Consider the following 72089-nt stretch of genomic DNA (forward strand, 5'->3'; position numbering starts at 1 on the left):
ACCTCCATTTCACATACCTTGCATATGTACACACACTTTTTGATAATGAAATCTAGGCTTCTTATTTTAAATTACACAAAAGTCATCTCTATCTCACTGATATCAGGAAGCCTGATTCCAATTTTAAGTGTGAAAACATAGTTTGTGTATTGGGTGTAAATAATATATTTATAAATATAGCTAAATATTGTAAAATTCAAATGTTTAGGGCTATTTCATATTTAGAGTCATTGAACGTTTTCTGTACCTTAATTTCTGTTCTCTATATTTCATACTGCAGAATCAGATCTATTCTACATGATCAATAGAAAGTGTGATCAATATATAGAGTTCATACTCCATTTTTAGATATCCTAACCACATTTTCCAATTTCCATGCAATAGATTTAGTTTATATTTTTGGGTCCCTTTGGGGGAATTTTGTTTGAATTATGATTCTTTATTTTAAATTGTGTTGTGATGAAATACAACGTTACTGAAAGGCAGTGGTCTGCAATTTTGTCCATAAGTCAGAGAAAGACAAATACTGTATGATCTCACTTATATCTGTAATCTGAAATAGTGAGACTCATAGAAAGAGAGAGTAGAATGGTGGTTGCAGGGACTGAGGGGTGGGGGAAATGGAGATATGTTGTTCCAAGGCTACAAAATTTCAGTTAAAAGATGAACAAGTTCCAAAGTTCTAATATACAGCATAGTGACTGTAGTTAACAATACTGTATTTTGTACTTGAAAATTTCTTACATGTATCAAATCATCACATTGTATTCATTCAATTTACACAATATTATATGTCGATTATATCTCAATTAAGCTGGAAATAAATGAATAATAGCAGCATCCTACATTATCTGCAATATTCTATTCCAATAATATTCTGATTATCCCCCAAGAAGGATTCAATATTCTGATTATTAAAGCCAGCATTTCCTCGATTTTCTTGGTAGTTTCTCTACTCTGCTTAACTCAAAAAAATGTAGCTTACTTTTGCTTGGTTTTGACCTTTAAAAATGGAATTAAAAGGTATATGTTCTCTTTGGTCTTACTTCTTTTGCTTAGTAAACACTTGCAAATAATAATAATAAAAAAAAAAGCAGAAGGAAACTTTACTACCAAAGAGGAGAAGATGATATGATGATAGAAGCAGAGATTGTTGTGATGTGCTTCAAAGATGGAGGAAGGGCCACATGCCAGAAATACAAGTGGGCCAGTAGAAGCTGGAAAAGCAAGGAATGAGATTCTCTCCTCAGAGACTCCAGAAGGACCCACAACTGCCAACTCCTTGATTTTATCCCAGTGAAATATTCTGATTTAAGACTTCTGACCTCCAAAACTGTAAGAGAATGTGTGTGTTGTTAAAAAAAAAAGATAATCAAAACTACAATGATCGATCACCTTACACCTGTCAGAATAGCTATAATTAACAAGACAAAAAATAATAAATGTTGGAGATAATGTGGAGAAAATGGAACTCTCATACACTGCTGGTGGGAATGCAAAGTGGTGCAGCCACTATGGAAAATAGTATGGAGATTTCTAAAAAAAATAAAAATAGAAATCCCATGTGGTCCACCTTGTGGTAAATTGTGATAAAATACAAAAAATAATTTCCCACTACTGGATATTTATCCAAAGAACATGAAATCAATCATGCAAATAGTTTTATGCACCCCTATGTTCATTGCAGCATTCTTCACAATAGCCAACACATGGAAGCAACCCAAGTGCCCATCAGCTGATAAATTAATAAAGAAGACATTGCGTGTGTGTGTGTATATACATAGTGTATATATATACACAATGGAATACTACTCAGCCATAAACAAGACAAAATTGTACCATTTGCAATAACATGGATGGAGCTGGAGGGCATGATGTTAAAAGATATGGACCTTGAGAGTATGATGGAACTTGAGGGTATGACGTGAAATAAGCTAGACAGAGAAAGACAAATACTATATGATTTCACTCATATGTAGAAGATAAACAGGGATAAAGAGAACAAATTAGTAGTTACCAGAGGGGAAGGTGGCGGGGGGTGGGCGAAAGGGGTAAAGGGGTACATATGCATGGTGACAGATAAAAACTAGACTATTGGTGGTGAGCACGATGCAGTCTATACAGACAACTATATACAGTAATGTACACCTGAAATCTACACAATGTTGTAAACCAATATGACTTCAAAAAAATAATTAAAAAACAACCAAGTCATAGTAGATTAGGATGGGCCCTAAATCCAAATGACTTGTGTCATTAATATAAATTGTTATCACAGTTCTTTTATGTCTCCACTGAGTAATAAAATCAAGTTGTTATGGATGGACAGTCTAGGCCATATTTAAAAGCACTTCATTGAAAGATTTTTTTGTCCCACTGTACTTCTTCTTATATTGTGAGAAAAATTCTGAATTTTTATTCTTGAGTCACTTGCTTTGGTGCCTTATTGATTGATTGATTGATTACTTATTTTTTTTACCATTTTAATCATTTTTAAGTGTACAGTTCAGTGGCATTAAGTACATTCCCATTGTTGTGCTTAACCTCCACCATCCATACATAAAGCTCGTCATCTCACAATACTGAAATCTGCACCTGATAAACAGGAACAACCTATCCCTCCTTGTCCCCAGACTCTGGCAACCTCATTTTAATTTCTGTGACTGTGAATTTCACTACTCCAGGAATCTCATGTAAGTAAAATCGTTCATTACTTGTCCTTTTGTGACTGGCTTATTTTACTTACCTGAATGACTTCAAGGTTCATCCAAGTTGCATCATGTATCAGAATTTCCTTTCTTTTTAAAGCTGAATAATGTCCCGTTGTATGGACATATCCTATTTATTTATCCATTCATCAGTCAATGGACACTTGGTTTGCTAACACCTTTTGACTATCATGAATAATGCTGCTACGAACATGGGTGCACAAATATCTGTTCAAGTCCCTGCTTTCATTTATTCTGGGAATATATTCAGGAGTAGAATTATCAGGTCATATGATAATTCTACTTTAATTTTTTGAAGAAATGTCATACTGTGTTTATTGCAGCTGCACTATTTTAAATTCCCACCAACATTGCACAAGTGTTCTAATTTCTCCACATCATTGCCAACACTTCTTATTTTTCTATTCTTTCTTACAGTAGCCATCTTAATGACTATCAGGTGGTATCTCATTGTGGTTTTGATTTGCATTTCCATAATGATTAGAGGTGGTGAGCATCTTTTCATGTGCTTGTTGGCTGTTTGTATGTCTTCTCTAGAGAAACTCTATGCAAGTCCTTTGCCCATTTTAATTTTTTTGTTTTTGTCTTTGTTGTTGAGTTGCAGGAGTTCATTTTATTTTCAGGATATTAGTACACTATCATCTTATTTTCGAGTGGTGGAATTTATCATTCTTTTCATTTTTATTGTGATTATTTAATCTTATTTAAGGAATGATTACTCTACAAGGTCATTGGAATATTTTCCTATATTGTTTCCAAAATATTTAATCACTTAGTCTTTCAAATTTGATAATTCAGAATGATTTTTGAGTATGTTGTAATGTAAAATCACATTTCATTTTTTCTGGTATGGATACAATAATTTCAGCACTATTTTCTGAATGGTACCATCCTTTCCCTGCAATGCCACATTGTTATAAAGAAAATGTCCAATGCCTCCTCTGTCCTAAAAATTCCTCATATACATGAGAGTTTCATTGATACTATTTTTCTATCCGTTACAGAGCCGTGCACTTTTAGTTACTATTTACTTTAGTTACTATGCTACTATTTTAGTTACTATATCCTGTAAGGCAGTTACTCCACTTTGTTCTTATTTGTCATCAAGTCAAATATTCTTTCTCCATTGCTCTTTCATATAAACTTCAAAATCAGCTTATCAAATACAATAAAAGCCCACAATTGGCTTTAAGTCTTTGAAGCTAGATCAAGAAAATTGATGTCACTATGATATTGTGTGTATCTTTCCCAAGTTAGAATATTCTTTCCTTTTTCTTAGGAATTATTTTTATGTCATTAGGTAAAACATTATAGATACCCCCATAATGTGCTTCAAATTTTTTTTTAGAACCCTTCTCAAGTATTTATCTGATGGTCTTGTTAAAGGTATCTTTTACAAATCACACTTTCTAAATAATTTTTTTCTTTGTAAATATATGCAATTGATATTTCTATAAGATTTTTATTTCAGCAACTATGCTACATTCCATTTTTCTTTCTAACTATATATAGATTCCTTGGCATTCTCTACATAGATGCTAATTATATCTATTAATTGTGACACAGTTATTTCTTCTCAACAGCTCAAAGCTACACTATGTTGTTTGAATGAAAGTAGTGTCTGTTGGCATCTGTTATACTGTTCTTGATTTTAAAGGGAATGTTTTGAGTATTTGACCATTGACTATTTCATTAACTGTAGATTATTTCTGAAATACTCTTCTTAGAGTTAGGGTGGTTGCTTCTGTTCTTTTTTTTTTTTTTTAATTACTTTATTAGGGTCATATTGACTTACAACATCGTGTAGATTTCAGAGGTACATTACCGTATATCAGTGTCTGTATAGACCACATCATGTTTACCACCAAGAATCCAGTTTTTATCTGTTACCATAGATATGTGCCCTTTTACCATTTTCAGCCTCCTCTCGCCCCTTCCTCCTCGGATAACCACCAATCTATTCTCATTATCTATCTGTTTGTTTATCTTCCGCATATGAGTGAAATAATAGAGTATTTGTTTTTCTCTGTCTGACTTATTTTGCTCAGCATAATACCCTCACGATCCGTCCATGCTGTTGTAAATGGCATGATTTTGTCTTATTTACGGCTGAGTAGTGTTCTATTGTGTACATATATTGTGACTCTTTATCCAGTCACCCATTGACGGGAACTTGGGTTGCTTCCACGTCTTGGCTATTGTGAAAAATGCTGCGATGAATATAGGGGTGATATATCTCTTTGAATTAGTGATTTCATGTCCTTTGGGTAAATATCCAGTAGCAGAATAGCTGGATCATGTGAAACTTTTATTTTTACTTTTTAAAAAATCTCCATACAGTTTTCCATAGTGACTGCACCAGTTTGCATTCCCACCAGAAGTGTATGAGAGTTCCCTTTAATCAAAATCCTCTCAAACATTTACTATTTCTTGTCATGTTGATTGTAGCCATTCTAATGGGTGTGAGATGATACCTCCTTGTAGTTTTGATTTGCATTTCCCTTATAATTAGTGATGTTGAACATCTTTTCATGTGGCTCTTGGCCATCTGTACATCTCCTTTGGAAAAATGTCTGTTCATAACCTCTGCCCATTTTTTTATCATATTGTTCATTTTTTTCTTTGAGCTGTATGAGTTCTTATATATTTTGAAAATTAACCCTTTGTTGGATATATGATTAGCAAATATTTTCTCCCAGTTGGTGTGTGGTCTTTTCATTTTGTTCGTGGTTTCCTTTGCCTTGCAGAAGATTTTTTAGCCTGATGTAGTCCCATGTGTTTATTTTTTCTTTTTTTTCTCTTGCCTAAGTGGACATGGTATTCGAAAAGATGCTACCAAGACCAATGTCAAAGAGTGCACTGCCTATATTTTCTTCCAGGAGTTTTACGGTTTCAGGCCTTACATTCAAGTCTTTAATCCATTTTGAGTTTTCTTTTTTTTTTTTTTTTGTATGGTGTAAGATAATGGTCTACTTTCATTCTTTTGCATGTGGTTGCCCAGTTTTCCCAAGATCATTTATTACAGTGACTTCCCTTCTCCATTGTAAACTTTTAGCTCCTTTGTCAAAGATTAGCTCTCCATAGATATGTAGTTTTATTTCTGGGTCTTTAAGTATGTTCCATTGATATGTGTGTCTGTTTTTCTGCCAGTACCATGCTGTTTTGATTTCTATCATTTTGTAGTATATTTTGAAGTCAGGGAATGTGATACCTCCAGCTTTGTTCTTTTTTCTCAGGATTGCTTTTTCTGTTTGGGATCTTTTGTTGTTCCATATAAATTTTAGGATTCTATGTTCTATTTCTGTGAAGAATGTCATTAGGGTTCTGATTGGGATTTAACTAAATCTATAGATTGCTTTAGATAATATGGACATTTTAACTATATTTATTCTTCCAATTCCATGATCATGGAATATCTTTCCATTTGTTTATGTCTTCTTTGATTTCTTTTAATAGTCGTATAGTTTTCAGCGTATATGTCTTTCACCTCCTTGTTTAAATTTATTCCTAGGTATTTTATTCTTTTTGTTGTAATTGTAAATGTGATTGTATCCTGATTTATTTTTCTGCTAGTTCATTATTAGTCTACAGAAATGCAACTGAGTTTTTGTATGTTGATATTTTGTCCTCCATCTTTACCGTAGTTTTTTGGTGGCTTCTTTAGGGTTTTCTATGTATAGAATCGTATCTTCCGTGAATAGTGAGAGTTTCACTTCTTCCTTTCCAATTTGAATGCCTTTTATTTCTGTTTCTTGCCTAATTGTTCTGGCTAAAACTTCCAGTACTATGCTGAATAAGAATAGTGAGAGTGTGCATGCTTGTTTTGTTCCTGTTCTCAGTTTTTCACTGCCAAGTATGATGTTGGCTATGGTTTTGTTATTTGTGGTCTTTATTAGTTTGATGTACTTTCCGTCTACACCCATTTTGTTGAGAGTTTTTATATAAGTGGATGTTGGATCTTGTCTAATTTTTTTCTGCATCTATTGAGATGATCATGTGATTTTTATTCCTCATTTTGTTAATATGGTGTATCACATTGATTAATTTGTGGATGTTGAACCATCCCTGCATCTCTAGAATAAATCCCACTTGATCGTAATGTACAATCCTGTTAATGTATTTTTGTATTGGATTTGGTGATATTTTGTAGAGGATTTTTGCCTCTAAGTTCATCAGTGATATTGGCCCATATTTTTCCTTTTTTGTGTTGTCCTTGCCTGGGTTTGGTATCAGGATAGTGGTGGCCTCGTTTAATGAATTAGGAAGCATCCACTCCTCTTCAATTTTTCAGAATAGTTGAGAAGGACAGTTATTAAATCTTCTTTGAATGTTTGATAGAATTCACAGAAGAAGTCATTTGGTCCTAGGCTTTTGTTTTTTTTTTTTGGATGTTTTTGATTACTGTTTCAATCTCTTTATTTGTGATTGGTCTATTCATATTTTCTATTTGTTCTTAATTTAGTTTTGGGAGGTTGTGTGATTCTAAGAATTTATCCAATTCTTCTCCGTTACCCAATTTGTTGGCATATAGCTTTTCAGTGTATTATCCCATAATCCTTTCTATTTCTATGGTATCTGTTGTAATTTCTCCTCTTTCATTTCTGATTTTATTTATTTAAGACTTCTGTCTTTCTTCTTAGTGAGTCTGGCTAAGGGTTTGTCAATTTTATTTATCTTCTGGAAGAATCAGCTCTTAGTTTCATAGATCTTTTCCACTGTTTTTTTTAGTCTCTATTTCATTTATTTCTGCTCTGATTTTTATTTCCCTCCTTCTGTTGACTTTGGGCTTTATTTTTTCTTATTTTTCTAGTTCTGTTAGGTGTAGTTTAAGATTACTTATTTGAAGTTGTTCTTTTTTTTGTTGAGGTAGACCTATATTGCTATAAATTTCCCTCACAGTACCACTTCTGCTGTATCCCATAAAAGTTAGTATGCTGTGTTTTCATTTTCATTTATCACCAGGTATTTTTTTATTTCTCCTTTGATTTCTTCATTTTTGCAATGCTTATTAGTAGCGTGTTGTTTAGTCTCCACATATTTGTGACTCTCCCAGCTTTTTTCTTGTAGTCGATTTCTAGTTTCATAGCATTGTTAGTTGAAACATTAACATAAACATAAAATTTACCATCTTAACCATTTTTAAGTTTATAGTTCATTAATGTTAAGTACTTCTCATTGTTGTGCAACTAATCTCCAGAAATTTTTTCATCTGGCAAAAATAAAACTTTGTTACTTAAGCATGGCCCCAATACCCTGCCTCTAGTAACCACCATTCCATGTTTGACTTTATAAATTTGACTCCTCTAGGTAATTCATGTAAATGTAATCATTCAATATTTGTCTTTTGGTAACTGGCTTTTTCACTTAGCATGATGTCCTCAAGGTTCATCCATGTTGTATAATGTGTAAGAACGTCCCTTATTTTTGAGGCTAAATACTATTCCATTATATGTATATACCATATTTTGTTTATACACTGTTCACTGTTGCCAATCGTATCACCCTGCTCCACAGAGAAGCCTAGAAGATTTCATGACTGAGGAAATCAAGAGCCAGCTCAGCTGCTATAGATTCCTCACAGCTTTCATTAGTGCATGTCTTGCCGATTTTTTTGCTTCAAAGACTCCATCAGCTTGAGTCCCACCCAATCCCGATCACCATAGTGACTTGGTCCTGGAACCTAGCATTGCCACTGAGCACAAGCCCACAGCTGGCCCAAGTCTCCACAGCTGCACATGTACACAGAGCCAGCCCCTTTTCCTATCACCAGCCCCAACTCCTATGCATACCCAAGGCTATCCCTGCAGTGGCACAAATGCATACCAGTGGCCCCAGAAACTATAGCTGTGCACATGTAGGCAGACAGCTTCAACCCATATCATTGGCCTCTGCTTCCATGCACACACCCACAGCTAACCTCTGCCAATGGACCCAACATTCATCACTATGCAAGTGTCCACAGCCAGCTCATGCCACCTAACAGGAAACTGCAGCCAGCACCCACAACAGGGCACATGCACAGCGCCAGCCCTGGCCATCAAAACTGCCTTCCCCTGTCCTTTATCTCTGGAGATGCTGCAACAGAAAAGAGGTTCATCAAACACAAGGGAAATCCCATAAGGTAATCATCAGATTTCTCAGCAAAAATCTTGCAGGCCAGAAGAGAGTGGGATGATACATACAAAATATTAAAAGCAAAACACCTGTCAACCAAGAACATATTACCCAGAAAAGCTGTCCTTCAGAATTGAAGGACATATAAATATAAAGGTAAGAACAGAAATAAATGAAATAGAGACCAGAACATAATAGAAAATATCAACAAAACTAAGAGCTGGTTTTTTGAAAAGAGAAACAACATTGACTGACTTTTAGCTAGACTAAGAAAAAAAGAGAGAAGAAAAGTAAATAAAATCAGAAATAAAACAGGAGACATTGTAACTGTTACCACAGAAACAAACGGTCAGAGGAGGCTACTCTGAAAAATTATATGTCAGCAAATTGCATGACCTAGAAGAAATGGATAAATTACTAGAAATATGCAGCATACTAAGACTGAATTATGGAGAAATAGAAAATCTGAAAAAATAATGAGCAAGGAGATTGAATCAATAATCAAAAACATCCCAACACAGAAAACCCCATGATGACATGGTTTCGTTGGTGAATTCTACTAAACATTTAAAGAAGAATTAACACCAATATTTCTCAAATTCTTACACAAAATTTTAAGAAGTGGCAACACTTCCTAAATCATCTCATGAAGCCAGAATTACCCTGACAAAAAAGCCATGTAAAGACATCACAAGAAAAGACAATTACAAAGCAAGATTTATGATAAATACACATGCAAAAATCCTTGACAAAATATCCACAAATTGAATCCAACTCCACATTAAAAGGATTATTTACCATAACCAAATGGTATTTATCCAAGAACTCAAGGGTGGCTCAACATAAGAAAATCAGTTAATGTAATACATCACATTAACCAAACAAAGGACAAAAAACCCACATGATCATCTCAATTGGTAAAGAAAAGAAATTTCAGAAAATCCAAAACCCACTCATGACAAAATAAACTCTCAGAAAACTGGGGCTAGTGGTATAATTCCTCAACATGATAAAGGATATTTATGAAAAACCCACCGCTAACATCATACTCAATGGTGAAAGACTGAAAGCTTTCTCCCTAACATCAGGCACAGGCAAGAAAGCCTGTTTCACCACTGCTGGTCAACACTGTACTGGAAGGTCTAGCCAGAACTATTAATCAAGAAAACTTAATAAAAGGCATCCAAATTAGAAAGGAAGAAGTAAAACTGTCTCTATTCACAGGGACATGATCCTGTACATAGAAAACCCCAAAGAATCCACGAGAAAACTACTGAACACAGAATTACATAAAGTTGCAGGACACATGATCAACACAAGAAAATCAACAATGTTTTTATACATCTGAAAGGAAGAGAAGAAAGTTATTCCATTTAAGATAGCATCTTAAAGAATGAAACACCTAGAAATAAATTTAACCATCGAGGTGAAAGACTTGTATGCTCAAAACTAAAAACATGGCAGAAATAAATTGAAGAAAATCTAAATAAATGAAACAATATCCCATGTTAATGGGTAGAAAGACTTCATTGTTAATATATCAATGCTATTCAAAGAAATCTAGAGATTCAATGCAATCCCTCTAATATTTTTATGTGGAAATGGAAAATGCCTTTTATGCAGATATGAAAAAAAATTAAACCTCAAAATCATATGGAATTGCAGGGAGTCCCAAATAGCCAAAACAATCTCATAAAGAACAAAGTCAGAGGACATAGATTTTCTGAATTGTGATTTGAACACAATTTGCCAGTTCTTCAAAATCTAAATATAGAATTATCTTAAGACCTAGCAATTTCACTTCTAGGTATATAGCCAAAGAATTCACAACAGGGATACAGACAGATACTTGTGCATCAATGTTCAAAGCAGTATTATTCAAAATAGTCAAAATGTGGAAACAGCGCAAATGTCCATCAACAAATAAATGAATAAACAAAGTGTGGTATATATATTTGCAATGGAATATTGTTCAGCTATAAAAAGAGTGAAGTTCTGAAACATACGAAAACACGGATGAACTTTGAAAAAATATTACTAAGTCAAATAATCCAGACAGAAAAGAACATGTATTTTATGGTTCCACTTTTATGAAACATCTAGAGTAGGAAAAATCAGAGATGGAAAGTAGATTAGAAGTTGTCAAGGGCTGGTTGTGTGGCATTAGAATGAGGAGTTAAATAGCTACAGATTTTCTGCACAATCCATAAAAATGTTGTGAAAGTAGATAGTGGCAGTGGTTACCCAACACTGCGAATATGATTTTCCCCCAAATCACAAATTTAAAAATCATAAAATTGCAAATTTTATGTTACATATATTTTATCACAATAAAAAATTAGACTAAAATGTAGCAAGCATTTTAATCCCTTTATAGAATATCACTATCAACTTTTCCTAGTCTCAAGGAACTGGATTTGATATATTTTTCCCACATTATGGACAATTTGTTGAAATTATGGTCATTGGTTATCAATATTGTTACAGTAAACTATGAGTTAAGAGAAAAGCAGTCAAATCTTATTACAATGTACATTGTGATCGTACTTAACAGACATTAGGACTTCTTTGCTGCCACAATAAACTTATTTTTATCTGACTGGTGTGCTACAAAAATTAAGGCCTTTATATTGGGACAGAGGTAAATACAAGACCTATTGATCAGAAGATAGAGTCCAGAAAGAGACCAACACATAAATGGGCACTTTATGCAGGGACATAAATATGAATTTGAAGTCCTGCCTCACATCAAAGGCCAAACTAAATCCCAGGAAGGGTATTGTCTCAAATTTAAAATCCAAAACACTAAATCCTTCAAACTGAAGTAGCTATGGTTTCATATACAAGACCTATTGAGGACAAGCTGTTATGAAAAGTATTGGCAAATTCAACAACATTGAAACTAAGCACTTGTGTTTATCAAAAAAAAAAAAAAGCAATAAAAGATATCCAAAAATAAGACACACACCTAAAAAGAAATTTTTAATGCTTATAACTCGCTAAGAATAGTATTCTGAAAATATAAAGAATTTATATGAAGCAATAAGAAAAACATAAGCAGCTCAGAAGAAGTACCAGAGACAGATATTTAACAGAGCAAAAAATAAATATTTGAAAAGACTGTCAACAACATATTAATGAGACATATCAATTAACGAAATAATTTTTACACCCATTAGATTATCAGTATGTTTAAAAATATATTGGCTATGATATGGATCACCAGGACTTTCTAAAGTATGTGTAAATTTGTTCAATGACTTAGGAAAACTTTTTGGAATTACTCAAGGAGAAAAGCAACTCTCTTACAACCAATATTTCCATCCCAATTATAAAATATTCTCTCATTTCCACCAGAGGACAAATAATATAATATTTAAACAAGTTTATTCATAACACCGTACAAATGGTTACAAGGAAACAAAATCTCCATCAGTATCAGATAGGACACCTATTTTGAAAAGATACCATAAATAATGGAAAAAGTCCAGAGTACTGGAAATGAATTAGCTGCTGCTACCATCAACAACACAATTGATTCTCAAAAAAGCAATAAAGAGGAAAACACTCAGGAACAAACAAAATTAATACACTCAGATTTAACAAGTTAGAAAACAGACAAATTTTCAAATGGGACAGAAATACATTCAGGGTGATAAGTCAATGACGTTCAAACCTATTACACCTTTTATAGGACAAATGTGATCAAATACTGGAAATCTCTTGGGATTCATCCTAAAAGAAGAACTTAAAAGAGAATGATAAGGACAGAATTCAGGATACTGTTTGCCATTTGATGGGACTGAGTGATGTGAGTGGGAGACGCTTCAGGTGGATTCTATGATGATGACATTGCTCTATTTTTACCCCCTGGATAGGTACATATGTTTTCACTATGTTACTATTCTTTCAGAAATACAGCTAGATTTTATGCAGTAATTAGTATATGTTATATTAAAAAGTAAAATTCAGAAAAGTCCTCCCATATTCCTAATTCTAAATACATTCTCCCATATTATTCTAATATTGAAGTCATGCATCTCAGACTTCAGCAGTCATCAGAATCTCATATGGTGCTTATCGAAAAGGCTCATTTCTCACATGTCTCTGTAGAGATTCAAAGTCAGTAGTTCTCGAGTGAGGACTGGGAACCTGTTGTATGTGAAAAGGCCTCAGATGATTCAACTCTGCAGGTATTCTGTGAAATTCAATGCAGGAAGGTCTACACTAGGATTCACCATGATTACCAGGCAGGAGCTGTATCCCATGTGTAGTGCTGAATATAAATCTACGGCCTCAACTTCCAATGTTTACCAGAATAGAAGGCTCTCTAGCAACTTCTTTGATCCTCCTTTGAGACCTCCACTGTTTTCACCCCACACACATAGAGATCATTCTTTGAAATTTTGCGATTATGAAAAATGTGATCTAGTTAATTTTGCTAACTTCCCTTTCTCCTCTCTTATTTTGCACTCAATATCTCCTTCTCACAGTAAAGAATAAGGACCCAACCAAAGACAACAAGCTTAGGGAATGGAATTCATTTTTGAAACACCACAGAGCTGTACAAACAGCAAGTTAGATTTCTACCCCAAGTTAAAATTCATTTACCCATTATACTATCTAGTCATTTTTGAAGATGATGATGATGCAAGATTCAGATGTTCTGCTCACTCAGTATTTCTGTCACTTCAACTCATTTTAGAAACCCCAGTCCAAAGCAGACGACATAATCAAAGAAGAGAAGGTGTCCTGCTGATGAGTTTTCTCAAAGCTCCCTTCATGTCCCTGTTCCTCAGGCTATAGATGAAAGGGTTCAGCATTTGAGGGATAACAGTGTACATCATTGAAGCCACTGCAATGTTTCTGGAAGAGTTAGTAAGAGCAGAACTAATGTACACCCCCAAACCAGTCCCATAGAATAAGGACACAACTGAGAGGTGAGACCCACAGGTGAAAAATGCTTTATACTTTCCTCCCACTGATGGCATTCTCAAAACAGAGGAGACTATCTTAGTATAAGAGAAAATTATTCCACACACAGAAATACCAGCAAATACACTAGTTGCAAAATATATCAGGATGTTATTGATGAGGGTATCAGAACATGCAAGCTTGATAAGCTGAACAACGTCACAGAAGAAGAGGGGGATTTCCAGGTTTGTGCAGAAGGTCAGCTGCAACACCATCAGACTGTGCAGGAGGGAATTCACAATACTAACGAACAGGGAGAATAGAATCAGCAGTCCACAGAAGTGGGAGTTCATGATGACTGTGTACCTCAGTGGATGACAAATGGCCGCATAGCGATCATAGGCCATTACTGCAAGCACAAAATTTTCAAAACTAGCAAAAACCAGGACAAAGTAAATTTGTGTAAGGCAGCCTGTATAAGTGATACTCTGATTCTGTGCTTGGATATTCATCAGCATCTTTGGGATCGTGGTTGTGCTTAAACAGATGTCAGTAAAAGAGAGATTGGAGAGAAAGAAGTACATGGGGGTGTGGAGCTGGGAGTCAGAGATGATAGTCAGGACAATGAGTAGGTTTCCCAGGATGGTGATCAGGTACATGGACAGGAACACAATGAAGAGGAGAGACTGCACTTCTGGATCATCTGCCAATCCTAGGAGAAGGAATTCTGGAAAATCTGTGTGGTTTTTGCATTCTGTATTTTTGATGAATCTGATGGAAAAGATAGGGTGAAAAGAAAACAAAATGAATGGTTCCTGGATAAGCAGCAGAAGCATCTACTGGGAACTTGTTAGAAATAACTTACTGTGGTACTACTCCAGACTTACTGCTGTTGATCTCTGGAGTTCATCACAAGGACCAGCAATTAGTTTTAACAAGACCTTTTTTTAACAAGATGCATTTGATATACTAAAGTTTGAGAACCAGTGCTTAAAATAAAGAAAAACGCAAAAAAACTTTGTCTATTGTAAACCCAAGAGAATATTCAAATCTTTATCTCTGCTAATCTCTCCCTCTGTTATCATCATCTCTCACTCCTCTTCTGCCCTCCACATCCTTTATTGGTCCTTATTTTTATTGGTCACCAACTGTGTTTCCTACCTTGTATCAAGAGGTGAGACTAAAATAAAGAATAAGACTTGGCATTTCTTTCAGAAATATTTCCTTCCTCAAACAAACAGAAGGACAAGAATGGATTTATCCAATGTCTCTTGTAGAGTATAGTTCCCAAACGTTGGCATACCTCAGAATCTATGAAAGGTTTGTTAAATTACAGACGAGTTAGATCATACAGTCACTCTATGTATCATTGGGGAAACTTAGGTAAAGGGAGATTATAGCATGGGCACCAAGTACAAAGTTAGCTCATGGCAAAGACAGGGTCTGAGATGAGATCATCTAACTGCTGAATTGCCTCACTTGGGTAATCTCCGTTAATGCCCCTGGAGAGTACAGATTTAGCATTCTCAAACCATCACTCAGATTTTATAATTCCCCTTTAAAATTGTAATACTTCATCCTAAACAATGCCCCAAATCTTTTTACTTCCCTGCAAGGTATGTCCACCTCTACTCATGAAGTGTTGTGTGGCAGGTGCATGGCAGCCATCTAAGTATATGCTCTGCACCTGAGCAAAGATTAGAAAATGTAGCCTATAAACTTGAAGTTCATAAGTCTCTCCTGTGGAAATCCTACTCAACTGCATTTGTGATGGATTCTAAGGTAAGCTGGAAAACTAGGTCCCTGAGATTCTCTGTCCCATCCTAAGGAAATTACTTCTCCTAAGGTGATAGGTGGCCTATTAATTTTAAAGAAGAAAATAGCTAAATGAGAGAAATAATGAAACACATAGACTCCTAAGAAAACAGATGAAAATAGATTCAATTTTTGTTCCTTGGAAAACCGAGGTTTGCAAGATAAGACAGACTTAGATGGTACTTGTAAGATAATCAAGTGTCCTAATAGGATTGTCTTACTCAAGGGGGAAAAAGAAGTGTCCATGACAGCCTTTATCATTTGGTGTATAACTTATACTCAAACACACAGAATTTAATCCACGCCAGTACTTGCTTTGACGGGGGAAAATTTTCACCTGTTTGAAATCTTTTTTTTTTTTAATGAATTTAATTTTTTGTTTATTGCAGTAACATTGATTTATAATATTGTATAAATTTCAGGTGTACATCATTATACCTCTATTTCTGCATAGATTACATCATGCTCACCACCCAAATACTAATTACAACCCATCACCACACACGTGCTGAATTATCCCTTTTGCCCTCCTCCCTCCCCCCTTCCCCTCTGGTAACCACCAATCCAATCTCTGTCTCTATGTGTTTGTTTGTTGTTGTTATGTTTGAAAATCTTGATGTGCTCATTTGTATAATGAGAACACTCATAGAAACTTATCGGAGTGCAGTAATGATGAGAAATGAATAGAGAAAAAGCATCCAGCACAGCACTCAGCGTTTGGGACCCTCACACTGACATTCCTATTGTGTTTTTTTCTGCCATGAACAAGAGCTCCTGGCATGTTTCCCTCCTCAGAATAAATCAATGGGGTGGGGCAAGCTGAGGAAAGACAATAAAAATGGAGAACATCCCTGGATGATAACTGCAAATTTCAGGAAAGATTTTATGCGCTGAAACTCCAACTGTGAACCTTTATCCTATAGAAAAGGAATGAAGTAAATATCAATATTCATTTGAAATGGATATATGATAAAATATAAACCAATTAAAATGAATCAAATAGTAAAAAGAATCAGATATATGAATCAACAAAAATAATAAAAGTCTACAAAATAAAAAGTTTTATATGACAAAAAGACTTCAGCATGAGTAATTTTAAATATTTCTTGATCCTACATAGATACGTTTATTTTTATTGTGGATTATTCAAGTGAAACAAAAGTACAGAGATAACAATGAAAACCTTGGTACCTATCAGTCAAATTTGTCAAGTTCGTACAATTCACTATTCTCAGTGTAGGTGTTTTTATTGCAAAATAATACAGCTATATGAGAAGCACTCACATGTATGAGAACGATCTTGATTCTTTTCCTTCAGCAAACTACTACATGAACTTCATATACATTATTCCTCTGCAACTTTTGTTATAATTAGTATTATTGTTCCATGATCAACTGCATTGTTTTGCATGTTGAAAGCTTTATATAAACCAGAACGTACTGAAAATGTCATTTATAATTTTCATCCTCGTGTAATTAATTTTTAATTAATATTGATATATTTACTCCTGCTTCATTAACTTCAATTAGCAGGGATTATTCCACTCTATTGTTACATCATGCTTTATTTCTTCATTCCCAAACTGATGGGTACTATGGTTAATGCCTTAGTTCCTAGAGATGTTTATGAATTCACAAAGAATATAAAGTAATGCATGGAGGATACCATCCCATTCTAGATGCTGTTGTCTCTAGAACTGGGAGAACAAGAACTGTGGGGAATACAAAAGAGGTGCCTCCTATATGCATATTATTTTGCTTCTTTATAAAAAAGACCTGAAGCTCATATTGCAGAATGTCAATATTTGTTAATTCTGGAATGAGTTGAAGGATGGTCATAGTTTTTTATGATACTATCTCTGCTGTTCTTATGTAAAATATATGGTAACTTCTTAACAAGAAACAAGTGCACTAGGAAGGCAGCCAGCTAAGTCTCTCTGTGTCTCCACTTTCTCCCCAGTGTTCTCAGCCCAGTTACAGGGATAAGACAAACAGTTTTCTGTACAACAATGTATCGAGAATCAGGGACAGAAATGAAAGGAAAAGCTGACCAAACCCCTTCCCCATGACCACACATGAATTCAAGTAAATGACAGGAATATTTATAACAGTCATCATGTTTGAGAGGCGGCAGATTTCTGCTCAGGAGGAAAACGGTCTCTGCCATTTTTAAAGAAATCAAGAGACCAACAGATTGAAAACTGGCTGAGTATTGGTACAAACGTACATGGGAACTGGTCAACAAGAAGATAGTTATGCTGCAGGCCCATGGGACACCTGGTTCTGATCATTTCATGCATGCACTCTGCTCATTGCTTCCCACAGACGAATTTGTAGTAAAACACTTGTTCTCATTACCAAAGCATTAACTAGGGGACTTCAAGTTACCTGACTGGCATCACTGTGGAATGATGATTCATATGTCACTTGGATACTGAAGGCAGAAGATATGTCTTCAGGAAGGGCAGAGAGACAAAGTGAGGCAATGAGCTTCTGGACTAGAAAGACCATCCTTGGATGGAGCCTCAGGTGTGCTTCTTCCTGACTAGGCAAGGGCTGTTGAATGAGGTTGTCACAGGGTGACCTTTACAGTCTCTATGTTCCTGAGGGATCAATATCCAAATCTCCTCATTAGATAAATATTTTTAGTATCATTCTGATCCCTGGGCACTGCAAATCCTTAAAGGCTAAGACTACAGAAGAAAAAAATCCATGATGACTAATCCCTGACCTTGTTAGGCCAGGTGTACACCATCCAGTTCTCTCCACCTGTTCATGTTCACCTCCATTTCACATAACTTGTACACATGTACACACACTCATTTTGTACTGAATTCCAGACTTCTCTTTTTAAAGTTAAAGACAAGAGCATCTGTATCTAATTAAAGATTTCTTGGAGCCTTATTCCAATTTTGTGTGAAAACATAGTTCATGTATTGAGTATAAATAATACATTTATAAATGTAGCTAGGATATTATAAAATTCAAAAACTTAGGGGTATTTCATCGTTAGAGTCATTGAATGTTTCTTGTATCTTAATTTATGGTCTCTATATTGAACACAGCAGAATTTCATCTTTTTCTGTGATCAATTGTGACTGTGATCAATATATAGAAAGTTCATATTCCTTTTTTACACTTCCATAACCACATTTTCCAATTTCCACACAATAGATTCAATGTACATTTTGCTTCCCTTTGGGGGACTTTTTATTGATTTATAGTTCTTTATTTTAAGTCATGTTGTGATAAAATACAATGTCACTTAAATGTAGTAGCATGCAATTTTGTCTATAAGTCAGAGAAAGACAAATAGTGTATGATCTCACTTGTATGTGAATCTAAAATAGTCAAACTCATAGAAATAGAGAGTAGACTGGTGGTGATGGGACTGAAATGTGGGGAAAATGGAGATATGTTGGTCCAAGGGTACAAACTTTCAGTTATAAGATGAATAATTTCCAGGGATTTAATATACACATGGTGACTGAAGTTAACAATACTGTATTTTCTACCTGAAAGTTTCTTACATATATCAAATCATTAATTTATACACCTTAAACTTATGCAATTTCATATGTCAATTATATCTCAACTAAGCTGGAAAAAAAGAATGCCAACACCCTACAGAATCGGCAATATTCTATTCCAATAACTTTCTGCTTCTCCCTCCAGAGGTATCCAATACTCTGATTATTAAAGTCAGCACTACCTGGATTTTCTTGGAAGTTTATCTACTCTTCCTAAACCTGAAAAAAATACAGCTAGGTTTTCACCTTATAAAATTGAATTAAAAGATGTGTACTCTCTTTGGTCTTACTACTTTTATTCAGTAAAACAGATGAAAATTTAAAAAGAAACCAGACGAAAAATTTGACTGCAGAGGAGGAGAGGATGATATGAAGATGGAAGCAGAGATTGGTGTGATGTGCTTTGAAGAGGGAGGAAGGGCCACATGCCAGAAATACAGGTGGGCCAATAGAAGCAGAAAAGGCAAGGAATGAGAATCTCTCCTCAGAGACTCCAGAAGGAACCAGACCTGCCAATTCTAGACTTTTGCCCAGTGAAATATTATGATTTCAGATTTCTAACCCCCACAATTGTAAAAGAATAAATTTGTGTTGTTTAAAAAAAAAAAGTCATACTAAATTAGTTTGGGCTCTAAATAGAAATGACTTGTGTCCTCAATATAAGTTGTCATAGTAATTCTTTTATGTCTCCACTGAGTAATAAAATCAAGTTATTATAGATGGATAGTCTAGGCCATATTTGGAAACTCTTTATTGCAAGTTTATTTCTCCTGCTGTACTTCTTCTTGTTATATTGAGAGAAAAATTCTGAATTTTTATTCTTGAGTCACTTGCTTTGGTGGCTTATTAATTGGTTGATTATTTATTTTTTTTAAATCATGGAAAAATAAAAATAATTTAATGTTCCATTTTAACCATTTTTAAGTGTACAGTCCAGTGTCATTAAGTACATTCATATTGTACATAAGTACATTGCTTGATCACCATCGTCTGTGCATAAAACTCATGATCTCACAAAACTGAAAACTGCATCTGTTAAACAGTAATAACCTATACCTTCTTGCCCCCAGACTCTGGCAACATCATTTTAATTTCTGTGACTATGAATTTCACTACTCTGGGAACCTAATCTGAATAAAATCATCCATCACTTGTCCTTTTGTGACTGGTTTATTTCACTTATCTGGATATGTTCAAGGCTCATCCATGTGGCAGCATGTATCAGAATTTCCTTTATTTTTAAGGCAGAATAATTTCCCATTGCTTACATATACCATAATTATATTATCCATTCGTTGGTCAATGGACACTTGGGTTACTCTACCTTCTAACTATTGTGAGTAATGCTGCTATGAAACGTGGGTGTACAAATATCTATTTGAGTCCCTGCTTTCATTTATTTTGGGAATACACTCAGGAGTAGAATTACTAGGTCATATAATAATTTTCTTTTTAATTTTTTGGGGAAATTTCATACAGACTTGATGGGAGCTGCACTATTTTACATTCTCACCAGCAGTGCACAACGCCCCAATTTCTCCACATCATTGCCCAACACTTTTTAAATTTATTTTTCTTTTCTTTTTACAGTAGCCATCTTAATGCATATCAGGTAGTATCACATTGTGGTTTTGATTTGCATTTCTTTAATGATTAGTGACGGTGAGCATCTTTTCACGCACTTGTTGGTCATTTATGTATCTTCTCTGGAGAAAGTCTATACTAGTCCTTTGCCCATTTTTACTCATTTTTTTTCTGTTTCGTTTTTGTTGTTGAGTTGTGGGAGTTCATTATATTTGCAGGATTCAGTCTAATATCATTTGTTTTAAAATCATTTCATTTATCATTCTTTTCATTTTGTATTGTGATTATTTAGTATTATTTAAGGAATCATTTCTCTCCAATGTCATAGGAATATTTTCCTATATTGTTTTCTAAACACTTAATCATTTTGTTTTTCACATTTAAGATTTGGTAACTTGGAATGATTTTTGAGTATGTTGTAATGTAAAATTACATTTAATTTTTTCCAATATGGATACAATAATTTCTGTACTATTTCCTGAATGGTACCATCCTTTCCCTGTAATGTCACATTGTCATAAAGAAAGTGTCCAATGCCTCCCCTGTCCTAAGAATATTCATATAGATGAAGATTTCATTGGTACTATTTTTCTGTCTGTTACAGAACCATACCGTTTCATTTACTTTGCTCCATAATATATCCTCTAAGGCAAGTGTTCCACTTTGTTCTTATTTGCCATCAAGTCAAATACTCTTCCTCCAATGCTCTTTCATATAAACTTTAAAATCAGCTTCTCAAATACAATAAAATCCCATGGTTTGCCTTAAATCTTTAAAGCTATTTCAGGAAAATTGATGTCTCCACAATATTGTATATATCTATTCAAAATTAGAATATGCTTTCCATTGTTTATTTTTAGGTCTTCTTTTGTGTCCTTCAGTACAATGTTACAGATGCTTTCACAGTGTGCTTTCAAATCTTTTGTTAGAACTCTTCCCAGGTACTTATCTGAAGACCTTGATAAAGGAATCTTTTAAAAATCATACTTTCTAAATAAATTTTTCTTTGAAAAGATATGCAGTTGAGGGGTCAGCCCCATGGCATAGCAGTTAAGTGCGTGTGCTCTGCTGCTGGCGGCCCGGGTTCAGATCCGGGTGCTTTTGGATGCACCGCTTGTCAGGCCATGCTGTGGCGGCGTCCCACATAAATTGGAAGAAGATGGGCACAGGCATTAGCCCAGGGCCAGTCTTCCTCAGCAAAAAAGAGGAGAATTGGCATGGATGTTAGCTCAGGGCTGATCTTCCTCACACACACAAAAAAAATATTATGCAATTGCTATTTACATAGGATTTTGATTTCAGTGATGTTGCTACATTCTATTGTTATCTCTAACAAGTTATTTATAGATTCTTTGACATTCTCTACATAGATGCTAATTTTATCTAATAATTGTGACTAGTTTATTTGTTCTCAATAGCTCAAAGCTGCATTATGTTTTTTGGATGAAAGTGATGTCAGGTGGCATCTGTTATACTGTTCTTAATTTTAAAGAGAATGTTTTGAGTACTTAATTGTTGACTATTTCATTTACTGTAGATTATTTCTGAAATACTCTTTTTTGAGTTGAGACGATTTCTTCTATCCTTACTTCACTACTTTTATTATCATGAAAGGCTGTTGCATTTTATTTAAATACTTTTCCTCTATCTACTGAAAATAATATGTTTTACTCTTACTCTGTGAATGTGTTAAATCATATTCAAGTTCTAATATACACACTTATTTACTTGTTCATTCATTAAATAAATATTAATTGAGAGCATACAGTTGTCAAGCCCTGCTGTAGGTGCTGATAATGAAACTCTGCACACCAGATAGAAAAACATTGTGAGAGGATTTTTCAAATTCCACTACACCTGGCTTACCCTTCATCTGCGGTTGTCAGTAGGCTTTTGTGTAATCAGCCTGACACTACCTCTTTACTATTTTCCCTATTATTTGTTCCATTTCAACTGTCCTGGCCTCCATATGTTTTGTATATTCATTGGGGTGATTCTCTATTTCATGATTGTTTTTCTTCCTATTTACATTTTGATTTGCAGATTCTATTTGTATGGGAAGGATTTTTCCTCTCTCTCTTTCCATCTGTGGGCTCATGCTTTTTCGTTCAGCAGGTTCACATATGCCCTCATCAATCACCAAATCAGTTCTCTAGTCCTAAATCTAGTTTCCTGATTCCTTCTGCTTGGATATATTGTGAATATCACAAATCCAGTCACCACACCAGCAGATAACTTGGTTCAGTTCTTCCCTGGGGCTTCTCTGAAAGTTTCATCAGTTCCAAGTCCGCATTCATGGGCCCAGGCAGTGTTCACAAGTCTTGTTGTGGACAAGATTTTTCTGTGTGGACAACCTACTTTTCTGAAGTATTGAAGCTCCACATTTGCCTTTGAGTTAAAGCACCTAATATCTTCCAGGACATTTAGCTTCTAAGATGCTTATTACCTGGAGAGAGTAACTTCCTCCTTATGGAAGTAAATCCACATAACCCTTGGCTTTAGTCCACTCACTCTTTATGTTTGAAATATGTTTGTGGTACATGGAAAGCTTTCTCTTGTTTTATGAGATCAGCTATGCCTTTTCATATTTTTCCTATTATTTAATTTGTTGAAGTGAGTGGGTAAAATTCAAGTGCCATCTTGTCTCATGATGGTTTCAAATACTATATCAAGAACTCTATTGACTGAAAAACAAAGTTCATGTAGAAAGTGTTAATATGTGGTGAAATAAATTGACAAATGCATGAACATATTAAATTCATTCATGAAAAAATGTTTGTGTAAGTATTAACCGGGGGAACCATCATCACCTATTAAACTATCGTTGAAATCCACCTCAATCAACTGAGAGTATGGATGAACTAGCATATTATTGCTTTGGCAGTGATGTTGTAATTTTTCATAATTCTATTAAAAATAAAGTGCCATGATCCTCTAATGTGAAATAAAAATGTAGACTGAAACTATTGTGATGAAATTGGAAATGGTATTTATGAAATTATAAATTCCATTTATATTGATCACAGCAGAATTGTTTACAGATTATAAATAATAATCTGCTTATAAAACATACAGAGTGAAGATTAAGGTTCAGGAAACATTCAGTGACTCAGAAAGAAACATCTCTGAGTGTTTTCATTTTGCAATAGCTTAGCTATGTTATAAAAATATTTTTGTACTCACATATATAAATTTTTTTCACACAAAGTTTCACAGAGTTTCCTGATATTAATTAGATAGAGATGCCATTGCTTGTACCTAGAAAATGAAGACTGGTATCCAATTAGAGACTATAGTGTGTCCATGTGTACAACGTATGTGAAATGGAGGTGAGCAGAACATGTAGAGAGAGCTGGATGGTGTACAACTGGCTTGCAGGATCAGGGAATCATCCATTCTGAATTCCTCCCTTCTATAGTCTTTGTCTGTAAGGATTTGCACTGCCCTGGGATTCAAATAACAATAAAAGTGTTTGCATAATGAGAGGCTTCAGATGTAGGACTGGTGGTGGCAGCAGATGCAGGTGTCATCCTCCATCTTGATGCCCAGACACAGAAAATGGAAGTACTTCCCTGTGTAGTTTGATAATTGACCTTTTCATGATGTCATCCAGAAGATGTCCCCTTAGTCTCATCACTGAAAATAGGATCACATGCCCCTAATTACTCATGTGGGAAAAGTGATTACTATGAAAGACTTAGCCTGACCGTCTAGAGTTAGTTCCTGTTGGCCAGTCACGCTTATAAGCACTGCAAACACTTAATACAATGCTTGACATATATGAGTACTCAATAGCATTTAAGTGGTATTATAGTATTCCACATCTTGCAAATACTATAAATCTTATAATCTTTTTGCACTCACATGTTTTTACCATAAATTCTTCTTCAGAGTTTATACTTGCTTACCCTCATTGTAATATCTGTCAGCAGCTTTTTCTGATCTGAGTGATAGAATCAAATTACTAATTATTAAATAGACAGATTAATGATTCTTAATCTTTTCTGACACCTTATTTGCTTTGCCTTCTTCTCATTAATTTATTGACAAAAATGTATCTGAATTTTTACTCATGTCTTTAGTTACCTCTTCTTGCTGTTATTTCTTACTATCTCAGGTGGGATCCACAAAGAGAAATATGGTTGAGTAAAATTCATTGTCTTACTGAAGTATTAAAGAGTTGGTTGCGTAATCAGGGCTCTTGTGCAACACTTCACGATGTGTTTCTATGAAAGAAACAGTGTTTCTGTGGAGGCGAGGTTAAGTGTAAATACAACAGGAGAAAAGAGAAGTTGATAGGGTTAGGGACCATTACATTTCCCACAAGTACAAAAAGGTTGGGACATCAGGCAGAAGCATCTATCTGGATGTGTGTGTGTGTGTGTGTGTGTGTGTGTGTGTGTGTGTGTGTTTGTGGAGGGGAACTATGGAGGTCTCACAGGAGAATCAAGGGGGTGACCTTCATCAGCGTGGAGGGGAGGTATTGTGTAAGCACCACAGCTAGAGGACAGCTCCCTGCCTGCTGTCCATTTTGTGCTCTAGTACAGAGTTTCTCCGTTGACGTCCACAGAACACCTGCAGAGATGGGTCACCTGAGACCTTTGTTCGTGCTACGGATTTCTAAATCTCACCTGAGAACTACTAACTTTGAATTTTTGGGAGACGTCTGAGAAATGAGTTTTATAAAGAAGCACTTTATGAGTTTCTGATGCACTCTGATGTCTAAGAAACATTACTTTAATATTCAAAAAACAGGAGAGAATTTGTATTTTGGTATATGAAAGTCCTTACCTCAACTTTACTTGTTAAAATATCATAGATGAAGTGGTATATAAAATGTATCTATAGTCTTAAAAAGTAATAATATGATGAAAACTCATGTACGAATTACCAGGTTAAGAATAAAGCATACAATATGCTGGAAGGGTGTTCCAGTCACATCACATCTCTGTCCCAGTGGTAACCACTATCCTGAATTCTATATTTATCCTTCATTTGATGTTCTATTAGGTTGGATACTATGAAAATGCTAGTATTTGATCATGTTTGTTCTACGTACTGGCATTTTAATAGGATTCATCTGCATCCTTTTTTCACCACTGTGTGTGTCCTGATATAATTTATTAATTATATATTTATTTTAAAATTTGCTTGTTTTTCAACTTGTTAATAGTTTAATCTTAATATATGATTTCTCTGCCTTGGTTATTGTATTGCATCATTGTGCTTTTGGGATTCAAATCTGTTGTTGGGTGTATCACTAATCATTCACATTCTATGCCATATAATTTTATATTGTGTTTGATGATATTACAATATGGTTATTTTTTCTGATTTGGATGGAATTTTGGTAGCTAGTTTTCTGCTATTATGAATACAGCTGTTTGAATAATCTCATACATGTTTCCTGGTAGAAATAACATAAAATTTTATGTTAGAAGTGGAGTTATTGGGTATAAGAGAGTGCCAAAACTCCTATGAGTAGTTCCAAAGAGTTTTCCAAAGTGGTTGTACCAGTTTTCACTCCTGTAAGAAGTTCTTTGAGATCCACATTATCTCCAACACATTTTCATTTACTCTGACTATCTAGTGGGTATAAAATATTACTTAAGTAATTTACATTTCTCTATGTCAGACAGAGAAAGGCAAATACCATAGGATTTCACTTATATGTGTAATCTGAAAAACAAAACAAATTAACAAAGAAAACAAAACATAAACAGACTCATCAATACTGAGAATAAACTTTTAGAGGCCAGAGGGAAGGATTGTGGGGGGTTTGTTGAAATAGGTGAGAGGAATTAAGAGTTACAAACTTCCAGTTAAAAAATAAATAAGCCATGGAGATGTAATATACAGCATAAGGAATATAGTCAATAATATTGTAACAACTTTATAGGGGACAGATAGTAATTAGACTCATTATGATGATCATTTTGTAATGTTTATAAATATCAAATCACTAGGTTATATACCTGAAATTAACATAATGTTGTATGTCAGTAATACTCCAATAAAAAAAGGAAGAAAGAAAAAATTGACATTTCTCTTATTATGAGATTGAGAGTCTTCTCACATATTGCCATCCATTTATTTTTCCTGTTTTGTGGTATATCTGTTTATGGTATTTCTATTAAGCTGCCACTTCATAACAGTTTTTTATTTAATTGAGATAGTAATCTTTTGTCAGTTATATTCATTGAAACTTATTTAATAGTTGTGTGGTTCGTTTTGCATATCATTTGCGATGTGTTTTGGATGAATATAAATGCTTAGTTTTAATAGAGTTGAATTTGTCAATATTTTATTCAGTGGTTTGCTCTTACTAGGTCTTGTTTCTGTGACCTATAACTACCTCAAAATAAAGGATTTATACTTTTACCTAGTACATTTGAGGCATGAACCCACATGGAGTTTAATTTTGACTTTGATAAAAGATGGGAATCCAAATTCATTTTATATACCTGAATTAATAAAATGGTGCTCATTAATTCATCTAATCATTTAAATTCCACTTCTGGAGTAAATAAACTGTCTATTTATGTCTTGGTTTCTCTCTGGGCTCTTCCTTCTGATCACTAAGTCTATTGTATCTATCCTTGTCTTGATAATTGTGTCATAACAGTCAGATAAAAGAAAATTTGTTGCTAAAACAAACAAGCCCCAAATCTTATGGTTACATCCTCAAAGGTATGCTGTCTCACAGATTGACTACTACTCTGGTAATTGACTGCAATAATATTGGTATCCAAGAACCAAAATTTCAATCCATGGTCCTTGATGTGAAAAAAAAAGGATATTGAAGCTACTAATACTAAACTCGGAAAAGTTAGTAGTAAAATTCTATAAAGAGAAAAACATCCTGTTACATTTGAGTATGCAGAATATATTAGAAGCTGGTAAATATAATATGCCCGGGCACCAACATTCAATAAGCTATACATAAAATTAACCCTTGTGTTGCATTTTTAGGATACAGTCATATATTATCACATATATTTATACAGGTAATATATATCTACCCTGAAAAAGAAACCATATTTATGAGCTTAAATATAGTATCAGTCATCCTGATATTGTTTTTAGGTTATGTTTGTATTCAAATATACCTAAACAAGGAATTCTAGAACTCAATAACAGAAGGAAGATGTGTTGAGGTGTGAGACACACTTGAAATAGATGTTGGCCAAGAAAGGTGTAGGGAAGAAGATGAAATAGATTTGATCTCTCAAGGTGAGAGGATCAGCCAAAGCAGTTTTTCATCTCTGAGCCTTTCTCTTCAAGGATTTCTGCTGCCTTTTGATCACAGGAGAGTAAAAGAGTTTGACTAATGAAGAGCTTTGTATATCGCACAACTTGGAGACACAGAGACTGTAAATAGTCTGCCTGTGGCCACCCCATTCAACAGCCATGCCCAGGCCATTATGCAGCACATCTGAATCTAATCTGAGGGACCATCATTTCTGACCAGGATCCCAGTGCTTCACTGTACTTCTGTGCTCCTTGAGTTCAGAGCTTCCATTTTTTTCTTTCACATCCAGGGAAGAATGGAATGTTATTCCTTAGAGTTGTGTCTATAACTTTCCTTCACTTGAGCTTTATATTTATGTGAGGTCAAGAGTAAACAAGAGGATGGTGGGAGCACCTAACTCATAGGTCACTAGAGGGAATAAAATCAGTTAATTTTGGAAAAGTGCTGACAATTGTTCCCGGCAATAGAGCGCCATAAGTGCTAATGGTAGTGGGAGCAGTTTATAATAATTATTATATTTATCTTTATAATTCTGCTAATATAATTACTAATTACAATTATAGCATGCATTTTGTGATAAGAACCCAATGATGAGACACTGGAATGGAAATAGGCAATTAAAAGGACAGATTTTGATGACCCATTGAAAATAAAGAGGTTTAATTGAGTCACGGACTTGACTAGATACAGCCAGCTCACTCTGCAGAACACTGATGTGTCAGGCCGTCAGTTTCTTCACTAATTAGGCTGGTTCAGCTCCAACCTGTGGAGGAGTTGATTTTCCATGCCCACAATGATCTGTGCTCTAAAACAGTGGTCCTCAAGTAAAATTGAACCAGCAGTAACATTTGGCAATGTGTTAGAAAGGAAAATTTTCAGTCTCATGTCCAATCTCCTTAATCTTATATTCTGAATGTGGGGCACAGAAATATGGGTTTTAACAAACTCACCAGTTGATTCTGATACAAGTAGAGTTTGAGAAACTGTGCTCCAAAATTCACATTTAATGTACTTGGTTTTGATTTTCCTGCTTGCTGATTTGAAGATTTGGAGAATTCTCAAGGAAAAAGCCATGTATCATTTCCTATTTTTTCCTATTAGTTGCCAAGATGAGGGAAGAAGTAACCAAGATTTGGGTAACCAGGTAGTGTATAGCAGAGGATAGAAAAAAAAGAGGTTGAGGAAGGGAGAGAGAATGAGAAAGAGGCAGAAGGGAAAGGAAAAGATGAGTAATATTCAAATCAATTTACAATATAGATGTCAGGGCTTTCCAAAATAAGGAGTCCTTGTACATCTTCATGTGTTCTATGACCTGTAATTTTCCCATCAGACTCATCAACAATAAGGAATCAGAAAACCAAACAGGTGTAACAGATTTCCTCCTCCTAGGTCTCTCTGAGGATCCATAACTGCAGCTCCTCTTCTTTGGACTTTCCTGTCCATACACCCGGTTACTCTGCTTAGAAATCTGCTCATCATTCTGGCCATTGACTCTAACCCCCACCTCCACACACCTGTGTGTGTGGCATCATTAGCATTGCAGATGCCCTCCTCCACAGTCTGATGATGTTGTAACCATCCTTCTGCACAGATCTGGAAATCTCCTATTTCTTCTGTGAACTTGCTCAGGTCATCAAGCTTTCCTGTTCTGATATCATCATCAAAAACATCCTGGTATATTTAATGACTAGCATACTGGGTGGTGTTCCTCTCTTTGGGATAATTTTTTCTTACATTCAAATTGTCTCCTCCATTCTGAGAATGCCATCATCAAGGGGGAAATGTAAAGCCCCTTCTACCTGTGGATCTTTTCTCTCAGTTGTTTCTTTATTCTATGGCAGAGCTTCTGGTGTGTACATTAGTTACTCACTCTTCCAAGAAGACTGCAATAGCCCCAGTGATGTACAATGTGGTCCCTCCAATGTTGAACCCCTTCTTCTACAGAGTAACAGGGTCATGAAAGGAGCCTTGAGGAAACTCACCTAAGGAACATCTTTTTTGTTATTGTGTCATCTGCCTTGGGCTTGGCTTCCGGAAGAATTCAAAGTACAGGAATACTGGGTGAGTCAGAATATCTGACTCTTCTTTCACCAAATTATTAACCTACAATGGTTAAACACCAAAATAACTTAGAGCAGTCTAACTGAGGTTTAAACACTGACTTTGGTCTTCCCTAACACTGGGATTTTTGAAAATTTATGTGAGCTCTCTGAGCTTGATTTTTTGGTCAGCTTCCATCAAAGTAGAACCTGAGTAAGGGATTATTTCCATAGTGATTTTGAGGGGAATGTTCTTAGGAGAAACGTTAGTGACAGAATGAGGATAGGATAGGGAAAGAAGCTAAACAAGGGTGTAATCACAGTCAGAGTAGTAGCCTCAGAGTAGACGTTATGTGCTCTTTCTACAAAAAAAAAAAAATAGTAACTACATGAAGAGATGGGTATGTTAATTATCTTAACTATAATGATTTCATTATGTATATCAAATTATAATGTTGTATACCTTAAATATATTTAAAAAATATTAAAGAATTGGAGAGAAAAGCAATCAGCCAACATGAATTTGGCAAAGGTAAGAAATTTGTCAAATGAAGGTCATTTTGTTGATGGTTTCATTTTCTATGCAAAAACTTTTTAGTTTGATGGAGTCCCACCTGATTATTTTTGCCTTGTTGTCTTTGCTTTTGTTTTCAAATCCAAAAAAAGTCCTTGCCAGAAACGTCAAAGAGCTTACCCATGTTTTATTCTAGGAGTTTTAGTTTCAGATCTTACATTTAGGACTATATTCTGAGGTTATTTTTGTGAGTGGTGTTAGGTGGGAGTCCATTTTCATTCTTTTTTATTTTTAATATTTTATTAAAGCAATGTTGGTTTATAACATTGTATAAATTTCACGTGTACATCATTACATTTTGACTTCTGTATACATTCTTGAATCCTCATTGCATGAAAGAGCAAGTATCTACATATGTATTGACAGAAATCAGCAGAGAGGCTTGGCTCCAGCCCACCTACCAGTTTATGTTTCATTCTCTTTGTGGTACACGGAAAACTTTATCTTTTTTTTGAGCCTGGCTCTTCTGTCACCAACTTCTAAAATGACTAGATAACAGTCAAATACATTTTATCTTGGTGTTGAAACATAACTTTTCTTTTGTGTAGCTCTGCGTTGTTTTACAAATGATTTCAATTCAGTTCTTAACTCATTCTCTTTTCTCACACTCCACATAAGCAGAACTTGAGACATTGGTTCAAGTTTTGGTAATATTTTTTGAATGACTCACAAAAGAACGAAAAGTGTAGAAGATGGACAGTGCAGGGAAAAGGTGGAATCAGGAAGCACAGCTTTGGTCACATCAAGAGCTGGCTTCCACCTGCTCCCATGATAGGAACATGTCAGTTGAAACCCAAAGTTAGGCTTACAGTGAGGCATGGACTCACCTTTCCCACCCCAATTTAGTAATTACTGAGACCAGTCACTGGTAAATCATGTCCCTATGAGACAACATTAGGATGCACTACACTCAGCTTCATTATCTATAACATTGGCTTAATGATGTCATATCAGTGGTTTGAGATGATTGTGAGATATTTGAACTTCATCAGCGAGGAAGATTTCAGTTATAAGAAAAAAAATCCTATCTCTCATACAGTCAAGCAGAAATGAGAATTGTCTGTCATTACAAGGACTTCAGAGGTAGGGAATGTATGAGAACAGGAGAGAATGGATCATTCATTCCTCCGTTTGGTAACTTAGTCATAGGGCTGTTTCTCCTCAAGTTCACAAGTTAGTGGCAGTAAATACAGATATTATAATTTAACATGATGACCAGAGACAGAAAACTATCTTTTCCTGGGTCAGTTGATAATAGGCCTTTAGATGGAGTCAAACAGAAGACTACTGTGGGTTAAATGGTGGCCCTCAAAACAGTACGTCCACATCTTAATCCACCTAACTTGTGATTAGTAACATATGACAAAATGATGAATGTCACTTATTTGGGAAAGCAGTCTCTGCAGAGGATGCATTTACTTTGGATTATCTTGGCAGGGGAGGGCTAAGTATACTCACATGTATCCTTATAAAATTAATAGAGGTAGAGTAGACACAAGGAAAAGGAGGAGGCTGTGTCACCATGGAGACAGATATTGGATTCATGCAGCTGGTATTTGATTTCCAATATTCGATCATTTTGCCCTACTAAACGGTCATTGTCATAGGATTCTAATGCACCTTTTTATCACTCCTTTATATTTCCCGATACCATATATTAAATAAATTTGCCTCAATATTGACCTTGTTAAAAATTTGAAATTAATTAATGAATTTTCTCTGACTTCAACAATACGACAGCATAGAAGTTTCTTAACCTCCCTCTTCCCAGGAATACACCAACTGTACAGCTCCACACAGATCAATTCCCTCTGAGAGAAATCCAGAAACTGATTGAGGGACTCTTACATATAAGGAGACTGAGAAAATACCCACATTGAAACAGGTAAGAAACACTGAGACATACTCACACCACAAACTTCACCCATGGTACAGTGCCTTACAACCAGGAGGGAATCACCAGCTTACAGCCTATTCCTGAGGAATGAAGGATTTGGACCACACACTTAGGGCACCAACCATTATGGCAAACCTGAGAGACTGGCCCCTAAGTCATCTAGCGCTGAAAGCCAACAGGGCTTGACATTTATGAGTCCCCTAGTACCACAGAAAACAAAGAGGCAGTTTTTAAATGGGTAAGTGAGTACTTCCCATGGTTATTCCGCTGGGCTTTGAGCAGAAAGAAGAAGAAAAACTCAAGGCTCCTACTTTCTGCCTGGAAGGGGCTTGACTGTATATTTTCCTAACTGTTGCCCAAGGGTTGGACTCTAATCAACCTGTATCTGTGATGTGATCAGGTTCCTCTGGAAGTCTTAAATGGCTTCTGGACACCTCTGGTGGAGGCATTGGACTTACTGATTTCAAATTGCACTACAAAGCTATAGTAATGATAAATGTGTAGGGCTGGTATAAGATCAGACAGACCAATGGAACAAAAAGCAAGATCCCATAAATAAACCCTCCCATATACAGTCAATTGTATTTGACAAGGAAGCTAAGCATAGTCAAAGGGAAAATGATAGTCTCTTCAATAAATGGTGTTGGAAATATTGAATAACCACATCCAGAAGAAAGAAATTGGACATTTATCTTACACCACTCACAAAAATTTACTCCAAATGCATTAATGATTTAAACATAAGACCTGAAATCATACAACTCTTAGAAGAAAACAGGGAAAATTCTCCTTGACGTGGGTCTTGGCAACAATTATGTCACCAGAAGCACAAACAACAATAGCAATAATTAAGAAGTGGGTCTATATTAAGCTACAAAGCTTCTGCACAGCAAAAGAAACAATCAATAAAATGAAAAGCCCAACTACGGAATGGTAGAAACCATCAGAAAATGAAAAGCCTACCTATGGAATGCAAAGAAGACATACAAATGGCCAACAGGTACATGAAAGGATGCTCAATATCGCTAATCATCAGTCAATGCAAATCTAAACCACAGTGGGATATCCCCTCACACCTGTTAGAATGGCTCTCCTCAAAAAGACAAGAGATAACAGACATTGGCAAGGATGTGGAGAAATGGGAATTCTGGTATGCTGTTGGTGGGAATGTAAATTGGTACAGTCATTACGGAAAATAGTATGAAGTTTCTCAAAAATATAAAAGTAGAACTACTATACGATCAAACAATCTCATTTCTAGAAATAAATGTGAAGAAGATGAAGTCACTATCTTGAAGAGGTATCTGTATTCTCATGCTTATTACAACATTATTTACAATAGCCAAGACATGGAAATAACCAAAGAGTCTATCATGGACGAATGGATAAAGAAAGTGTGGCGTAAGTTTATACAATGGAATATTATTTGGCCATGAAAAAAGAAGGACATATTGCCATTTGCAACAACATGAATGAACATTGAGGATATTATGCTAAGGGAAATAAGTCAGACAGAGAAAGGGAAATACCATATGGTCTCACTTATTTGTGGAATATAAAATACAACAAAACAAAAAACTGAGCTCATAGATACAGAGAATAGATTGGTGGTTTTCAGAGGTGGGGAGTGAAGGTGGGAGAAATGGGTGAAGGGAGTCAAAAGGTACAAACATCCAGTGATAAAATAAATGTCATGGGGATATAATGTACAGCATGATGACTACAATTAAAAACACTGTATTGTATATTTAAAAGTTGCTGTGAGAGTAAATCTAAAAGTTCTCATCACGATAAAAAAAATTGTAACTATGTATGAAAAAGATGTTGACTAGACTTATTGTGGTGATCATTTCACAATAAAAACAAATATTAAATCATTATGTTTTACTCCTGCAACCAATGTAATGTTATATGTCAATTATACCTCAATAAAAAAATTAAAAATAGAACTACCATATGATCATACAATCCCACTTCTGGAAATATGTGCGAAAGAAAGGAAATCAGTATCTTGAAGTGATATCTGCTCTTGCATGTTTTTTTCAGCATTATTCACGATGACCAAGATATAGAAACAACCTAAGTGTCCATTGATGGAAGACTGGATAAAGAAAATTTTGTGTATAGATATATACACATATATGTACAACATTATATATTGTAACAACAATAATAACAATTATGTATATATACACACACACAATTATATATATATACACACACACACACACCACTATTATTTAGCCATAAAAAGAAAATTCTGCCATTTGTGACACGAGAAGTGAAATAAACCAAACAGAGAAACATAAGTACTGTATAGTATCACTTATATGTGGAATTTAAAAAAAAAAAAAAAGTCAAACTCATAGAAACAGAGAGTAGAATGGTAGTTGCGAGGTGCTGGGGTTTGGGACAATAGGGAGATGTTGGTCAAAGGGTACAAACTTTCAGTTATAAGAGGCATAAGTTCTGTGGATCTAATGTACAGCATGGCGACTATACTTAATAATACTCTATTATATGGTGGAAATTTGTGAAGCAAGTATGTCTTAAGAGTTCTAACCAAAATAAATAGTAGCTATGTGAGGTGATTTATGTGTTAATTTGGTTTTGGTAATCATTTCAAAATAGATACTTATATCAAATCACCACATTTTACACAATAAATATATAGTTTTATCTGTCAATTATACCACAATAAACTGGAAAAAATAAAATATTTTTAAAACTTCAAAATATTGCATTTTAAAATTTTTATTGAGGTCACATTGTTTTATAATATTGTGTAAATTTCAGATGTACATCATTACATTTAAGCTTCTGTATAGACCGCAATGTGTTCACCACCAAAAGTTTAGTTTCCATCCATCGCCATATGTATGTGCCCCTTTACCCCTTTCACCCTCCCCTATGTCCTTCCCCTCTGGTAACCCACCGATCTGTTCTCTGTATCTATGTGCTTGTTTGTTTATCTTCCAAATATGGGTGAAATCATATGGTATTTGTCTTTCTCTGTCTGACATATTTGTCTTAGCATAATACCCTCAAGGTCCATCCGTGTTGTTGCAAATGGCACAATTTCATTTTTAATAACTAAGTAATACTCCATTGTGCATCTATCTATCTATCTATCTATCTATCTATCTATCTATCTATCTATGTGCATGTATATATGTATATATGCACCACATCTTCTTTACCCATTCATCTATTGATGGGCACTTAGGTTGCTTCCAAGTCACGGCTATTGTGAAAAATGTGGCTATTTTTTAATGTCACCATACATAATACAAAAACAGAGAGCACTGAAAGGAAATAACTGCTAAACCCAGCAACATGATTGATTGACTCTCGGAAGTACAATGATGAGAATAACATCGAAGAGAAAGAATTTATTCCTTAATATCAAATTTTAACAAGGTGAAAAAGAAGCAAATTTATTCAGTAAATTGTATATAGATATATAGCGAGGTCATAGAGAGATGCATCTGAGTCTTAGGATAATGACAGTTTTGTAAGACAAGAATGATCAAATACTGACTGAATGAATCCAATTTCTGTCTCCATGGCTACATTGCCTCCTCCTTTTTCTCTGTATCTTCTCCACTTCTATCTTAAAAGTATACATTTGATTACATTTAGAGCCCACCCAGATAATATGGAATAAGCTCCTCCTATGTAAAAATCCTTTTCCAAATCAGCACAATCATCCTTTTGGCATAATTTAATACTTACAAGTTAAGAAGATTAGAGTGCAGACATATCATTTTGAGGGCCAACATTCAACTCACTACAGAGATGTTGTCTGGCTGACTCCATGGAAAGATCTATTATCAACTTACTCAGGGAAGGACAGTCAGATTTCTGTCTCTGGGCATCATGTCTGAGTATGACACCTCCATTTGCTGCCACCACTTTGTGACTCTGATAAGAACCAGTCCTACGACAAAGAACTGGAGTGGATGCTAATGTTGCCTCAGAAGGATATGGTTTACAAGTGACTGGACTCATTAATTACTAAATTGAGATATGAAAAGTGAGCGCCCTTACCTCACTGTAAGTCTAACTCTGTGGTGCAATTTAAATGTCCAACCACGGGATCAGGTGGAAACTAACCTCTAGACATGCCCACAGTCTTGTTTCAATTACTCCCCTGCCCTATCCACCTCTTAAAAATTTCCATCTACAGAAATCACAAGTCACTAAAACAAGAACCCCTGCATCACTCTCTGCTTCTAGGCAACCTGACAAAAGAAAGTGAGTTTAAAGAAATGCAATCATTTGATTAAAGTCACAAAGCCAAACTAAAAGCAAAGTCATGATTCCAGGCAAAGTTGAAATGTTCTTACCCATTATGTTATCTACTCATTTAGGAAGAACTTGCAGGTGGAAGAATCAGACATTCTGCCTCACCCAGGTTTTCTGTCACTTTGATTCATTCTAGAAACACCAGTCCAAAGTCAATGGCACAATCACAGAAAAGGAGGTCTCCTTCTGATGAGTTTTCTCAAGGCTCCCTTCATATCCCTGTTCCTCAGGCTGTAGATAAAGGGGTTCATCATTTGAGGAACCACAATGTACATCACTGAAGCCACTGCTGTCTTTCTGGAAGTATCAGTAAATGCAGAACTAATGTACACCCCAAAAGCTGTCCCATAGAACAAGGAAACAACTGAGAGGTGAGACCCACAGGTGGAAAAAGCTTTAAGCTTCCCTCTTGCTGATGGCATTCTCAAAACAGAAGAGACAATTTGAGTATAAGAGAAAATGATCCCAGCAAGAGGAATACCTCCAAAAAGGCTAGCCACAACATATGTCAGGATGCTGTTGATGAGGGTATCAGAACAGGCGAGCTTGAGGACCTGAGCAAGGTCACAGAAGAAGTGAGGGATTTCCAGGTCCTTGCAGAAGGACAATCGCAACACCATCAGACTGTGGAGGAGGGCAACCACAATGCTAAGAAACAGAGAGAATAGACTTAGCAGTCCACAGAAGCAGGAGCTCATGATGACTGCGTACATTAGTGGGTGACAGATGGCCACATAACGGTCATAGGCCATAGCTGCAAGGAGAAAATTCTCAAATCCACCAAAACACAGGACAAAGCCAAGCTGGGTGAGGCAGCCTATATAAGTGATGCCCTGATTCTGCGCTTGGATGTTCACCAGCATCTTTGGGATCGTGGTTGTGCTTATACAGATGTCAGTAAAGGACAGATTGGAGAGAAAAAAATACATGGGGGTGTGGAGGTAGGACTCAGAGCTGACAGTCAGGACAATGAGCAGATTTCCCAGGATGGTGACCAGGTACACGGACAGGAACAGGCAGAAGATCAGGGGCTGCAGTTCTGGATCATCTGTCAATCCCAGGAGAAGGAATTTTGAAACATCTGTGTGATTTCTAAGATCCATGCTGTTGTTGAACCTGACGGAAAGATGGAATAAAAAGAAAATAAAATGAATGTTCCCTATATAAGCAGCAGAAGCATCCACTGGGAACTTGTTAGAAATGAATAATGGTGGTACCACTCTGTAATTACTGTTGATAAACTCTGGGATGAGGACCAGCAACCTGCTTTAACCAACCTCTGGATGAATTTTATATATGCTAAAGTTCAAGAACCAGTGCTTAAAAAGAAGAAAAAATTCTCTGTACAGTGTGAACCCAAGAGAATATTCAAATCTTTCCTTCTACTAATTTTCCCTCAATCATCATCTCTCACTCTCCTCCCTCCACTTTCTTTATTGGCCCTTAATTTTATTGGTCACCAACTCTGTTTCGCACCCTGTTCCAAGTGCTGAGGTTGAAACAAAGAGTAAGACATGGCATTTACTTCAGAAATGTTTCTTGCCTCAAACAAACAGAAAGACCAGAATGAAGTTATCCAATCTTTGTTGTAAAGTATGGTCCCCAAACTTGATGGTCCGCTGCCTCAGAATCATCTGCAGGGCTTGTTAAAGTACAGATGAGTTAGATCATGCAATCACTCCATGTATTATTGAGAAAACATAGGAAAGGTGAGGTTACATCATGAACACAAAGTACACGGTTAGTTCATAGCAAAGACTGGGTCTGAGATCAGATCATCTGGCTGCTAAATTGACTCACTTGACTAACGTCTATTAATGCCTCTGGATAGTACAGAATTAGCATTCCAAACTATCACTCAGATTTCATAATTCTCCTTTAAAATTGTAATAGATCTGCCTGAATAATGCTCCAAATCTTTTCACTTCCCTGCAAGGTATGTCCACCTCTACCCATGAATATTGTGTGGCAGGTGCATGGCAACCATCCAAGTATATGCTCTGCACCTGAGCAAAGCTTAGAAAATGTTGGCCATAAACTTGAAGTTCCTAGGACTTTCCCATGGAAACACTGCTCAACTGCATTAGCGATCAGTTATAAAATAAGCTGGAAAACTATGTCAATGAGATTCTCTATCTCATCCTAAGGGAATTTCTTCCCCTAAGGCGATAGGTGGCATATAGCTTTTTAAAAACAAGCTAAACGAGAGAAAGAATGAAATGCATAGGCTTCTAAGAAAACAAATGAATATAGCTTCAATTTTTGGTCCTTGGAAGACAGAGACTTACAAGATGAGACAGACTTGTATGATACTTCCAAGATAATCAAGTTCCTACCAAGATTGTCTCTGTAAAGCAATGGTTCTTCCTCTCAAGGGGGAAAAGAAGCGACCATGAAGACCTTTAGCATTTGGTGTATTACTCGGAATTTAAGCCAGATCAGCACTTGCATTGTGAGTGAGGAAAATTCTTCAATTATTTTTGAACAAACAACCTATGTTTGTAATTTTAAACAGGCTGATGTCCTCATTTGGATAATGGGAGCTGTCATGAAAACTTATCGGGATGTTGCAATGGTGAGAAATAATAGAGAAAAAGTATCCAGCACAGCACTCAATATATGTGACTCTTTTACTGAAATTTCCTATTGTGTTGTTTTTTCTGCCATGAACGACAGTTCTTGGCATATTTCACCCCTCAGAAGAAAGTAATGTGGTGAGGCAATCTGGGGAAAGACAATAGAAATACAGAACATCCCTAGATTATAGCTGCAAATTTCAGGGAACAGTTTATGAGCTGAAACTCCAGGTAGGAATCTTTATCATGTAGAAAATGAAGAAAGTCTTTACCAATGATGCCAATATTCATTTAGAATGGACATATCATGAAACATATAGCAGTTAATATGAATCAGAGAATAAAAATAATCAGAAATATGAATCAACAGAAATAACGAAAACCTATAAGTGAAAAACTTTCATATGACAAAAAGTCTACAGCTTGAGAAAGTTTTAAATATTTTTGATCCTACACAGATACACTTATTTTTACTATCAATTATTCAAGCTAAACAAAAGTACAGAGATAACAATGAAGAGCTAGTACCATCAGTCAGATTTATCAAATTCATGCACTTCATTATTCTCATTGTAGATATCTTTATTGCAATAAAGTAGTATCAGTACATGTGATGTCCTCAAATCATGTACTTGAACTATCTTGATTCTTTTCCTTCTCCAGGAAAACCACTAAAGAGCTTCATATGTGTTACTCCTCAGCAACTTTTACTATAATTAGTATTGTTTTTCCATAAACAAATGCATTGTTTTGCATTTTGAAAGCTTTATATAAACCGAAGCCATATAGTACATGTCATTTAAAATTGGCATTCCTATGTAATTTATCTTTTCTTTATATATTTATTCCAGCTTTATTAATTTTTATTACCAAAGAGTATTCCACTATATTGGTACATTGTGTTTTATTTCTCTATTCTCTAACTGATGGGTATTATGCTTAGTGTTTTTCACCCTATAGATGTTTATGAATACAAATATCATATAAGGCCATGCATGGGGGATATCATCACATTCTAAACAGTGCTGTCTCTAGGAAGGGGAAACAAAAACTCAGGGGTAGACACAAGAGGTGCCCTCTATATGCATATTATTTTGTTGCTTTATTAAAAAGACCTGAAGTTGATATAGCAGAATGTTAACATTTGTTAATTCTGGAATGAGTTGAGAGTGGTCATATGCTTTTTTTATTATACAGTCGCTGTTTTTCTTATATAAAATACATAGTAATTTTATAAAGAGAAAAGAATGTGCTAGAAAGCCAGCTGGCTGAGTCTCTCTGTGTCCACTTTCTCCCCTCCATCCTCACAGCCCAGCTACAGGCATTATACAAGCACTTTTCAGTACAATGATGTATTAAGAACCAGGAACAGAAATGTAAGGGAAAGCCAGCCAAACCCCTTCCCCACGACCACACGAGAATTCAAGTAAATGTCACAAGGCTTTATACCAGTCATCACGTTTGAGAAGGGGCAGATTTCTTTTCAGAGGAATAATGGGTTCCTCCATTTTTTTAGAGAAATTCGGAGACAAGCTGCTTGAGTACCGGGTGAGTATTGGTACAAACCACATTGGAACGGGTCAACAAGAAGACAGTTATGCTGCAGTCCCATGGGACACCTGGTTCTGATCATTTCATGCAGGTATCCTCCTCATGTCTTCTTACAGATGAATTTGTAGTAAAACACTTGTCCCCATTACCAAAGCAATAACTAAGAACTTTAAGTTACCTTGCTGGTATCACTGTGGAATGATGCTTGACACCTTATGTGGATATTGAATACAGAAGGTATGTCTTTAGCAAGGGCAGAGAGATCAAGTGAGGCAATGGGCTCCTGGCCAAGGAAAATCATCCCTGGATGGAGCCTCGGGTGTGCTTCTTCCTGACTAGGCAATGGCTGATGAATGAGGTTCTCACAGGCTGAATCTTTACAGTCTCCATATCCCTGGAGGATCAATATCCAAAGGTCCTTATTAGACAAATATTTTTAGTGTCATTCTGACCCCTGGGAACTGGAAATCCTTAAAGACCAAGACTATAGAAGAGAGGAATTCATGATGGCTAATCGCTGGCCCTGTTAGGCCAGGTGTACACCATCCAGTTCTCACCAGTTGTTCATGTTCACCTCCACTTCACATACCTTGTGGACATGTACACACACATTTTGAAACGAATTCCAGACTTCTCTTTTTAAAGTTACTAACAAAAGCATCTCGATCTAATGAATGATATCTTGGAGGTTGATTCCAATATTTAATGTGAAAACATAGTTCATGTATTGGGTATAAATTATATATTTATATATGTAGCTCAGATATCGTAAAATTCAAACACTTAGGGTTCATCAGTGATATTGGCCTGTAATTTTCTTTTTTTTTGTGTTGTCCTTGTCTGGTTTTGGTATCAGGGTAATGTTAGCTTCGTAGAATGAGTTAGGGATCTTCCCCCCCTCCTCAGTTTTTTGGAAGAGTTTGAGAAGGATAGGTATTAAGTCTTCTTTGAATGTTTGGTAGAATTCACCAGGGAAGCCGTCTGGTCCTGGACTTTTATTTTTGGGGAGGTTTTTGATTACTGTTTCGATCTCCTTACTGGTGATTGGTCTATTCAAATTCTCTACTCCAGGTATGCAGGGATGGTTTAACATTCGCACTGAATGTTTTCTGTCCCTCAATTTTGTTCTCTAATTTTTACATAGAAGAATCTGAGATACCTCTATGATCGATTGTGATTGTGATCAATATACACATAAATCACTCTCCCCTTTTAGACTTTCATAACCACTTTTTCCTATTTCCACACAATAGATTTAATGTACAATTTCTTCACATTGGGAAACTTTGGGTTGCTTTATGATTCTTCATTTTTAATTGTGTTGTGACAAAATACAATACCACTATAAGGCAGTAGTGTGTTATCTTGTCCATAACCTAGTAGATGTCATCCATAATTGAATATATATGGATGATGCTCCATGTTAATATTCACTTAAAAACAATTTTCTTTAAGGACTCTATAATTTGCATGTCTTCATCAATTTATTTTACATTTTAACTCTTTCTACATGAACTTTCTTTTTTTTTTTTTTGGTGAGGAAGATTGACCCTGAGCCAACACCTGTGCCAATCTCCCTCTATTTTGTATGTGGGTCACCATCACAGCATGGCTTTATGAGTGATGTAGGTCCATACCTGGGATCCAAACCCATGAACCCAGGCTGCTGAAGCAGAGTGCACCAAACTTAGCCACTACTGTCACAGGGCTGGCCCCTGTATGAAATTTATTAATCTATATTTTTCCAGATATATTATTTGAAAGTAAACTTATGACAAGATGGCATAGTAATGTCACTCTTCAGCATCTTAACTTCACTCACTTCAAACACATGAGAAATAAGGAAAATACAAATACACAGCAGAATTCAAAAAAGGATAAAGTTTTCCATGGGCCACAAGGAACTAAAACATAAAGTGGTAGATGAGATGGAGCCAAAGGATTTATGGATTTAAGTTCATAAGTGAGAAGATACTTACTCTCTTAGGTGAGGGAGATTGACTGTCCCAGAAAAAGATTAAGTGCTTAAAGCCAAGGGCAGAAGTGGAACTTCTTTATTTGAGGAAAGTCTGTGAATGTAAAGTTATAGACATGACTGGCCTCATGATTGCAAACAGAGAATATCCAGAATTAAAAAAAAAAAAAAACTCCAAGGAAGAACTAAACTAGTCTGACTGTTGACTTTATGGCTCAATTTGTGATATTCTCAATGTCACTGAGCAGGAAGAGTCAGTAAGCTTAATTCAAGACTAGTGAACTGGCAGTTGGTGAGTGGAATTGTGAACGTGGTCACAGGAGAAAGTGAGCACATTGATAGAAAGACAGAGAGGGAAAAGAATTCTCATTCAACTAAAATCTACACATCAAAATAGTAATAGGTTGCAATAAAAAATCTTGAAACAGAAAACCAACAAAATGAATCAGACATGAGGAGGCCAGCAAGGCTGAAACAGGAGATAGGAAAAACACTAAAGATGACATCAAAGAGGTAATGCCAGACAGATTATATCAACATCCTACTGACCACAAGAATAGACACAGTGTAGCCCAGGTAAGTGGCTTTTGAATAATTCTAAATTTCTAGTGGCTTCAATTAAGGTTGTAATGGTGTAGTTGATAAGATATGGCTGGCTTCTGGATGTATTTTGATCGTGCAGACAACAGGGTTTTCTGGAAGATTGGACACAGATTATAAGAATCAAGGGAGATGCTTAGTGCGAATACTGCACTGTGCAAGAAAAATTGGACTTGCCATCAAGGATGATAGGAAAAACTGTGTGAATATCATATTGGGGATTAATATCAGTTTTTTAGTGTTCAAAATGTTGAGTTTCAGTTGCCTGTTAGACATCTACTTGGGAATGTCAAGTGGGTAGTTAAATATACACTTCCGGAATTCAAGGGAGAATATCTCTATGGAGACATTAATTTGGGAGTCGTTAGTGTGTTGATTACCTAACAACCATGAGTCTGGATGCTATTGCAAAGGAGTGATGATAGCTAGAGAGGAGGACTGAGTACTGATCCAAGAGACCTTCTGGTGTTGGTGGTTGGGGAGCTAAGGAAGATGATGGTAAGTGACAGAGAAATAGTAGCCAATGAGGTAGAAGTTAATCCAAAATAAATATAATGCTGAAAGATGATTAAAGAAAGCATTTCAGTAAGTAATAAATGGCTCAATGTTGCTGATAAATCAATTATGGGAAAGATGGAGAATTAAGCAGTGGGCTTAAGGTAGAGAAACTTAATGCTTTTTTTTAATTATTAGTGATGTTTTCATAGTTTATAACATTGTTAAATTTTGGGTTGTACATTTTTGTTTGTCCAGCATCATATATATGTCTCCCTTCACCCCTTGTATCCACCCCCTACCCGCATTGCCCCTGGTAACCACAATACAGTTTTCTCTGTCCATGTGTTGGTTTATATTCCACATATGAGTGAGATCATACAGTGTTTGTCTTTCTCTTTCTGGCTTATTTCGCTTAACATAATACCCTCCAGGCCCATCCATGTTGTTGCAAATGGGACAATTTTTAATGTTTTTTAAGAGTAGGTAATGTGAGGGTCTAGAAGCAGGGACCTCAACATAATGACCTCAAAAAAACAATGCAAGGAGAAGTGTAGAGTGAGTACAGAAAACTCTTTTGAGAAGTTTTGATATAAAGGGAACAGAAAATTGAAAGTGTTTTACAGAAGGGTTCCAGAGAGGTTTTGTTGTATTTTATAAAAGAAGTTCAAATATACTGGATGCTATTGGAAATGAACTAACAAAAGAGGAATATTGATGACGCAGGAGAGTGATGGAGGAATTACCAGAGCTAGGTACTAAATTAGGCAAGAATGAATAAATATAACATGACCTATATGTTTCTCTTCATTCCCAAAGGCAACTACATTCTTGAATTCGGTTGTTCTCCACATGTTATTTAAAATCGTTTTAGGTATTACATATATATGTAAATATGTGTGTGTGTGTGTTTGCACAAAATCTCATAATAAAAATATGCATTAGTTGTGGAAGGGATAAATAAATTGTGGTGTAATAAGATATTGGAATAAGATAAGATAGTTAAAGTTAATGAACCAGAGAAAAACGTACCATGACATCAAACATATTTTTAAAAACCAAATGCAAAATGCCATAAACAGTGCATAAAGTTTTAAAATGCAAACAAGAACATGGTTTATGGATAGAATCATATTCAACATGTGAAAACTACAGGGGAATAAAACATACCGAGTTCAGTATAGCGGTTCCCCTGGAGAAGCGAAAAGTGATCGAGGATATGGAAAAAAATTACATATTATTTTATTTCTTTAAAAAAATCTAGGGCAAATATGGCAATATATTTTGTTAATGGTGCTTAGTGGTGGATATTCAGGACTTTATTGCTTTCTCTGTGCTTCTTGATGTTTGAAATATTTTATAATGAGAAATTAAAATTTTAATAGGTGCGTATTTTGAAACATATTCAAATTTTATCATGCTGTAGATGACTTGGTAGGCAAGTTACTTATCTCTTTGGAGTTTTTGTTCCTTGTGTTGATACATCTAGGTCTAATTTATTCTTTTCAATTGCTGTGCATTTTATCATGTGTCCATGAGAAACAAACATTAATCTTTGATGTTCATTTGGATTGTTCACTCCTCCTGTTTCTTTGCTCAAGCAAGATTCCCAGCAGGAGCTTCAGCACATCCATTCTTCCCTGAAATTTACAGTTGTCATACTAAAGATGTTCTTTCTTTCTCCTCTCATTTTTCACCATTCCCCACTCATCACTTCCCTTCTGTAATGTACCTTGTCAAGGGGTACAATTCTGTCCGTGGCAGAAACAAATAACAACGAGAAATATAAAGAGTGTCTCATATATCAAACACTACGCTTGGTGATTTAGTCTACTCAATACTCATACTTGCAACATTCCCATAATGTTTTACGATGGTTCCCATAATCCAAATGAGGAGACTAAAGTCTTTGTACAGTTGAAAAATCTTTTCCTCATTTACAAAGCAAGTGTTGGAGCCAGAATTAAACTCAGGTGTCTCTGAGTTGAATCTTTTTTTTTTTTTTTTGTGAGAAAGATCAGCCCTGTGCTAACATCTGCCAATCCTCCTCTTTTTTTGCTGAGGAAGACTGGCCCTGGGCTAACATCTGTGCCCGTCTTCCTTCACTTTATACAGGACGCCGCCACAGCATGACTTGCCAAGCGGTGCGTAGGTACGTGCCTGGGATCTGAACCGGCAAACCCCGGGCCGTTACAGCGGAGCGCGAGCACTTAACCCCTTGCTTCACTGGGCTGGCTCCTCTGAGTTGAATCTTGATTGATATAGTTATGGCTACTTGTTTTCATGACTCCATGCTAATGGTCCATGTTTTCTGATTGGTGAAGCAGAGTTTACCTAGAGACATTCAGCTCTAAAAATTAGTATCTTGATGAGCTGTTCACATAAGAGACTCCTTTACAGTCTTTTTCTAAATCACTGGTTCATGAGAATAATTGGTAGATACATTGATGTATCCAGGGCATACGAATTACCTCCTGCTTGTTTTGCATGATCCACTGACTATACTTCCAGGAACTCATCATAACATGGGAAATAGGAGTGTCCAGGAGTTGATCCTGGTACATAGTAAACTAAGGATTCCTTCAGGTACCAGTGCCCAGGCTGCCTGATCCCAATTTGATGGAGCCTAACAGAAACACAGGAGGAAGATCTGAACTCCCATGATTGATTTTCAATTTTCTTTTCCTAACATTATCTGTTCATTATACAACGGAGACAGAGGTGTCAAAAAAATAAAAGCAATGGGGAATCAATCAAACTTCTGAGTAGCAAGGGATTAATTATTTCCATAGTCTAATAAAAAGAGAGAAATGAAAGAAGGGATGGATCTCAATGGGTTACCTTGGAAATGAGAAAAGAACAGGAAAAAAAGATTTAAAGTAATTTTAGTGGGGATAATTATAGCTCCAGATTAAAATTTGCAATTGTGCGTCATCTTTTTCTATTGCTTTGCAGGTAAACACGTGGCTGGCAGTTGTACAGAAAAGAGCATGCATGTGTTTATTTCATTCACGTGTGTGTGTGTTGGGGGAAAGTAATTTCTAAAACGAAGGTCTCATTTTCTCATCCAATTGTCACGATCATCTCATATAGCAAGTACTTCACATTCACCAGGTACAAACCTCCATTTGCGTTGATTTAAATTTTTTAGTCCCACAGCTGCCAAGGCATTTCGGTATCTAAATAGACATTTCTGAATTCCCATTTTCCCTCTTAAGGCTAATTGGGCAATGTTTACCTCTTCCTACTACTGTAGCAACACTCCTATTAAGCAACCTGGAAATCTGTGTTGGTAGATTTCATCTTTCTCATCCCAGGATTCTGATCTGAATACACTAACAAATTGTTGCTTTTTTTTCATTCTTTTCAAGGTGTCATGCATTTTCTTCTTCTTCCAATTTTTCCATATTGAGAAAGAAAAGAAAAAACAGAGATGTCCTGTGTATTATCTTATGAGAAAGGTTTAACATTCTTATATTGGGAGAAAAAGAGAATCTCATTGACATTATCATCAAAACAGCTTAAGATTTCAAAGACCATATTTTAATCTTGATCTCAGGTTCTGACAAGGATCCTGCTTGGATGCTGTCACCTGCTAGACATTACCTATGTAGTCAGTCAGGGATGAGAAGACCCTCAAAATCAGGGAAAGCACTTTGGCTTTCTTCAGATGGAAGTTTCAAAAGGCAAATGATGGAATCTAATTGACCCTTCAGGATTCCTAAATCTGTATTACTCAGAGTTTGCATCACATGGTGGTGTGAAGTCAGCTCCGAAGTCTGGAAGCCTGAGTTCAAATCTCTTCACCACCTCTTACTAGAGTGTCAAGTATTCTATATCCATAATTTCACCTTACTTGACCTCTATCTTTACATGAGGTCATAGGTAAACAGGAGGATGGTAGGAGCACCTGACTCAAAGGTCACTAGAAAGAATATAATTAGCTAGTGTGGGAGATCAAAATTTGGCAACCCCAAAATATATCTCTTTACCTTGATTATTTTCTCTGATAGACATTTGACCTCCCCCACTAACTGCCTAAAGGAATGTAACTCTGTGTATGGACAGACTCCCAGGGTCTTTGCTAAGCCCATTCTTATCAAAGTTCTGTTTACCAAACATTTGCATTTGTAAAGGTATCTCCCTCTCTGTACTAGGAAGAGGAAGGGATCACCTTATCTCTAGAAACTCTTAGTAAGGAAGGAAAGGACTTAAATCTGCATACTCTTGATTACTGTGATTTCTGTCTCCCTCCCCACCCCCTACATCCTCTTTTGTCTTTATCTAAATCTATTTAAGGTGAAAAACCTCCGCCATTTGTTGAGAAATTCAGTTTCCCTGGTTTCTCCCATGTATACGTGTTATTAAACTTTGTTTTATTTTCTCCTACTAAACTGTCTTTTAATTATTTGGCCAGCCATAAGAACCTTAAGGGAAAGGACAGAGGGGAATTCTCCCTCTTCCCCAACACTACTGTGAGAAAAATGCTGAAAACTGTGCCTGGCAATAGAGTGCTATTAGTGGGAGTGGGAGTGACAGCAAGTTATAATAATATATTATACTTATTTTATGATATATGCTAATACCATTATTAATTACAAAAATTACAGCAAAGGTTTTGTGATAAGAACCCAATGATGAGATACTGAAATGGAAGCAGAGAAGTAAAAGGACAGATTTTGAAGTCCAATTGAACATGAAGAGGTTTAATTGAGTCATGGTCTTGACCAGACCTAGCTAGCTCACCCTGCAGAAAACTGATTAGTCAGGCCATCAGTTTCTTCACTAATTACACTGGTTCAGCTCCAACCTGGGGGAGGAGTTGATTTTCCATGCCCACAATGTTCTGTACTCAAGAACAGTGGTCCTCAAGTAAAACAAAACCAGCAGCAACATTTGGAAATGTGTTAGAGTGGCAAATTTGCAGTCTCATGTCCAACCTCCTTAATGTCATATTCTGAGCGTGGGGTCCAGTAATATGAGTTTTAACAAATCCAGTAGTTAATTAGGATGCAAGTACAGTTCGAGAAATTCTACTCCAAAATCCAGATTTAATGTGTTTGGTTTTGATTCTTCTGCATACTAATTTGAAATTTTGGAGAATTCTCAAGGAAAATCCATATGGAGTTTCCTATTTTGTTCCTATCAGTTGATGCAACATGGGAAGAAAATGAATAAGATTTGAGAAATTGGGTAGTGTAGGAGAGAGGATAGAAAACTATTGCTTGAAGAAAGGAGAGAGACTAAGAGAGAGAAGGGAAAAGGAAAGACAAGTGATAGTCACTTCAATTCACAATATAGATGGCAGGCTTTCCTAAAACAAGTGGTCCTTGTATATCTGGTATGTGTCCTATCACCTGTATCTTTTCCATCAGAGTCATCAACAACATGGAATCAGTAAGCCAAACAGATGTAGTAGAATTCCTCCTGCTGAGTCTCTTTGAGGATCCAGAAATGCAGCCCCTTCTCTTTGAACTTTTCCTACCATATACATGGTCACAGGGCTCAAGACCTTCCTCATAATCTTGGCCATCTGCTCTGACTTCCACCTCCACAAACCCATGTACTTGTTCCTCCCCCACATGTCCTTCACTGACATCTGTTTCAGCACCACCACAGTCTCAAGATGCTTGTGAACATCCAAAGACAGAGCAAATCCATCAGTTATACAGGCTGTCTCACTCAAGTCAGATTCATTCTATTTTTTGCATGCTTGGAAATCTTTCTCCTTGCAGCTATACCTTATGACCATTATGTGGCCATCAGCCATCCAGTGAGCTACACAGTCATCGTGAGCCCTCGCCTCTATGACCTGCTGGTTCTACTCACTCTGATCATTAGCATTGTACATGCCCTGCTCCACAGACTAGTGGGGTTGTGACTGTCCTTCTGCACAGACCTGGAAATCCCCCATTTCTTCTGTAAACTTCCTCAGGTCATCAAGCTTGCCTGTTGTGATAGCCTCATCAATAACATCCTGGTATATTTACTAACTGGCATATTGGGTGGTGTTCCTCTCCTTGGGATTATTTTTTCTTACATTCAAACTACCTCCACCATTCCGAAAATGCCATCAGCTGGAGCAAAATATAAAGCCTTCTCTATCTGAGGATCGCATCTTTCAGTTGTTTCCTTATTCTGTGGCAAAGCTTTTGGGGTGCACATTACTTCTGGAGTTACCCACTCTTCCAAGAAGACTGCAATAACCTCAGTGATGTTGGAAAAGTGGGAGCTTTGTGTTACAAAAACTTACTCACTTCGGACTGACATCAGCACATCTACCATTTGATGTTTCGATATTTTTATGGTAAATGGAAAACTTTATCTCTTTTTGAGCCTGGCTCTTCTGTCACCTAATTTTCCTAAAATTACTACATAACATAATGGCCAAGAGTGACGTCAGCATCATGGCGGAGTGAGCTTTCCCGTGAATTCTTCCCCCACAAGATACAACAAAAGCAACAGCCACAGACCAACAACGGAATCCCAGACAGTGAAAAGCTAGAGCGGAGGGATCCACACTGCCGCACATCTGAGAGCGGAACGTGCTGGGCCCCCGGAGGAAGTGGGGAGAGGTAAGGAGAGCTCCGCTCCCTCCCCATCAGATCAGCGATCTGGTCCGCGCGGCTACCAGAGAGGGGGGAGGGGCGGCCCCCGGCGGGAAACTGTAGCTCTTCTGGCTCTCTCAGCCAGTGGGAAACTCCCGCACAGAGGGCTCAGAGGAGCCACAGGGCTACCATCAACATCTGAGCACCCCAGAGAGCGGACAAAGAGGGGCAAACGAGAAGCCTCCCACGTCAGGGACCCAGAGGGCAAAAGAGAGAGCTCCCCCCTCCCCGCAAACCGGACTCTGCAGCTCGACCAGATCTAGCGATCCGAGGCAGACCTGAACAAACTGGACTGGACCCGTGGATCACAGTGGGGAAAAAAACAAAACAAAACAAAACAAAACTGCGGATTGCAGCAGAAAAACTGGGGCAGAGTGCAGGGGGCTTAGACTACACAGCCCTTTACCACCAGACAGTGGCGGCAGGTGGAAATTGCAACCAGAGACTTCCAGGATGAGGAAAATCAAAACCAACACAGGAACCACAATGCAAAAATATATGAAATCACCAGACCAGAAACAAAATGACAAGCACCCAGAAATCAACCCCGAAGACACAGAAATCCATAAACTAAATGACAGAGATTTCAAAATAGCTATCATAAAAACACTCAACGAAATACGAGACAACACAGACAAACAATTAAATGAGATTAGGAGTTTCTTCACAAAAGAGATTGAAATCATAAAGAAAAACCTATCAGTGCTGATGGAGATGAAGAACACAATGGAGGAGATAAAGGAGAATCTGGAATCTTTAAAGAACAGAGCTGACAATATGGAGGAAAGAATTAGTACTTTAGAGGATAGGAATACAGATATACTCCAGATGGAAGAAGAGAGAGAACTAAGACTAAAAAGAAATGAAGAAAGACTCCGAGAAATATCGGACTCTATTAGAAAATGTAACATAAGAATTATAGGTATTCCTGAGGGAGAGGAGAGGGCAAGAGGAACAGAGAGCCTATTCAAGGAAATAATAGCTGAAAATTTCCCAAATCTGGGGAAGGAGCAGGAAATACCAGTAAGCGAAGCCAACAGGACGCCTATATATATTAACAGACAAAGGCCTTCACCACGACACCTAGTGGTAAGGCTAGCCAGGGTCAACGACAAAGAAACAATATTAAGGGCAGCTAGACAAAAACAAAAAATAACGTACAAAGGAACTCCCGTCAGGCTCTCAGCAGATTTCTCAACAGAAACTTTTCAGGCTAGAAGAGACTGGAATGATATATTCAAAATACTAAAAGACAAAAACTTTCAGCCAAGAATACTCTATCCAGCAAAAATATCCTTCAAATATGATGGAGAAATAGTAACTCTCCCAGATAAACAAAAGCTAAGGGAGTTCATGGCCACGAGACCCCCACTACAAGAAATACTCAAGAAGGCCCTCAGGCCTGAAAACAAGAAGAGAAAGGGAACACAAAGCTTGGAGTAAGGAGAAAAGTAGGTAGACAAAATCAGAGAAATAGTAGATCTTTACCGGAATAGGTTAGCAACCACTTAAATACTAAACTCAAAGATCAAAGGAAGAAATTCACCAAAAATAAATTTAACCTCATCACTGTAAACACACAGCCACAACACAAGATAGAATAAGGTATAACAAGAGCAACTTAGAAGGGGAAGAGGAAAGTGACTGAATTGACTTAGTATAAGGAAATAGGAGGCTATCAGATAATGGACTATCTCATACAGAAGATTTTTTGCCCAAACCTCAAGGTAACCACTAAACAAATAATCAAATTAAAACCACATATGATAAACAAAGAGAAAACTAGAAGAATCATAAGACAGAACAACCAAACTGAATTGGCAGTCCAAAACAAATGGGACAAGAAACAAAGGAAATGCAAAAGAACCAGAAAATAAGTGACAAAACAGCAACATTCAGCCCTCATATTTCAATAATTACCCTAAATGTAAATGGATTGAACTCTCCAATCAAAAGATACAGAGTGGCAGGATGGATTAAAAAGCAAGACCCAACAATATGTTGCCTTCAGGAAACACATCTTAGCACTAAAGACAAGCACAGGCTCAGAGTGAAAGGATGGAAGACAATACTCCAAGCTAATGGCAAACAAAAGAAAGCAGGTGTTGCCATACTCATATCAGACAAAGTAGACTTCAAGATAAAACAGGTTAAGAAAGACAAAGAAGGGAAATATATAATGATAAAAGGGACACTCCATCAAGAAGACATATCACTTATAAATATATATGCACCCAACATAGGAGTACCAATGTACATAAAACAACTATTAACAAACCTAAAAGGAGAAATCAACAACAACACAATAATAGTAGGGGATCTTAACACCCCACTTACAGCAATGGATAGATCATCCAGACAAAAAGTTAATAAAGAAATATTAGACTTAAATGAAAAACTGGACGAGATGGACCTAGTAGACATATACAGAGCACTCCACCCAAAAACAGCTGACTACACATTCTTCTCAAGCGCACATGGAACATTCTCTAGGATAGACCATATGTTGGGAAACAAAGCAAGCCTCAATAAATTTAAGAAGATTGAAATCATAACAAGCATCTTTTCAGACCATAAGGCTATGAAACTGGAAATGAACCAGGAAAAAAAAACTGGGAAAGTGACAAAAATGTGGAGATTAAACAACATGCTACTGAACAACCAATGGATCATTGATGAAATTAAAGGAGAAATCAAAAACTATCTGGAAACAAACGAAAATGATAACATGCCATATCAAACCATATGGGATGCAGCAAAAGCGGTCCTGAGAGGGAAACTCATAGCGATACAAGCCCACCTTAACAAACAATAAAAAGCCCTAATAGGCAACCTTAAATTACACCTAACAGAACTAGAAAAAGAAGAACAAACATAATGGCCAAACACATTTTAACATGGAGTTGAAAACTAACATCTTTTGTGTAGTTCTGTGTTTGACAAATGATTTCAATTCTTAACTCTATCTCTTTCCCCAGGTACCATATAAACAGAACCTGAAGTAGTCATTAAAGTTTTAGTAATATTTTTGTGGATGACTCTCAGAAGAAGGAAAGGTATAGACAATGAGGGAAAGGATGGAAGCAGGAAGCATGGCTGTGGTCATATCAAGAGCTCGCTTCCACCTGCTCCCATGATAGGAACATGTCTGTTGAAACCCAAAGTTAGGCCTACACTGAGGCATGGAGCTCACCTTTCACATTCTAATTTAGTAATTATTGAGATCAGTCACTGGTAAACCATTTCTCTTTGAGGAAATATTAGCATCCACTATACTCAGTTTAATTTTCTATAAAACTGGCATAATGATATCATATCACTGGTTTGAGGTGATTGTGAGATATGTGAATTTCATATGTGGGAAGCTTTCATTTTTAATAAGAAAAAAATTCCTGTTTCTAATGTAGTCAAACAATAAAGAGAGTTGTCTGTCATTACAAGGACTTCAGAGGTAGAGAATGTGCAAAAACAGGAGAGTAGGGATCATTCCTTCCTCCATTTGCTAGCTTAGTCCTAAGGGCTGGATCCCCTCAGTTCACAAGGTGGTGACAGAAAATAGGTGTCATACTTGAACACGATGGCCAGAGATAGAATACTGACCATCCCTGGGTCAGATGATAATAGGCCTTTTGATGGAGTCAACCAGAGGACAACTGTAGTGGGCTAAATTGTGGCCCTCAATATAATGTGTCCACATATAATCCTTCTAATTTATGGTTATTAACTTATAAGATAAAAGGATGGGGGCCGGCCCCGTGGCTTGGCGGTTAAGTGCACGGGCTACGCTACTGGGTGCCCAGGTTTGGAACCCCGGGCGCACACCGATGCACCGCTTCTCCGGCCATGCTGAGGCCTTGTCCCACATACAGCAACTAAAAGGACGTGCAACTATGACGTACAACTATGTACTGGGGGGCTTTGGGGGAAAAAAAAAAGGAGGAGGATTGGAAATGGATGTTAGCTCAGAGCCGGTCTTCCTCAGCAAAAAGAGGAGGATTAGCACGGATGTTAGCTCAGGGTTGATCTTCCTCAAAGAAAAAAAAAAAAAAAAAGGATGAATGTCACTGTTTGGAAAAAGGAAAAGGTCTTTGCAGAGATACACTTGGCCTGGATTAGCTGGGTGGCTCTAAATAGAATCACATGTATCCTTATAAAATAGACAGAAGAGGAGGAGACACAGAGAAAAGAAGGAGGCAATGTGACCACAGAGACAGATATTGGATTGATGCAGCAAGTATTTGATTATTTTACCCTACAAAACTGTCATTTTTGTAGGATTCTAATGGATCTTTCATCACTCCTTTTTATTTCCCAATACTGTATATTACATAAATTTTCCCTAACATTGACCCTGTTAAAAGTTTAAACTTAATTAATGAGTTCTTACTGCTGTCAGCAATCTGGCAGCCTAAGAGTTTCCTGACCTCCATCCTCCCAGAAAGACACTGACTATGCAGGCACACACAGATCAATTCCCTCTATGAGAAATTCAGAAACTGGGTGACTGACTCCTACATATCAGAGAACTGATAAAACATCCACATCGAAACAGGTAGGAAAAGCTGAGACACACTCACGCAATAAACCCCTCCCCTGGAACAGTGCCTTACAACCAGGAGGGAATCCCCAGCTTTCAGATTATCCCTGAGGAGTGAAGAGTTTGGAACACAAACTTAGGGCCCCAACTTTTGTGAAAAACCTGAGGACTGGCTTCCAAATCATCTAGCTCTGAGAGCCAATAGGGCTTGGCATTTGAGTTCCCTAGTAATGCAGAAAACAAAGAGGGAGTTTATAAACAGGTATCTCTTCCCATGGCTATTCCCCTGGGCTCAGAGCAGGAGTCAAAAACACAAGGCTCCTACTTTCTCCCTGGAATGGGCTTGACTGCATACTTTCCCAATTCTTGCTCAAGAATTGGACTCTAATCAGCCTGTATCTGTGATCTAACTGGGCTTCTCTGAAAGCGTGAAACGGCTTCTAGACACCTCTGATAGAGGCATTGGACTTGCTGATTTCAAACTACAATACAAAGCTATAGTAATCAAAACCGTGTAGTACTGGCAAAAAATTAGACACATTGACAAATGGAAAAGAATGAAGATCCCGGAAATAAACCCTCACATATACAGTCATCTTATATTTGGCAAGGGAACCAAGGATACTCAAAAAGTATAGTCTCTTCCATAAACGGTGTTGGAAAAACTGCAAAACCATGTACAGAGGAATGAAATTGGACTCCTATCTCACACTACTCACAAAAATTAAGTCAAAATGGATTAATGGTTTAAACATAAGACCTGAAGCCATAAAACTCCTAGAAGAAAACAAGAAAAAATCTTCTTGAGATGGATCTTAGCAACAATTATGACACCAAAAGCACAAGCAACAATGGCAAAAATTATTAAGTGGGTCTACATTAAACTAAAGCGCTTCTGTACGGAAAAAGAAACCATCAACAAAATGAAAACACTATCTATGGAATGGCAGATTTGCAGTCATATATCTGATAAGAGGTTAACCTGACCAAAGAAATTGACTTTACAGAATTTAAATGATTTGTTAAACATCCCAAAACGAGAATAAAAGCCAAGTCATGATTTAAGGTGAAGTTGAAATGCCATAGTGTTATGTCATCTACTCATTTTGAAGAACTTGACGATGGAAGAATCAGACATTCTGCCTCACCCTTTGGCTTATTCTAGACATCCAAGTCTGAAGTAAATGACAAATCACAGAAAATAAGGTTTCCTTGTGATGAGTATTCTCAAGGCTCCCTTCATGTCCCTGTTCCTCAGGCTGTAGATGAAGGGGTTCATCATTTGAGGAACTACAATCTACATCACTGAAGCCACTGCCATCTTCATGGAGGAGTCAGTAACTGCAGAACTAATGTACACTCCCAAACCTGTCCCATAGAACAGGGAAACAACTGAGAGGTGAGACCCACAGGTGGAAAAAGCTTTAAGCTTCCCTCTTGCTGATGTCATTCTCAAAATGGAGGAGAAAATTTGAGTATAAGAGAAAATGATCCCAGACAGAGGAATGCCCCAAAATACACTAGACATAAAATATGTCAGGATGTTATTGATGAGGGTACCAGAACAGGTCCAAGCTTGAGGACCTGAGCAAGTTCACAAAAGAAGTGAGAGATTTCCAGGTCCTTGCAGAATGACAGCTTCAATTCCATCAGACTATAGAGCAAGGCAACCACAATGCTAAGGAACAGAGAGAGTAGAGTCAGCAGGCCACAGATTCGGGGGTTCATGATAACCGTGTATGTCAAGGGATGACAAATGGCCACATAGCGATCGTAGGCCATTGTTGCAAGGAGACAATTTTCAAAACCTGTAAAAACCAGAACAAAGTAGCTCTGGGTGAGGCAGGCTATATAAGTGATGCTCTTATTCTGTGTTTGTATGTTTAGCAGTATCTTTGGGTTTATGGTTGTGCTTATACAGATGTCACTAAAGGACAGATTGGAGAGAAAGAAGTACATGGGTGTGTGCAGGTGAGAGTCAGAGATGACAGCCAGGATCATGAGCAGGTTTCCCAAGATGGTGACCAAGTACATGAACAGGAACAGATAGAAGATGAGGGGCTGCAGCTCTGGATCATCTGTCAATCCCAGTAAAAGGAATTCTGGAGCATCTGTGTGGTTTCTGGGTTCCATGTTGTTGATGAGTCTGATGGAAAAAATGACATGAAAAGACAATAAAATGAATGGTCCCTGGATAAGCAGCAGAAGCATCACCTGGGAACTTTTTAGGGATGAATAATAGCGGGACCCCTCCTGACTTATTGCTGTTAACACTGGGGTGAGGACCATCAACCTATTTTCACAAGCTCTCCAGATGAATTTGATATATTCTGAAATTTGAGAACCAGTGCTTAAAAAAAGAAAAAAAAAAAACTCTATGTATGTTGTGAACCCAAGAGAATATTCAGATCTTTCCCTCAGCTAATTTCTTCCTCTGTCTCCATCTCTCACTCTTCCTCTTTCCTCCACTTCATTTATAGGCCCTTATTTTTATTGATCACCACATCTGTTTCACATGTTGTGCCAAGTACTGAGATTGAAACAAAGAATAAGACATGGCATTTCCTTCAGAAATGTTTCTTCTCTCAAACACACAGAAGGATGAGAACGAAGTTATCCAATCTCTCTTGTAGAGTACCGTCCTCAAACTTGGCATGTCTCAGAATATCTGAAGTTCTTGTTAAATAACAGGTGAATTAGATCATAGAATCACTCCATTTATCAACAGGGAAACTTAGGTAAGGTGGGGTTATGTCGTGGGCAAGAAATACACGGTTAGTTCATGGCAAAGACTGTATCTGAGACCAGATCATCTCACTGTTGATTTGACTCTCTCAACTAATCTGTTGATGCCTTTGGATAGCACAGAATTAGCATTCCTAAACCATCAGTGACATTTCATAATTCTTCATTAAAATTGTAACATTTAATCCTGAGCAATGCCCCAAATCTTTTCACTTTCCCACAAGGTATGTCCACCTCTCCCCATAAATATTGTGTGGCAGGTGCATGGCATCCATCCAAGTATACACGCTGCACCTGAGCAAAGATTAGAAAATATTGCCTATAAAATTGAAGTTCAGAAGACTCTTCCATGGAAACGATAGTCAACTTCATTAGTGATGGATTCTAAGGTAAGATGGAAAACTATGTCAATGAGATTCTCTGCCTCATCCTAAAGGAATTTCTTCCCCTAAGGTGATAGGTGGCATATCATTAAAAAAACAGCTAAATGAGAAAAAGAATGGAATTCACAGAGTCCTAAGAAAACAGATGTAAATAGCTTCAGGTTTTGGTCCTTGGGAGATAGAGGACTACAAGATAAGAGAGACTTATGTGATACTTATAAAATAATCAAATGTCTTAATAGAATTGTCTCTGTAAAGTGGTGGTCCTCCTCCTCCAGCAGGAAAAAGAAGCGTCCAGGACAACTTTCAGCATTTGGTGTATTATTTGGTTTAAATACTCTGAATATACTCCAGACCAGCACTTGCTTTGTGAAGGGGGAAATTGTTCACCTGTATGAAAAGTCTTATGTCCTCATTTGTATAATGGAAATTATCACAAAAATATATGGGGATTTTGCAATGATGGGAAGTGAATAGAGGAAAAGCATCGAGCATTTCACTTAGCATTTGGGACCCTTGTAATGACATTTCTTGCTGCAGTTATTTTTCTGCAATGAACAACATCTCCTGGCATGTGTCCCTCCTCAGAAGAAAACAATGGGGTGGGGCAAGCTGAAGAAAGACAACAGAAACAGAAAACATCCCTAGATAGTTACTGCAAATTTTATGGAAGAGTTTATGAGCTCCAACTCCAGCTGGGATCCTTTATCATGTAGAAAAGGAATGAAGGAAACATCAGTGATATCACTATTCATTTGAAATGGAATTATGATGAGATATATAGCAATTAGGATGAATCAAATAATAAAAATAACCAGATTTATGAATCAACACAAATAATGAAAACATACAAAAGAAAAAAATTTGTACAACAAAAAGTCTACAGCATGAGAAAATTTTAAATATTTTTTAACCCTCGTAGATACGTTTGTTTTTATTACGGATTTTTCCAGTGAAACAAAAATATACAGATAACAATGAAGAGCTTGGTACCCATTAGTCAAATGTATCAAATCCATACATTTCACTTTTCTCATTGTAGGCATTTGTCTTGCAATAAATAATACAGGTATATGTGAAGTGCCCACATAGTGTATTTACACTTGATTCTTGATTCTTTTCCTTCCTCAGATGAACCACTACATGAAGTTCATATATGCTATTCCCCTGCAACTTTTACTATAACTAATGTTAATGTTCTGGAACCCATTGCATTCTTTTGCATTTTGAAAGCTTTACATAAACCAAATCATATGGTACATGTCATTTACAATTGGCATTATTCTGTAATTTATTTTTGATTAATGTTGGAGTATTTAGTCCACTTCATTAATTTTAATTATCACAGACTATTCTAATATATTGTTATGTCACAATTTATTTATCTATTCCAAAATCGATAAGCATATGGTTAGTGCCTTTCACTCAACATATGTTTATGAATACACATACAGTATAAAGCCATGCATTGGAGATACCACCGCATTCTATATGGTGTTGTCTCTACAAAAGGGAGAACAAGAACTGAGGGGAATGTGGAAAAAAAGTGCCTTCTGTATATATATTATTTTGTTACTCCATTAAAAAGACTTGAAGCTGATATACCAGAATATCAATATTTGTTAATTCTGGAATGAGAGAAGGTTGGTCATATATTTTTTATTTATTGTGCTATCTCTGCTATTCCTATATAAAATACATGGCAATTATATAGAGAGAAACAGGTGTACCAGGAAGGTAGCTGGTGGAGTCTTTCTCTGTCTCCACTTTCTCCCCTGTGTTCTCACAGCCCAGCTGCAGGCGTAATACACCCTTCTCTATAATGGTATATCAAGAACGAGGAATAGAAATGATGGAGCAGCTGACCGAATGCCTTCAGCATGTTCACACAGGAATTCAAGTAAAAGTCAGAAAGATTTATAGCAGTCATCATCTTTGAGAAGGGGCTGATTTCTGCTGAGGAGGATAAAGGGTTCTTTAATTTTTTAGAGAAAATAGGAGACTAACAGATTGAGAACCGACTGAGTATTGGAAACCTGTCAAGCGAAGGCACTTAGGCTGCAATCCCATGGACACTTGGTTCTGATCATTTCACGCACGTACCCTCCTCATTTCTATCCACAGATGAATTCATAGTAAAACACCTGACCTCATTGCCACACATTAACTAAGGGAATTTCAAGTTACCTGACTGGCATCAGGGTGGAATGATGCTTGACATGTCACTTGAATACTGAAGACAGAAGATCTGTCTTCAGGAAGGGCAGAGAGACCAAGTGAGGCAATGGGCTCCTGGCCAAGAAAGATCATTCCTGGATGGAGCCTCAGGTGTGCTTCTTCCTGACCAGGCAAGGGCTGTTGAATGAGGTTGTCACAGGCTGACACTATACAGTCTCTATATTCCTGGGGGATCAAAATCCAAAACTCCTCATTAGACAAATATTTTTATTGTCATTCTGATCCCTGGGCACCGCAAATCCTTAAAGATCAAGACTTCAGATCAAGATCTCTGACCTTGTTACGCGAGGTGTACACCATCCAGTTCTCTCCACCTGTTCATGTTCACCTCCATTTCACATAACTTGTGGACATGTACACAGACACTTTTTGTAATGAATTCCAAACTTATCTTTTTAAAGTTACAAACAAAAGCATCTCTATCTAATGAATGATTTCTTGGAGTTTGACTCCAATTATAAATGTGAAAACATAATTCATGTATTGGGTATAAAAATATATTTATAAAGGGATAAAATATGATAAAATTCAAAATGTAGGGGTATTTCATCTTTAGAGTCATTGAATGTTTCCTGTATCTTAGTTGATGGTCTCTATATTTCACATGGCAGAATCTCATCTATTCTCTGTTATCAGTTGTGATCTGCTGGCATCTGTTATATTGTTCTTGAGAATGTTTTGAGTATTTGATTGTTGACTATTTCATTTACCGTAGATTATTTCTCAAATACTCTTTTTTGAGTTAAGATTGCTTCTTCTATTACTACTTCACTACTTTTATTATCATGAAATAATCTTGCCTTTTATTAAAGTGCTTTTTCTCCATCTATTGAAAATAATGATTTGTTTTACTCTTACACTGTAAATGTGCTTAATTGTATTCAAGTTCTAGTTTACACATTTATTTATTCCTTCATTCTTTCAATAAATATTAATTGAGAGCACACTGTTGTCAATCCCTATTGTAGCTGCTGCTGATGAAACTGTGCGCAAAACAAATAGAAATCTTTGTGAGAGGATTTTTCAAATTCCACCATACCTGGGCTACCCTTCATCTGCGCTTGTCAGTAGGCTTTTGTATAATCAGCCTGACACTACCTCTTTACTATTCTACCTATTATTTATTCCGTTTAAACTGTGCTGGCTTCCATATGTTTTGTACGTTCTTTACTGGCTTTCGTTTCAGAATTATTTTCTTCCTATTTACATTTTGATTTTCAGATTCTATTTGTGTGGGAAGGATTTTTCCTCTTGCCCTTTCCATCTATAGGCTTATGTTTTTCCATTTAACGGGTTCACATGTGCCCTCAACAATCACAATCTGTTCTCCAGTCCTAAATCTAGTTTCATGACTCACTTTCCTTGGATATATTGTGAATATCACAAATCCAGTCACCACACCATCAGGTAACTTGGTTCACTTCTTCCCTGGGGCTTCTCTGAAACTTTCAGCTGTTCCACGTCAACATTCATCAGCCCAGGCAGTGTCCACAACTTTTGTGTTCACCCACATTTCTCAAATACTAAAGCTCCATTTTTGCCTTTGACATCAAGTACCTAATCTCTTCTAGGACATTTAGCTTCTAGGACACGCATCACCTGGAGAGAGTAACTTCTTCCTTATGAGGTAAATCCACAGAACCCTTGGCTTTAGTCCACTCACTCTTTATGTTTGAGTTGTTTTTGCAGTACATGGAAAGCCTTCTCTTGTTTTATGAGACCAGCTACGTCTTTGCATATTTTTCCTATTATTTAGTGTGTTGAAGTGCATGGATGACATTCAAATGCCAGCTTGTCTCATGTTGATTTCAAATACTACATTAAGAACTTCTATTGATTAAAAAACAAAGTTCACATAGAAAGAGTTAACATGAGACAAAATACATTGATAAATGCATGAACATATTACATTCATTCATGACAGAATGTTTGTAATTGTATTAACCTGAAGCACCATCTTCACCTATTAAATTATGGTTGAAATCTCACTCACTCTACTGAGATTCGGATGAACCAGCATGCACTGCTTTGGCACTGACATTATAATTTCTCATTATTCTGTTAAAAATCAAGTGCCATAATTTCAAACCATTATCTACTAGTATGAAAGAAAAATGTACACGGAAACTATTGTGGTTAAATTGGAAACTGTGTTTAAAAAATTATAAAGTCCATCTGTATTGATCATAGTCAAAATTGTTTACAAATTTTAGATTAGAATTTGCTGTATAAAATGTACACAATGAAGATTAAGGTTCAGGAAACATTCAGTGATTCAAAGTCAAATATCTTTGAGTGTTTTCATTTTACAACAGCTTAGGTGTGTGTACAAATATATTTTTTATACCCACATATATAAACTATGTTTTCACACTTAAATTTAGAATCCGATTTCCTGTTCATTAATTAGGTAGAAGTGTCATTGCATGTACCTAAAAAATTAAGACTTGAAGAGCCGGCCCGGTGGTGTAGTGGTTAAGTTTGCCTGCTCTGCTTCACTGGCCCAGGGTTCGCAGGTTCAGATCCTGGGTACAGACCTACACACCGCTCATCAAGCCATGCTGTGGGAGGCATCCCACATATAAAGTAGAGGAAGATGGGCACAGATGTTACCCCAGGTCCAGTCTTCCTCAGCAAAAAGAACAGGCGGATTGGCAGTGGATGTTAGCTCAGGGCTAATCTTCCTCACCAAAAATAAAAAATGTGAACACTTGAATGTAATTAGAGAAGATGTTGCGTCCATGTGTGCAAGGTAAGTGACATGAAGGTGAGCAGAAACAGATGGAGAGAGCTGGACGGTGTACACCCGGCCTTGTGGGACCAGGGAATCGGCCATCCTGAAATCCTCCCATCCCTAACCTTGGTCTGTAAGGATTTACACTGCCCCGGGATCCAAATAACAATGAAAGTGTTTGTCTAATGAGGAGCTTTGGCTATTGAACCCCAAAGGATGCAGATACCACAAAGAGTCTGTCTGTGACCACCTCACTGAACAGCCCTGCCAAATCAGGAAGCAACGCTTGAGCCATCTCCCCGAGATGATCCTTCATGCATAGAATCCTGCAGCTTCACTCAGTCCTTCTGTCCTTCTCAGAGAGAGATCTTCTGTCTCCCTCATTCAATATCCAGGGAAGATGTCAAGTATTGTCCTACAGGTAACATAAAGTCCCTTAGACAATGCTTTGGGCATGAGGGAAGGTATTTACTAGGGTGTCATCCCTGCACAGCTCTGAAGACAATCCATTCCTAAGATTTTCAATACTGAGTCCTCCATGGGATTCCAGCCTATATGTCATCATCTTGACATGCTCTTTTTACCTTTGCAACAATACTCATACAGCTCTCATTCTGACAGTTTTCTACTCTAAGTAATGGGAGGGACCATTTTGCTTTTGAGCTTAAATCCTCCCCTTCTCAAACATTATGACTATTATAAAATTCTCTGATATTTGCTTGTATCCTTGTGGTGGTGGATGGGAGAAGTGTTAGTCAACTTCACCTTATCTTCCCATTATCTTGCCATGTTTTTGTATCTTCATACAAAAACATACTCATCATAATATCTCTCAGCTAGTAAATGGAGAAACAAATTGTGATAGAATGATAGAGTGGAACACTCTATGGTAGTTAAAATGAATGAATCAATACTGAAAATATCAAAATTAATAAAAATATATTAGATACAAATATACAAATATATAATACAAATATATTAGTAAAATGATGTACGCAGTTTGATTATACTTCTATATGCCTTTTTAAAAAGAAAGAACAATGCAATTGTTTTTGGAAGAGGAATATTAAGCATAAGGAAAAGTGCAGGTGAATAATGTATATAGAATTTGTGTACTAGTTCCCTCAGGGAAGGAAAAGAATCAAAACTGTACAAATAATCTGATGGAAGGCTTCAATTATACCTCTTATTTATTGCAATGAAAATACCCGAAGAAGGATGATGAAGAGTATGAGTTTGATAATGTTAGTGGGTGGGCAACCAGTTATTCATTATTATTCTCTATACTTTTTTATGCTTGAATAATCCCTAATAAATATAAACATCTATGTAGGTTTTAAAATATTTAAGCACTTCTCATGCCATAAACTTTATATTAAACAATTTTTCCTCTTGTAGGTTTTCATTGTTTGTATTGATTCATATCTGTAATTTATTTTATTTCTTAATTCATTTTAAGTGCTTTATGTCCATGTGAAATGAATATTGATGTCATTGATATTTCCTTCCTTTCCCCGGTACATAACTAAGATTCCAGAGGGACTTTCAGTACATAAACCCATCCCTGAAATTTGCAATTATCATACGAGAGGATTTCTCTCTTTCTTTCCTCTTTCCTCGACTTGCCCCAAAAACCAATTCCCTCCTAGGAGAGAAACATAACAGGTACTATTGTTCACGGCAATAAAAAAATCACAATAGGAAATGTCACAATGAGGCTCCCACATATTGAGCACCATGCTGGCTGCTTTAAGCCTATTCATTTCTCGTTATTGGAACACCATCAAGTTTTATAACAATTCCTAATATGCTAACAAGAACACTGTGTTTCTCACACGCTTAGAGTTTCCCCATTCACAAAGCAAGTGCTAGAGCCTGGATTAAATTCAGTGTCTGAGACCAAGTATTAACTAAATGCTTGATCCTCTGATGGGCACGTCTGTGTCCTTCAGGAGAGGCAGAAGCAGGACTATATAGGGACATGCCTGTTAGGATGCCTCGTGCTACTGTTATCTTACAAGTCTTTGTCTTTTGAGGACCAAAAAATTGTTATTGTTCTTATCTCTCTTTTTATGATCCAATGCGTTTCACCCTTTCTCCCATTCAGCTTGGATTTTTGTTTGCTTATTTCTTTGTTTTTGATCACGTCACTTGTCACCTTGGGGGAAGAACATCCCTAAAAATGAGACAGATTTTGTAATTTTCTTGTTATATTCCTGATTGTTGGAAGGCGTGAAATAATTCTGAGGGAATAAAGCCACGTCTTCTTCATTTCATTCTCAGGACATGCCCAATATGTTAGACAGTCATCGCTCAAAAAAATGTCAGCTGATGAACTGATTACAGGTAAGAAGGGGAGAGAGAAAAGAGGAAGGCGTGAGAAAAAAGCAGAGGGAAAGATTTGAGTATTCACTTGGGTTCACAATATAGATGAGCATCTTTCTAGATCAGCAGTTCTCAAACTTTACTGTATGTCAGAATCATCTGGGAAACTTGTTGAAACAGATTGCTGGTCATTACTTCTGGAGTTTTTATCATCAGTGAGTCTGGACTGGGGAGCCAGAATTGGTTTTCTAACATGTTTCTAGGCACTGCTGCTGCTGGTCCAGGGAACACACATTTTATTTTCTTGTCACCCAATGTTTTCCATTAGATTGAAAAACACCGTGAAAACGAAAAATCAAACAGATGTTGCAGAATTCCTTCTCCTGGGATTGACAGATGATCCAGAAACGCAGCCCCTCATCTCTTGCCTGTTCGTAGAAACACAGTATCTATGTATTTAGTCACCATCCTGGGAAACCCGCTTATCATCCTGTCTGTGCTTTCTGATATCTACCTCCATACTCCCACGTACTTCTTTCTCTCCAATCTATCCTTTACTGACATCTGTTTAAGCACAACCATGATCCCAAAGATGCTGATGAACATATACGCACAGAATCAGGGCATTAGTTACACAGGCTGCTTCACCCAGGTGGCTTTGTCTTGTTTTTTGCTGGTTTTGAAAATTTTCTCCTTGCAGCAATGGCCTACGACCCTATGTGGCCATTTGTCACCCCCTGATGTACACAGTCAGCATGAACATCTACCACTGTGGATTGCTGATTCTACTCTCCTTAGGCATTAGCACTGCGGATGCTCTGTTGCACAGCCTGATGGCTTTGCAGCTGTCCTTCTGCACTGACTTGGAAATCCCCCACTTCTTCTGTGAACTTGCTCAGGTCATCAAGCTCGCCTGTTCTGATTCTTTCATCAATACCCTCCTGGCTATATTTATGGCTAGTGTACTGAGTGGTATTTCTCTCTCTGGGATCATTTTCTCTAATATTCAAATTCTCTCTTCTCTTTTACAAATGCCAGTAGTTGGCAGAAAATATAAAGCCTTTTCCACTTGCGGATATCATCTCTTTGTTGTCACCTTTTGCAATGGAACAGCATTAGAGCTGTACATTAATTCTGCGGTTACTGCCTCTTCCTGGAAGACTGCAGCCTTCAGTGATATACCTTGTGGTTCCTCAAATAGTGAACCTCTTCATCTACAGCCTGAGGAACAGGGACATGAAGGGAGCCTTGAGAAAATTAATCAGTAGGATAATTTTCTTTAATGATTTTGTCATCATATTTAACTCAGGTTTCCAGAGTGAGTCAAAGAGGAAGGTGTTTTGTGTTTCAGAATACTTAAGTCTTCTATCATCAAGGTCTTCTAATATGACTACATAACATGATGGCTAAGCGCATTTCTACTTGGGCTTGAAATCTCATTGTGCTCTTTGTCTAACTCTGGGATATCTGACAAATGATTTCAGCTCTCTAAATGCAGTTTTGGGAGTCACATCCAAAGAGGGAGAATGTGAGTTCTGGGGTCTTGTTATAGTGATTTGGGGGGACAGTATTCTCAGAACAAAGTGGGAGAAGTTGGATAGGACAGGGAAAGGATTTAAGCAAAGCCATGTTTATAGGTAGCGACTAGCTTTCGTCTTATCCAATGGTTAGGACAATGTGAACTTTACCCCAGCCTTAGGCCTCTTGTGAGGCTAGGGAGCTGATCTTTCTTACTCCAACATGGTGATTACTGAGAGTTATCTTTATTAAACTGTATCTCTCTGGAGCAATATCAGAATCCACCATACACAGTTTCATCATCAGTAACATTAGTATAATGTTATTATCCCAGTAGTTTGAGATGATTTTGTGATATGTAAACCTCAAGCTGAAGAAGTCTTTGGTTCTAATAAGAAAAAGAAACTCTGACTCTAATATTCTCAAACAGGAAAGGTAGTTTCCTTTCATTCTGGGGACTTCAGAGGTAGGGAATGTAAGATGATAAGGGAGTAGGGATACATTTCATCCTCCATGGTTGGCTTCACCCTGATTTTGAGATTGAAAGTCCTGTCACATATTATGGGCCATTTATTTTTCTCTTCTGTGAAGTATCTGTGATATCTTTATTGAGCCACCTATTTTTTTCTCATTTGTAACACTTCTTTATTTTATTGAGATCATTATATTTTATTAGTTATACGATTTGAAAATTTCTTAAATACATTTGTGGTGTGTTTTGCAAATTATTTGTAATGTTTTTGGAATGAACATAATACTTAGTTTTAATGCAGTTGAATTTGTCAATATTTTCTTAGTGGTTTTTTCTCAATAGGTCTTGTTTCTGTAACCCAAACTTACCTCAAAATAAAGGATTTATACTTTTGGTTTGTACACATGAGGAGTGGACTGACCTGGAGTTTAATTTTTACTTTGATGTGAGATAGGACTAAATTCATTTTATGTCCCCTTACCTTTTTATTAGTTCATCTAATCATTATAATCCCACTTCTGCAAAAAATAAAAATAAAAAAATAAATAAAAAACTGTCAATTTATGTCTTGATTTTTTTATGTCCTTTCTGATCGATAAGTCCATCAAATCTCTCTCTGTCTTAAAAATTGCATCATAACAGTAGGATAAATTGAAATTAGTTCTTATAACAAACAAGCCCCAAATTTACTGTTACAGTCTGAAAGTCACTTTGTATCGCAGGTTGAGTGCTACCCTGATAATTTGCAATTTACTGCAATGATATTGATAACCAAGAACCATAATTTCAACCTATGGACCATAATGTGAAAAGAAGTATATTGAAAGTATTAATATTGAATTGGGAAAAGTTGATAGTGAAATTCTATAAAGATAACAAATACCTGTTACACATGAGTATGTGGAATATATTAGAAACTGCTATATATAATATGCATAAGCAGACTCAAGATTCACAGCCATACATAGAATTAGCCCTTAGTGTTTGCATTTTTAGGATACATTCCCTATATTATCACATGTATTTATCCAGGTAATATATCTACCTATATAAGGAAACTATATTTTTGAGTTTCAATGTATTATCAGTCTTCCTGATATTGTTGTTAGGACATGGTTGTATTAAATACACCTTTAAGAAAGACTAGAACCTAACAACAGAAAGAAGATGAGTATGGGTGTGTAGGTGACTTGAAATGGATGTGAGCCAAGAAAGGTGTAGGGGAGAAGATGGCATACGTTTGATCTCTCAGGATGAATCAGCCAAAGCAATGTTCTTCATCTCTGAGCCTTGCTCCACAAGGATTTCGGCTGCCCTTGAGAGTAAAAGATCACATGAGAGTAAAAGAGTTTGACTAATGTGAAGCTTTGGATATTGGACCCCCAGGGGACACAGAGACTGCAGATAATCTGCTTGTGACCACCGCATTCAACAGCGATGCCCAGGTCAGTATGCAGCACACCTGAGCCTAGTCCTAGGGACCATCATTTCTGCACAGGAGCCCAGTGCTTCACTCTCTTTCTGTGCTCCTTGAGTTCAGAGCTTCCATTTTTCTCCTTCACATCTAGGGAAGAGTGGAATGTCATCCCTTAGTATTGGCACCCAGGTAATCTTAAGTCCCCCAGTATATGTCTTACAAATAGTGTGTTTACCAGTTCATCTAGAGGAAGCTGTGAGGAGAGTCTATGCAGAAGAGGAGCAGAACTAGTTTACCTTTGAGCTGCCTGCCTAATGGTTCACCATCCTCTTCAGAATTTATTTGCTTGTCCATTTACACCAATACTCGAGGATCTCTTATTCTAGTAATTTCCTACTCTGATCCTCAAGTCCTGAGACTTTTTCCATCCTCAGGGGCAATCTATTCCTGTTCAAGTTTGAAAAATGTTTTAGCGTTCTCTAACATTTTCTTTAATTTATTTGGCAAGGGGCAGAGGTGTGTGACTAGCTTCTCCTTTCCTTTCCACTCCTGACTCATGATTCCACTTTCTAGAAGAGATCTCTGGTTTTGACACTGTTTCCTGGTTATGAGTATTCTGAGAGAGAGAGGAGATGGAGAATGAAGCAGATCCCAAAATACACCCCAGTCTACCTGTTTCTCTTTAGTAATCTATGAAATATTTTAAAAAGCAAAACAAACCCATAGAATAATAAATAAGATAAGCATAGGTATCCATGCTTCCAGAATTAGTAAATGTTGACATTTGCTATCAGAGCTCTTTTCTTAAAGCAAGAAAATAACATGAATAAACACAGCATACCCTCCATTCTCAGAGGCAACCACAGTCTTAAGTTTGGTTGTTCTCCATGTGTTATTTAAAATTCTTTTACACGTTATGTGGTGTGTGTGTGTGTGTGTGTGTATGCCCATGTAAAAGGCAGTAATGAAAATGCCCCTCCGTTGGGGAAAGGATAAATAAATTGTGATACAATAAAACATTAGAATAAGGTAAGAGAATTAGGTTAATGAACCAGAGAAAAATGTACAAGGAAATTAAGAATATTATTTTTAAAAACTAAACGTAAAATGCTGTGTACGATATGTAAAGTTTAAAATGCAAAACAGGTGACACATTTTTTGGATAGAATCATACTCAGTTACTACAACCATGGGGGAATAATGCACATCTAGTACAGTACAGTGGTTCCTCTGAGGAAGGAAAAGTGGTTGTGGGTATGGAAAAAAATATATGTATTATTTTATTTTTTTGAAAATATCTAATACAAATATGGCAATACACCTTAGTTCAGTGGTGCTTAGTGGTGAATACCCAGGACTTTATTGCTTTCTCTGCACTTTTTGTATGCTTGAAGTTTTATAAAATAATTAAAATTTTAATGTCTATGTTATTTTAGACTTATTTAAATTTTATCATGCTATAGGTGCCTTGTTAGGCAATTTACTTTGCCTTTTGTAGTTTTTATTATTTGTGTCGTTACATCTAGGTCTAGTTTATTCATTTTAATTGCTATACATTTTATCATATGTCCATGAGAAATGACCATTAATCATTGATGTCTTTTGGATTGTTCACTCCTCCTGTTTCTCTACATAAGCAAGATTCCCAGCAGAAGATTCAGCACATCCATTCTTCCCTGAAATGCATCTACGTCATAGTAAAGTTGTTCTTCCTTTCTTCACTCTCCATTCAATTTGCTCCACCCATCACTTCCCTTCTATAATGAACCATCCTGGTGGTACACTTGTGTCCATGGCAGAAACAAATCATGATAGAAAATATAAAGAGTGTCTCATATATCAATTCCTGTGCTTGGTGATTCTGTCTACTCATTACTCCCCGTTGCAATCTTTCCAAAGCTTTTATGATGGCTCCCATAATCTACATAGGGAGAATAAGGATTCTTGAACAGTTGAAAAATTTTCATATTTAAAAAGCAAGTTCTGGAGCCAAAATTAAAACCAGATATGTCTGAATAGAATCTTGATTGATATTGTTACGGCTACTTGTTTTCATGACTCCATGTTAATGGCCTGTTGTTTTCTCATTGGTGAAACAGAGTTTACCTAGAGAACTTCAGGTCTAAACATTAGTAATGTATTGAGCTGTTCACATAAGAGACTCCTTTACAGACTTTTTCTAAATCATTGGTCCATAAGAATAATTGGAGATACATTGATGTACCCAGGGCATAGCCAATTACCTCCTTCCTGTTTTGGGTGAGCCAATGACTATATTCTCAGGAAATCATCATAATACAGGAAATAGGAATGTCCTGGTGTTGATCCTGGTACATAAACTGAGGACTCCTTTGGGAACCACTGGCCTATGCTGCTGATACAGATTTGATGAAGCCTAACAGAAACACAGGAGGATGATCTGAACTTCCATAATTGATTTTCAATTTTCTTTCCTAACATTATCCGTTTGTTATACAACAGAGACAGAGGTGTCAAAAAATAAAAGTAATAGGGAATCAGTTGAACTGCTGAGTAGCAAGGGATTAATTATTTCTATAGTCCACTGTAAAAAAAGAGAACGGAAGGAAGAGACAGATCTCAAAGTGTTACCTTGGAAGGGAGAAAAGAACAGGAAAAATAGATTTAGAAGTAATTACCTATTAGTGGGATAATGATGACCCTTGGTTGTTTAAAATTTAAATTTGTATGTAGTATTTTTCTACTGCTTTTCATGTAAAAATGTGATTGGCAGTTAAACAGAAAAGAGTGTGCATGTATTTGTTTCATACACTGATGTGTGTGTGTATGTGGGTGTGTATTTGTCTGTGCTGGAGAAGGTAAGCAATTTCTAAAAACAAGAGTCTCATTTTCTCATCCAGTTGACATGATCATCTTAAATAAGAAGTACTTCACACTCACTAGGTTCTGGGATCCCATTTATATTGATTAAACTTTTTAAGTCCCACACCTATCAAGGCATTTGAGGTGCCCAGATATATTTTCTCAATTTCCTTTTTCCCTCTTAGGCTACGTTGGCAATTTCTGTGTCTCCCTACTACTGTAGCAACACTCCTGTCAAGCATCCTGGACATTTGTGTTGGTAGATTTCATCTTTCTCATCCCAGGATTGTGCTCTGAACACACTAACAAATTGCTGCT

General features: G+C 36.6%; 2 protein-coding genes and 1 pseudogene across 2 annotated transcripts; all 3 read right to left on the reverse strand.

The window, feature by feature from the left end:
• Positions 1-13576: 13576 nt before the first annotated feature.
• On the reverse strand, positions 13577-14593 carry LOC131394225 (olfactory receptor 7G1-like). Its single transcript, XM_058525443.1, has one exon. The coding sequence runs from the start codon at positions 14591-14593 to the stop codon at positions 13577-13579; it is 1017 nt and encodes a 338-aa protein (XP_058381426.1).
• A 22327-nt stretch (positions 14594-36920) lies between these two features.
• Positions 36921-37859, reverse strand: LOC131394630 (olfactory receptor 7G2-like). The gene has a single exon (XM_058526018.1). It carries the CDS (start codon positions 37857-37859, stop codon positions 36921-36923), a length of 939 nt encoding a protein of 312 aa, XP_058382001.1.
• An 18431-nt stretch (positions 37860-56290) lies between these two features.
• LOC131394226 (olfactory receptor 7G2-like) lies at positions 56291-57240 on the reverse strand (annotated as a pseudogene).
• Positions 57241-72089: the final 14849 nt, after the last annotated feature.

This window comes from Diceros bicornis, chromosome 30, assembly GCF_020826845.1.
Source record: "Diceros bicornis minor isolate mBicDic1 chromosome 30, mDicBic1.mat.cur, whole genome shotgun sequence".
Taxonomy (NCBI): domain Eukaryota; kingdom Metazoa; phylum Chordata; class Mammalia; order Perissodactyla; family Rhinocerotidae; genus Diceros; species Diceros bicornis.

Excerpts from the sequence above, each read along its gene's own strand:
- LOC131394630 (XM_058526018.1), bottom strand. The coding sequence starts at position 37,859 with ATGGATCTTAGAAATCACACAGATGTTTCAAAATTCCTTCTCCTGGGA.
- LOC131394225 (XM_058525443.1), bottom strand. The coding sequence starts at position 14,593 with ATGCTTCTGCTGCTTATCCAGGAACCATTCATTTTGTTTTCTTTTCAC.